Source organism: Callospermophilus lateralis, chromosome X (genome assembly GCF_048772815.1).
Source record: "Callospermophilus lateralis isolate mCalLat2 chromosome X, mCalLat2.hap1, whole genome shotgun sequence".
In the NCBI taxonomy this organism is placed as follows: Eukaryota; Metazoa; Chordata; class Mammalia; order Rodentia; family Sciuridae; genus Callospermophilus; species Callospermophilus lateralis.
Window position 1 is genome coordinate 121,885,313 of NC_135325.1, and position 72,089 is coordinate 121,957,401.

Sequence of the window (72,089 nt, forward strand, 5' to 3'; positions counted from 1 at the left end):
GGCAAGTGCTCTACCACGAAGCCACAACCCCAGCCCCTCCTATGTAATTATTATAGAAAGAACTTGAATTTCAAAAATAGCAGGCAAGTGCTGGTGAGTAAGTTATTGATATGGTCTAGATGAGAGTGAGTTTCTGAACTAAGAAATGGATGGGTACAAAAGATATTAGAAAATGGAATTGTCAGGACTCAGCAACTAATTGGCTACTGTGGTTAAGAACAAGGAGGGGTCATCAAAAGAATCCAAGTTTCTGTCTAGGATGTCTGTTAGATGCTGGTATCATTCACTAAAACAAGGGCCAAGATATGTCCATTATATGTTGTGACAAAGCTATTGTGAGTGGAATGGAGTACAGCTATGGTAGCAGATGACAATGGTTGGAGGCTGATTCCAAGCTGTGGATCACAAGAGTGATTAATTCAATTCCCAAGGAATAGTACCCATTCCAAAGGAAGATAGGCAGCAGTGGCTGAAGTGGGCCCAAGTCTACCCCAAATTCCAGTACACTTGACTATAACTGGACAGAATAAGAAATTAGTATTATCCTTCTGCTTGATTTCTTTGGACTGTCTTTGGACTGAAGAATTCTGAGCTTTGAACTTAGATTTATAAGAAGAGATTTAACTTGGGACCTTTATGTCTTTAGAACTTACCTTCTAAAAACTAGGGGATTTAATTTCTAGCTTTCATTTTTTTCCATGAATTCGATCATGGAGGAGGGGTTACATTCAAATTCAAGACACTGAAATGTTGCCAGCATGTTAAATTTGGAAAATCTTAAATTTGTCATTCAACCTCCCTGCAAAATCTCTGAAGAGCTCTATTAGACAAGATGGGCGAGTACAGCATAGAATGAATAAAATTAAGGAGATGATTTTCAGCCTTGGGTACAGAGTAGTTTTGAAATGAAGTTAGTCCATTCAACTGACCTATTCCTGAATCTTCTGGAAGCAAACATCTATATTGTTTCCAAGGAGTCCCAAGAAGTTACCCAAAGAAATAGTGGTTGGTATTGGCAGAGTATAAATTCAGAGTTGGATAAAGAGACTAGTGATCTGCCTTTTCTACCCAAGGATGACAGCCAGACTTCAGATGACTTCAGCACCGTGTGAAGTTAAGAGAAAAAAAGACAGCAAACATTAGGGGCAAACAGGAAGAAAGATGAGTAATTTGGTTGATGTGTGTATTATGAAGATGGAACTGAGGGTTAGGGAATTGTGGAAAGGTAAGAAGGGGTAAATTGCCAATCCAATTAAACCCTCATGCCTAGGCCATGGTCTCCAACAACACTCTGTGGAATAAGAGTGGTATTTTTAACTGTTTGCCTTACACTTGAATTGGAACTTAGGCAGAGAAGTGTGTTGTCCACTGTCCTAGAAAATTCCAACACATTAGAAAATAATGCAAATATTCCCAAATCCTTCATGCTTCTTAATGCACTATAACTGGACTTTGAAATCTAAGTAAAATGACTCAAGCCCACAATAAGGGCAGAGTATTTATCTTCAGTATTCTCAAGGGTTCCCAGAGGGTCTTGCACCCTCCTGACACCTTCTCTTCCAAATGTCTTAATTCCACTCATTTTCATTAACTTGCCTTCTTGCTCTTGCTGCTACTATTCTTCTTTTCCTGTTTATCATGTCATGTCTATAACAGTCATCCCTGAACCAGAATACTCTATGTAACAGACTTTTACTTCAGGATTGGGGACAGTGGAAGAAAATTATTGCACAGAAAATGAAGCAATTCAGAATTGAATTAAGATATCTAATGGCATGGTTTCCCTGCCATAATATCTGTCTTCAAGTGTCTTTCTTCTTTGACCCCAACCTCATTACTGGTGTTCAGTCCCCCACAGCAGTCATTCTCCTACCTCCCCTTGTCTACAAATCCAAGTCTAAACCCCACCCACTCTCTAGGATAGGAGGTTTCAAAAGTCTTCTGTAAAGGACAAAAAGTAAATGTTTCATGTTTTTGAAGTCATATAGTCTCTGTCATCCCTGTTGAACTCTGCTTTTATGGAGCAAACATACACCAAATAATACATAATTGGGTTAATATGACTGTATACTAACAAAACTTGATTTACAAAAGCAGACAGTGGGCCATATTTAGCCCTTAGGCCATAGTTTGTCAACCCTTGCTCTAGAAGAAAGCTGAAAATCTCCCCTCAAGTTCTTAAATTTATTTATTATATGCAGGTATTGGATTTATCTCTTTTTAATTTTTCTTAGTTATAGTTGGACACAATACCTTTATTTTATTTATTTATTTTTATGTGGTGCTGAGGATTAAACCCAGCGCCTCACAAATGTAGGCAAGCACTCTACCGCTGAGTTACAACCCCAGCCCCTGAATTTATCTTAATAACAACTCCTCTCTTTACAGATTCTGTTCTAGGGTCTCCCGATGCATGCTACAGAGGACTTTAAAAAACATCCCTAGACCAAACATCCTTTTACTTTTAGTTGAAATATCATCATTCCCTAGTGTGTTAGTTGTACTTTCTGCAGTAACAATCATTAAATCTCAGTAGCTTAGAGAAACAAACTTATTTTTCATATACATGATAAGTCACTGTTTGTGGGTCAGCTCTGCTCCATGTGTCTTTTCATTCTAAGACCCAGGCTAAGGGTGCAGTCTCCCTTTGGGACACAGTATTCTTATTCATGGCAGAGGGAAAGAGAAAGCTGGCAAAAACTCAAAATTTCTCTTAAAGCTTCTATGGGACATAGTTGGGTTATATCCACACACACTCCTTTATCCAAAGAAATGCACATACCCAGGTTGGACCCCCATGGAACAAGGTTGTATGGTTCTTCCATAAAGGGAGGGGTGCCCTGAAGGTCATAGAGCAATGAACAGGAATGTTTCATCTTTTGTGGGTTACTGAGGAAAGAGAATAATATGTTCTACCAGCATACAATGCAGAAGTTGCTTCACTCAATTTATGAAATAGTATTTTTCCTTTCACTCTCTATATAATGAGTCACTGAGGATAAAACACACACACACACACACACACACACACACACACACACACACACCTACCTTTTTCCTCTGTGACGATGTCCAAGGCTTTCTTAAACCTGTATCAACAGCACATTTGTGGACCATATCAGAGAATGGAACCCTTCTGCAAATGACTCAGTTTCTTATGTATATGTTGATTCTCAGGGACTTTATTTATAAATATTGACAAGGGAACATCCATTAGCTTGCTTTCCTTAATGACTATGAGGCACGAAATCCCTGATCTACATTGGGGAAGTCCTGTGAAAGAAGTAGAACTTTGTCTTGTTAAGGTGTGTGGATTGCTTGTTACCCCAACATATCCTAACCCATATTGACTAATGCAGACTATCTTTGTGGAAATAGTTTTCCAAGAAAATTAGTAGTATAAACATAATTTTAGGGGTCAATCTACTTAAGGAAGTAATTCTTCTCAAGTACTTTTAGAGTACTCATTTACTTATGGAAAATTGCTCTACAGATAAAGAGAAAATAATGACTTTTATCGGGTTAGGTTCTAAAGATACTTTCAGATTCTGGTTTGAATGATTTTATGAATTTATTTTATAGTATTCACTAATTTGTAATTCCAAGAAAGGTTTCCTACCACATTTTCTTAATTTTTAAAATCAAATGTTTATTAAGCATACATTTCAGGGACTTTGATAGGTGTTGGGGAATCAGTAGTAAACAAGAAATAAATGGTTCCTTCCTTCAGGGAGTTGGGGAATGTTCTGAAGGAAAACAACATGGACCTTGACATGGTCAGAAGGGACCAAAAAAGCCTCCTGGAAAATATGACATCCTCACTGAGATTGGAAAGATGACTAGGAATTAGCCTGGCATGGCATCTATCAGCACACTCCTGATTAAATGGAATATTCAAGAAAGAGGATATTTACATTAAATCAAAATTCTAGCTTTTAACTTAAATAATTAATACCTCATTTATAAAGTGTAAAATCCCAGCACTTTTATATCTATTTCCTCATTTTACTGTTATAAATTCACAATTAGGAAAACTGAGGATATATTAGTTTGTTTTATAGATGCTTTTCTGTGGTCCTCCCATGCCCCATAGCCCATATCATTTCCAAGCAGATTGACTTAATTTCCTACTGCCACTACCTGAGTCTCTTTGCCTACATGCTATGCTGTCCCACCTGCTCACAAAGGAGCTCTGAAGAATGAATAATTGACTCCCACATGGAAGCAGCTTTGAACCAAGGACTGATGGAAGTTAGTGTATGAATGACCCGCTCTGTCATCTCTTTGAGGCATATGTTCTACTCTGGTACCATGATGTTTCCATTAAGGATTCAACTCCAGTTGTCCACAGTGATAACTTGCTTGATAACACATCCTTTTATTGGTTACTTTCCCCTTCCTTCCTTTACCAGTATTTCCTGAGCTCATTTCTGGGGTCAATTGTATCTACTAAGCTGGGCCATGATACTCAAGTTTTTTGGTCAAACAACAGTCTAGATGTTGCATAAAATTATTAATATTTAAATCAGTAGATTTTGAGTAAAGCAGATAACCCTGCATGAGGTAAATGGCCTAATCCCATCAGAAGAGAGCCTAAGATAAGGTAACTGAGGTCACCCAAGAAGGAAGGAATTCTGTCTCCAAACTGCCCTTGGACTCAAGCAACTACATCTACTCAGAAGAGTTTCCAACCTGCTTTCCTGTCTACAGATTTCAAACATACCACTACCCATCATTATATGAACCAAATGCTTAAATCAATTGCTTTCTCTAATTTTATGTAAATATATATGTTTATATATATTTATATATATAAACTTTATATACATTTATTTATATATAATGTATATATGTGTGTGTAAGTATACATATACACACACAGAGACACATGGCAAGAAAGACAATAGATGATATTCTTCACATTGTTTCTGTTTCTCTAGAACCCTGACTCATACACCAATACAAACTCCCAAACAAACTACTTTCAGCTCAAATCCTAAATTATACAGAACAGACAGGTGACTTGCTAAGGTCAAAAAAACTGTTTAAATCGAAAGCTCAGACCAGAAGCCTGATCTTCTCACTAATACTACTTCTACTTATAAAGATGTGGCCAAAATTTTTCTTCTGCTCCTCTTCCTGTGTCCATGGCAGCTATTGTGAGTTGACTTTATCCTCTGGGCTCAGTTGCTTCCTTAGGAACTTTCTCAGCACACACTCTTAAGAAGTATTTTGCAATTGCAGTCGATGGTGCTTGACATGCAAGAAGGAACCCATTCACCATCCTTGTTCTGGGCTGTATTCCAGTCCAGACTGAATGCAATTGTGTTTTCCAAGCTTCCCCACCATCTTCCACCCTACTATTTCCACACAGTTAAATGTTGATTCATGTATTTCATATATACTCTACTTCCTTCTCCAGTACCTCCACCAAAAAGGAAAAAAAAATGAAGGGACTGGAACTGGAAATTAAGTGTCACCCCCACAGACCAGATCAGAAGGTCTATCCACAGCTGAGCCATCTTGCTCCAGGCTCCTTTGAAGCTTCTGAGCCTAACATGGCCTGATCGAGCATAAGTGGTACTCTGCACTGATGCACTGCGAAAATGAGTCAATGATCACATCTAGACAAAGTCAACTGTTTCAAAGTCTCTTATTTCAGCAGATTTGGGGAAACTGGCTAAGGAGAAAGAAAAAAAAAGTGTTCACAGAGGCAGTCCTGTTATTCCCGAGTCCCCACACAGAAAACTAAAGCTCATTCAAATATTTGCCAAAGTGCTTACAGATGCTGCAACTCCTCTTCTCATAGAAACTAATGAAGACCATGGATTTGGGGAGAGGATTTACAAGATAAACATGACCCAGATAGTAAACCCTAACAGGTTAATAGCAAACAAGCTGGTACAGGATCCCCTAGCCAGCTAGGCCTCTTCAAACTATCTCCGGACACAAAGGCGTCTCCAATGGTCAGGGTAACTTCTAATAGATGGAGCTGTGGGCAAGGTCTGTCTTCAGCCTTAGAAAGTTCACCCCATCCCCGTGCTTGCTGCAGGCCTGTGGCATGCACAGCTGCAGCCTATCAAGAGTAGGAAATCATCAAAGCAGTCTAGGTGGCAGATTGAGTAGGAAATGATGACAGAGATCACAGAAACTTCAGGATAGGAAATATTTGAGCAAACAAGGTCTGGCCTATGTGCCACTGCCCTCATCTTTGACCTGTCATCCCATCTAAGAGACGTGCAGGCCCAGCTAGGGAAACAAAGATCCAGGACATTGAAATTAAAAATTTTGCCAGCATAAGTACATTAATTCACTGAGGTTGCTTTGACAAAGCCATGAACAATGAACTGAAAATCATCTGGTCCAGGTATGAAAGGACCTGGCTTCTACTGTCAGCATCACAACTCTCCCCCTAAGTGACACACCCAAGGTCAAGGACTGGTAACACAATAGCATAACCATTCTGATGCTTCACTTTGAGACAGTCTGAACAGTTCACATGATCTGATCACATTTAGGCAAGGAACACATCAAGGCAAAGTAAGTTGTTTCAACTGGCAAGATAGGAGGGATTATTATATCATTTTACACATGAAAAGGCTGATTATGACTCAGATGAATGCATTTACCAAAGCCACACAGCTAGTCAGGGATTGAGTCAGAAATCACATTCAAATTCAGAGCACATTCTCATCCTCCTTAGTTTCTTACATGCTCTCAAATAAGTGATCAAAACATGATGCCACAAACATTCCCAACACTTGTCAGGCCCTATTTTAAGTGTTGTGGATACAGTAATAAATATGATGCCACAAGGTTGCCGCTTTATGGACCCGATATTCTAGGGGGCTAAACATATAATGACCCATTAACAAGAACATAACTAAAGTTCATAAAATGGCAGGTTCTAATGGAGTGAACAAAGCCAGGTTAAATGCAAGGAATGGGGCAGGTCTAAAGATTGGAGAAAGAAGACAGATGCTCTCTGGAGCTCAGGTCTTGTTAAGGACATTCTGATCCCCCAAGCTGTGCATGAAAGGGAAAGGTCCACTGACCAGACTGGAGTTTGGCCTCTGAAAGTGCAGGGAAGCCCTTACCACACACCTATTCTGGCAGGAAGCATGCCCTAGGCCTGATTCCCACTGCCCTGCAAATGACTCTAAGGCTACACACTTTGGTCTGTTACCATGTGAGTCCAGGGTCCTGCTGCCCAAGAAAGTCAGGAAATGTGTATGTGTGTGAGTCTGAAAGTGGAAGGCTCTTCAAAGCCTACTCTATAAGGAAAGAAGGAAAATAAACTTATGGGATGTGCATTGCCACTCACAATGAACACAGCTCCTGTGTACAGAAGAGTGATCTTTTGTAAGACTATAGAATATAACAACTTGGAAGGACAATCTTGGGCAGGGTGGTCCAATCTCAGACTGCCCTGTGGGTCTGGTCAGGGTAAAGATCAGTATTTGAATCTCTGCACTGGGAAGGCACAGATGGGAACACAATCCCTAACCTCCACATGCTCAGAGCATAGGTAAACAAGAAACAAATGGTCCAATTAATTGCCACAGATCTTGATACTTGTAATCATTGTTAACTACTGGCTTTTTTCAAAAGTATCCCCTAACTGGAGAACTGCTACCCTCTTAAGTGTTCCTACTCATCATCAGCAGCATCCTGGCAGGTGCAGATGAATTGCTTTCAGATGGGTTCAGGTGGGTCTTGCTTATCCTTCTTCCTCACTTGTGGAGGGGAAAAATGAATAGGACACACTCATGGAACAGATGCCACACACAGTACCGGCTCACTGAGAGCTCATGAGCCCTCTCAGGAAGAGTGGTTGCTCTCCCCCATTCAGCTGAGCAGACAGACCCAGAGAGGAGAAGGTCCTTGTATAAGGTCCAGCACTCAAGTGGCAAAACAGGATCAAGCTGGAATCTTACCTTGCTGATACTCTTGAGATTCTGCAGCACTTCTGGGCTGCCTGAATCACCATACAGACCTACAAGGGGGACCAGTGATTGGGAGCTCTTGGTTGATCCACCAAACCAGAAACCAGAAATTCCAGAGGCGTATGACCCTCTGTCACAGGGAGATCTCCAACCAGATGGAAGAACCTTGTGAAGAAGAATCAGAGGAATTCAACATTAACACTTTCAGTCCTTGGGGACTTTAGCCCCAGATTCAAGCTGCTTAATGTGCCACAGATAACACAATGCCAATGCCACTTTGCTGCCTTATATCTCTTTCCTGGCTACATGGAGTAACCTCCAGTGCTGCTTCTTCCTGTACACCCAGGCTCACATGGGATCTGGGGTGATCACACAAAGGGCATGGGTATACAAGGCCTCCCAGAGCCAGGGCACAATGGCCAGTAGTTGAACTCGAATTTTGCCTAACGTGAGGCTAAACCAGTGTGCCCAGGCAGATATTAGAATAATATTATAACCAAAATGAAAAAGTGGAACATCACCTCTACTGGCTTCCTCTAAGTGAGCCAGTCTCTTCCACTGATGTCTCTTCCCAGTAGGCAGGTCGAAGAGCCTATTCTCTATGTGAATGTGTGGCATTTATTGCTGCCTGTTTTAGTCAGCCCCTCCCCGTGCTGTGACTAAAAGACCTAAGGAAAAGCTTATTTAGGGGCTCACAGTTTTAGAGGTCTCAGTCCATAGACAGCTGCTCCATTGCTCTGGGCTCAAGATGAGGCAGAACATCACCATGGAATAGTGTGATGGAGGGAAGCAGCTCACATGATGATCAGAAATCAGAGACTCCCCTTGCCAGATAACAAATATATACACCAAAGGCAGCCCCCAATGACTCACCTCCCCCAGCCATACCCTACCTGCCTACAGTTACCACTCAGTTAATTCACATCAGGGGATTAATTCACTGATTGGATTAAAGCTCTTGGAACTCAGTCGTTTCTCCTCTAAGGCTTCTTGGATTGTCTCAAACATGAGCTTTTGGGGGCTCCTCATATCCAAACCATAATACTTCCTAGCTTGGAATATGACCCTCTGCCTGGCATCAGCTCTTACCACCCCAAGACTCTGAGTTCCCTTTAGGAGAACTCCCCACAACAGCTCCTGAGTCACCCTTGTAGGGAGACCAGATTTTGCCAATAAAAATAAAGGACACCCAGTTAAATTTCAATTTAAGATAAATAACAATTAAGTGTTTAATATAAGTATGACCTGTGCAATATTTAGGATATACTTATATTAACCAATTATTGATTGTTCATCTGAAATTCATATTTAATGAGACATCCTGCAGCCCACATGGTGGCTAGCACCTGCTGCCAATGCCAGCCGATTGAGAAAACAGCATAATATCCTGTTTTGCGAAAGTATTTGGAAATAAATATTACAGGCTGCAACCGCAACATTTATGTCATTTTTGGAGGACGTTTTCACCATAGATAAAGCCTGTGCCTCTGGGCTGCAAATGAGACCCATCCCAGAGGGGGGAAAATGAGTTAGAAAGCGGTTAGAAAACAACCCCAGGGGATCTGAGTCCCGAGCTTCATCTGCCGGGTGTTTTATTCTAGTTAATTCATAACAGTGTCTTTAAAATCCTGGACTAGAATTCGAGAACAGTCAGTGTGTGTGACAATCATTTCTCCTTGGAGACGCCCCCCTCCGCCAGCTGGGCGCCCTTCGTGCGTTCTTGGTGCCACAGCGGCCTCCAGTGGCCCCCTGAGCGACCACACGTGTGTCCAGCAACGGATTGGAGGCGACCCAAAGCCAGGGCGGAAGGCGGAAGGAGGAAGGCGGCGGCGGCGCCCTTGGCTGCTTAGGGGTCTCGACTGTGTGGCACCATTAGAGCCAAAAGGTACAAATCCAAGTGCACGCCCTGGAAGTAAAGCTCTTCCCTGTTGCTGTGAGGCTTAGACAAGCCAGAGTCCTATTTCATCTTCCCTGCCTACAGTAACATATGTGCTGACCCAGTTTTACAGATATTCCCTTCAAAACGGACTCGGCTTTGTGAATATTTTTCTCTAACTATCAAGCTGTGGTGACAGAAATGTCACCAAAAGGCCACCTTAAATAGGATGAGAGACTATTCAGCTTAGAATTTATTCTTATTCTATCAGTTGTTCGGACCTCAATGAACAGTTGGGGAAGGTGGGAAAGGCAAATTCAGCGGAAGTAGAACCCCCCACCCAGCCACCCAGCCTCTCTCCAACAACCTAGCAACAGTCTCACTTCATTTCCTATAAGGGCGGCACCGCGATTCGTTATTGAAACCAAACGACTTCCATAACCTTCATCATTTTCATATATGTAGCTCAGGGCAAGAGGTTCTCTGCCATGGCTTCCCTTTGATTTAAAAGCAATACAAAGAAAAACGGGAAATGAAAAAGATAGCCATGGAAATGTGGACGCTTGATCCTAACATACACGTGCATGCCCTCCAGTTACATACAAAGGCAATTTTCCAAACGGGTGGTCTCCAGCCTTCCTCCTTTTACAAGTTGATTTTCTGGCAGCTCCACAGCTTTGAGTTGATTCCTTTGTGCATCATTTCAGCTGACATCTGCCCTCCTCCCCCCACCCCACCCCACCCTAGGAAAGGAAGACTGTGGATGCAGCAGCCCTTGCAGCCTCCCTGACAGAGGTCTGGACTTGAAGGTGGGCTTCCAATAGGCTTGGCCTACTTGGTTCTGAGGACTGCCTGTCCAGCTGTAAATCTGTCTCTTGTTTCCTCTGGGCTTAGGCTCCCACCTCATAGAATAAGGAGCTAGGTGTGTGTCCACCCAGCTCCCAGTCTCTGATTCTGACTATGTTCCCTTTGGTCTTCCTCAGATTCTTGAAATAAAATTCTTTTCATTCATTAGCAAATGTATATATGTCCAAAATGTGCTAGGCACTAGGTTAGGGACATACTATACAGAAATAAATAATAAATATCTCCTCTCCTAGAAATAAATCATAACAAAGCAACATAAATAGTACTAGAGGAAAGACAGAAACCTGGATGCTGTGCTTCACTAAAGGATTGTGACTTTGTGCCATGTCTTTAGAGGACAATTTAGCACTAGCTTCCAGGTATTCAAATGTACACACTGCATAATTAGGGAGCCCCAGTTGCTTGATTGACTCTAGTTAATTTTATTTTGGGTATCAGGGCTTGAACCCAGGGACACTTAACCACAGAGCCACATCCCCAGCCCTTCTTTTTATTTATTTTTATTTTGAAACAGGGTCCACTAAGTTGCTAACGGCCTCACTAAATTGCTGAGGCTGACCTTCAATTTGTGATCCTCCTGACTTAGACTCCAGAGACTCTATAATTTAAGCAGAAAAGGTGTTTTTGTTGTAGAGTTTTTTGTTGTTGTTTTGTTTTGTTTTGTTTTTTGAAAGGCTATGCAGTTGAGGCCCCATTGTAAGTAAACAGAATCGCAAAGCTCAAGGTTGGAAAAAATAGCAGCTTTGACATTAATATTTGTTAAATAAAAATTCTTATGTATTAGATGTCATGGGGGGAAGGAAACCCAGAGGTAGTGTTGTCCTCTAGAAAATGGCCCACATGGAAATTTTCCCAATTAGCATATCATAGAAAGTTGGAGTTGGGGAAGCCCTTAGAAATCATTCAGCATGAAAAGCAGGATGGAAAATAGGATGCAGAAAGTAAATAGGAGATGAAATATGAGCCAATTTTAAAATATACAGAGGATGACATATTCCAAGTGGGTGTTGTTGTTTTCTTTGTACAGTTTTCTAATTCTTCTATGACTGAGCAATACTTTCTCAATAAGGAACATAATATCATTTTAAAAGAAATAATCCAGTGTAACTCCTATATAGGCCAGGGACCTGGGATAGCAGAGTCTCTCTGGATAGTAGGAAACAGAAACCCAATCAACTGCTATTACAGAAAAAAAGTTTTTTTAAAATCTTCATCTCTATTTGAAAGCTCCATACCATCTTTAAAGATATTTTGCAAGGCTAAACTCAAAGGACCACTCATCTTATAGTCAGCACATTATTTTAATAATTGAGTATGCATTCCTCAGTTATAAAAGTCTCAGAGACAGACTTTTAGTAGTTGATTCTGTCAAATGTTTGCCTGTGTTAGGTTTCTTGATGTTGCTACTATTGCCTTTTGGGCCAAATAGTTCTTTGTTGTGGGGGCCTTGCATGTTTCCTATAATCCCTGACCTCTACTCATTATATGCCAACAACACCCCCTTCCTAGTTGTGACAACCAAAAATGACTCTGGACATTGACAAATGTGCCCTGAGAGCAAAATTAAACCCAGATGGGAACCACCTGCCTAGGTGATGTTTAATACTGTAGATGACAGAGAGCTCACCATAACTAGGAGCAGTCTCTTCCAACTATTCAACTTTTATGTCAAATGCTGGTTGGCCATCCATTCCCCTGCAGTCTTCCCTTGCAGCAATAGACAGCAAATTTAATCTGCTTTGCCTATGATGGGTCTGAAGTAATTTTATGACACTGCCATGCTGGATTCCCTAGTCACCCATCTCTACTCATTCTCAAGTCTTCTCTCTCCCAAGTTAAACCATTTCCTCCTTCAGCTGTTTCTCGAATGACATGTTGGGTCCTACCTATATTGGGGCTGTCCTCTGACCTTGTTCCTGTTTGTCCATATCTTCATGACAGCGCTATGTACTCCACTAAGCACATTTTTACAGGTGCTTGGATCACCCCACCCTAACATCTTGGTTCTAGGGTCCACACTTATCCCTTAGGCCTACACTTAACCCTTTCAAATTCCTGCAGTTCATAAGAAACTGGTAAGCTTGCTTTTCTGAGGACAGCAGGGAGGCTGAGCCATGAAAGGCAAGAGAAATTGACCATTCATTGTATATGTGTGTTTAAACTTTGCACCATGCACATATATTACCTGGTCACAACAAACAATCCAGCAAATAAATACATTAAAATTGTTTCACCTGATGATATTCACCCAATCCTCCCAGCCTATCCTGATCCATTTGGAAATTTATGTCTTCCAACAACCTCATTTACTCTACAAATATAATAAGCGTTGCCTTCAAAATCTTTGGTGAAAGCCACTAATACGGATAGGTGGAAAAAGACAAGCCTAGGCTCATCAAGGCACTAAATCAAGACACTAAATGTGCAGTTTTCTAGTTGGCACCCCACAAACCCACTAACTTCCTTCCTTTACCTGGTGGCTATTACCTAACTGGTTTTCCTAAACAGAAGTCCCATTGATGAGTCCTCTTTCTTTATAGGGAGTCTATCATAACTGCAGTGCAAGATGAGAGACATGCCACTGCCCGAAAAGTACTTCTAGACTCAACTGCAGCTCACCACCTACCCTGAAGAATTAAACTCCTTGGCAAAATCCACAACAGAGCTTCCCTGGCCTCTCACAGGAAGGAATGGGTTGGTTACTTTTTTAAAAAATTTTTTAGTTGTTGAACCTTTATTTTATTTATTTATTTATATGTGGTGCTGGGAATCAAACCCAGTGCCTCACACATTCGAGGCAAGTGCTCTTCCATTGAGCCACAACTCCAGCCTCAGATTGGGTACTTGAAGGGGGCAAATACAAGCAGTGGTATCAAGGTTTGTTAAATGGCTTCATTTATTTTAAGAAAGCATCTAGCAGTCCTGAAATGGCAGCAAGAATTGCACACACAATGATAAAGGCAAATTTAATGATTTATTCATACAATAATTCATGCTGCACTTAACACAAATATGAGTGTACATTTTTCAATAGTGTGGAAGAGATGAATTCATTAAAAAAGTTAATGAGTTTTGAATATAAATCACCTGCAAAAGTTTCTTTCAGAAACACACACAGAACAACTATAAATTGGGCAATGGTTTTGTAAATGCCAGCTTCAAGCCTGCTCCAAACCCTCTAACCCATATAAATCACTGTCCCTGACTTTTACAGAGGGAAAAACAAAAGTGGGTAATGCCTGGCCTTTGCTTCTCTCTTTGGCCAAGGCTTAAATCTTGCTTTTGATCAGGTGATGAATACTCTGCTCTTCCTTATCAGCAGTGGGGCTCCTTCTGTCTGGAAGTCAACCTAAACCACTTTTTGTTTTCTCCAGCCTAGACTCAACCCCCATCAGCAGACTAGGGAAATCACCTAGAATTCAGATTCAAATAAGAGCATCCTTTGATCACATCATGGGTGACAGTGATTTGGAAGACACAGAGTAATAATTAAACTCTGATCACAAAGAAAACTCTTAAGGGTGGGCTCTCTATCACATCAGATGGCCTTTATTTTATTAATCATTGAGCAGAAGTGGCATATGCTCCATCCAGCAAGCAAGGAGATGGATAGGGATGCCAGCTGGAAAGTAGCATGTGGAAAGGCAAGATCCAAACAAAAGCAATGATGGTGACTCTATGGGTTATCTGAGGGCATCAACTATGTCATCCCTCTGGGCTTCAAAGTCTCATATGCAGAAGAGAGAAACTTCCCAGAGGAATCAAGAGGCCCCCAATCACAGAGGGGAATGAGGGAACTAGGCTAGATCAACCACAGTGACAGTGGGCTACGTCAAAGGCCAAAAAGACCTTGGAGAGGCCAAGGGAGAATCTAGGCTCTATTTTATTCCCAGATCCCAGACCATAATTCAAGACTCTTCAAGTGCTGGACACACTGGTACACAACTGTAATCCCAGCAACTGGGGAGGATGAGTGAAGCAGGAGGATTTCAAGTTTGAGGCCAGCCTTAGCAACTTAGTGAGACCCTGTCTCAAAATAAAAAATAAACAAAAAAGGGCTGTGGATATAGCTTAGTGGTAGAGTGCCCCTGGGTTTCAACTCCCAGTACCAAAAAATACTTAAATAAATAGGAGAATCCTCCAAAGAATTACAACCTGCAGGGTGGACTTGGTGGTAGAAAAAGAGTTGGGCACACTTTTGAGAATTCATAACCAAAGCCCTTCACACAGCAAAGATATGATTGGCTTGAACACCTGACAGGCAGCAGAAAGTTTTGGTCAGGGTGGGAAAGAGACTTCCCCTTGCCACTACCCAGAGAAACTTAAATGATACTTGTATACCCATGTAGATAGCAGCATTATTTGTTTAACACCCAAAAGGTGGAAACAACCAAGGCATTCATCGACGGATGGATGGAGAGACAAAAATGTGGCTTATGCATACAATGGAATATTATTCAGCTTTAAAAGGGAAGGAAATTGACACATGCTACAAAATGGATGAACTTTGAAGACACTATGCTAACTTCAGTAAGTCAGTCACACAATGACAAATACTGTATGACTACATTCATATAATGTATTTAGAGTAGTCAAATCTAGAGACAGTAAGTAGAGTGGTAGTTACTAGGAGCTGGAGAGAAGTGAAAATGGATAGAGTTCATATTTAATAGGACAGTTTCAGTTTTACAAGAAGAAAAGATTTATGTATATGGACAGTGGCAATAGTGCCATTATGATGTGAAAGCATTTGACACCACTGAATTATATCATTAAAAATAGTTAAGATGAGCCAGGTGTAGTTGTGCATGCCTGCAATCCCAGCAACCTGGGGGATTTCAAATTTGAGGCCAGCCTTAGCAAATTAGAAAAACTCTCAGCAATATAGCAAAACCCTATCTCAAAATCCAAAATTTAAAAAAAAGGACTGGGGATTTAGCTCAGGGGTACAGTGCCCCTACGTTCAATACCCAGTAAATAAAAAAAGTACAAAAATGGTTTAAGTGGCAAATTTTATGTTTATGTATGTATTTTGCCACAATTTTAAATACATATCAAAATGTTTATAGTTCAGTAAAAAAAGATTAATGTAAGGATGTGTTAACAATAATAACTGCCTGCTATTATGAAAAACCATTCTAATGTTAGATCACAAAAGAGAGGTTATATGTGGTAGGTTTCAGCTATGGAAAGATGAAATGTCTGTATCTGTGCATATGCAGGTAGGCAGGAAAAGAAGTGTAAGGAAACACAAATGTCAACAACAGTAGCCATATTCTGAAGGAGTGGGCTTTTTTCCGTCTTCGCTATTTTTCACAGTTTTCAAGTTTCACACAATGAGCATACATTACTCTTATAATGGATTGAAGAAACAGGGTAAGTACAAAACCAAACCACAAAAAAATCAAGGAAAAATGACTATTTATTCACTCCAGATTGGGAAGGGGTCTCCATATTCAATAGGAAAAATATCACACAGGAAAATATTGATTTATTCAATTACTTTAAAAAGTAAAATTGATAAATAAAATTGAAAGGAAAATTCATATAGCAGCAAATGCCATGTCGAACAATCATACAGTGAACAATGTTAAAGGTGTCACCAATAAAGAATTAAAAGATAAAACAGGATATCACTTTCACTTTCACCTATTATTGTAATAGTGCTTTTTTGCTGTATGTTTTTTATTTGCATGCTTGCTGACTCTATTTTTAACTTTAGTACCCTAAGGTAGCAAAAGAGTTAGGAAAGGAGAACATGGGTATGGTTTTTGACAATTTGGCACTGAGAGACTCTCCTAAGGGAATAATTTGAAATACATAGAAATTCTTTATTCACTAAGTTGATCATCACAGCATTATTTATAATAGTGAAAATCTGTATATAACCTAGGTTTCCAAGAAGATTAAATTACAATAAAACTACACAATAAAATATATTACCAGCAATACAAAGTATCTTTGCAAAAATCTGTAATAACCACACATACTAGTTAGTAGAAAAGTAAGAACATAAATTTCATGATTAAGAACATAGTGTACTCACAGCAATGTGAAAAATTCACACCCCCCAAAAGACAAGACATTAAGTGATTATTTAAGATAAAACATACTTTTTTTCACCTTTTACTACACTTCTGTTTTCTGAATTTTTTTATAATTAACACATCAATTTGTAATTAGAAAAAAAACACCCTTTTTAAAGTAAGGTGAACAGAAGACCTTTCAGGAGTGCTCATTTAATCCCTAAACACACTAGAGAGCCACAAAAGCTTCAGCCTCTTGGTGGGGGCACAGGAGCCAGGCTGTGAAAAATGGCTGTGAATGGGTAGGTGAAGAGAGGATGGGCCACAGCTAGGAGGGGGAGGCAGGGACTGGCAAGGGAAAGTCAGCCAAGGGCAGGGGCATCGTGGAGCCAGGGAAGACTCTGACTGCTCAGCGGAGGTCTGTCTAGACCCATAGTAGGCACTGACGGTGTTCTCAAAGGGCAGGGGCAAGAGGGATTTTAGGAAGACACATGGATTCCTTTAGGAAAAGGGGAGGAAAGAGGAGGGGAGGTAAACTACTTGGGAAAGAGGGGAGAAGGACTGAGGCAATGGGGATGGAAGTGGAGAGGAAGAGACCACTGTGAACTCACTACTTACTTTACTCCTAAACCAAACATACTTTGCTCACCTCCTGACAAGTCTTTGTGGGAAAGCTTAGGATAAAGAAATTTCTAGCAGGAGTAACTCACCAACAGCCAGCAATCCAGCTCAAATCTAGAGATAATCCAGGACAGCTCTGTTCAACTGAACCTTCAGCCATGATGGAAATGCTCTAGATCTGTGGTTAGCAAGCACTTGAAATATGGTATGGCTGGGAATCTTCTTTTTAACTTTTATTTCATTTAAATTAAATTATATTTAAATAGCCACATATGCCTAGTGGCTACCAAGTGGACAGCACAGTTCAGCTTAGGACTCATCAAGAGGAGAATTTGGAGATTTTTTATACTAAAACTGTGCTTCAGGAAATCAGTGAGAAAAATGAAGCATACATATTGTAACCAACCAGGAGCTACAAATGGATATGAAATGAGAACCTAAATTAAAACTTATCATTATAACTGTAAAGTAGGAGATAGAGGTAAATACACTGCAAATATGTCAAGAGGATTTCTAGACTGTATCATAAAAGTTAGTGCACATGAAGAGAGCAATAAAAAAGACAAATAATGAGAAAGAAAAAGCTGAGGAAAACCATCTATAAAAGCTGAAGCTTCGAAAGGAGAGTGAAATTCTGGAATTGGGAGAGATAAATAGGACCCTTTACTCCTTAAATAAAAATTGTTGCCTAAGTCACTCAACTGCGTAGAAGATCACTATGTTATATACATTTCTATCATAAGCTAATTAGTTAAAAATGCCTTTGAAATTTCAATAATTTTAATATAATATCTTGTCATTTTGGTCACAATTCAATGCACCACAGTAACTTAATCTAATTTGCTATATTTTATTTCACATTTACCTTGAAACACTGAGTGAGCCATTTGTAAAGAGAAAATTACTAAAATTACTCATTTTGATACAAGACAGACTATTTTAGATATTTACTGAGAAAGATGTTGTTTTGTTGACTTCTGATATTTGATCAGTCTCATCATGTTATAAATACAACTTGTAAATATTCTATTCAAGATAATATGGACTAAACTTATTACTATTACTTGCCTTTCTGGTTATTTTCTTATTTAGGAAATATGGAACTATATTCTGGGGGGAGTTGAAAATTACTTACTATATACTAATGAAAAGTTTTTACAATCCTCAAAATAACTCAGAATTTAACAAAATTTAACAAATTTAAGAAAACTGCTGTTTCCTTTAATAAGTAATTAAACATAGAATGAGTTTCCTGCCACCTACATAAGTGGACATCTGTAATCAATTATACCTAAATAAGAACATTTAAATGAGTCCGAGTCAAACCATGGATATAGTTATAACTTTAAATATTTTCACTGTAAATAACAGACTTCTAATAGATGGTCACTAAGTTTAAAGGTCATATTATTTGCTAACAAATTATTATTGGATCGAGAAAACATCTCAAAAGTTTTAACTTAATTTCCCATGAATTTCATGTCTCTAATCTACTAAGCATTTTTTTATTTGATTTAAAAATAGCACATTAATAACTTGATGCATATTTTATCTTTGGAATTTGAAACCTTGTGGTCTTAGAAAATTGAAAATAGACTTTAAGGTACTGGCTTCTAGAATTAGTATTCAACTTTATAATTGAGAAAGAAATGTGAATTGTATATTAAAATTGATATATTTTTAATATACTGGTAAACCTAAGATGTTATTAAAGTATAAAAATCAGGAATTTAGAGAAGAACTTAATTTGATATATTGTTACTTTTTGAAATGTACTAAATTCCACAAATAATTATTTTTTGATTATATATATGTTACTATTTGGTTAGTATGACCTTGGTATAAAAAAGTATGACATAATTTTGGTTTGTTCATTTTGTACTTATTAAATGACTACACTATGGACTTTTTAAACAAGAGAAAAAGGCTCAGCCCAGCCCCAACCTAATTAACAATTACAAATTAATAAAGACTAAATGAAAAGGATTGGCTGTCACATTCTCTTGGACCAAATGGTTGATGCATGTTTTGATTACCTCATACTCTGGTTCCTTCCAATATTATGGGTAATGACAAAATAATAACCTCTAATGCCTCCTCTCACCAGCTCAAGAGGAGCATGTTACATTTGCCCTCCATTGTGGCAAAACTCAAGGCATCAATGATTGAGCAAGTTCTCCATGTTGGGAGTCATTATATATATTGTGATCCTGTAATGGATCAGAATCCACAAAATACAGTTCCCCTGCATGGATATCAGAAAAATTAGCCATAAATTCATCAGGATTGAAGCCAACCCATATAGTATACCTATAGTCTATGGTACGTATGGAGTAGCCCATGATCTTTATATCTTTTAAACTTGGCTTGTCAGAATTCCACTGAGGGGAGTCTGCAGGCCGGGGGTACTGGCTATAAGCAATCAACTCACGGGGGTTACTGCGGAGATATGGATCATTTTCTACATCATAGAATCGAAAATGCTTCAGAAGGTTCTGGCCTTCTCTACATAGCTCAACATGAAATGAAGGAACAGGGCAATGAGGCGGAACCTGTAGTCCTGCAAGTGCAGCCAGCGTGGGGAAGAGAGACACAAGTTCCACAAGGTCCATGGTTTGCCTGCCTGAAACAGAAAATGACACAGCTGAATTTGTTACATTATAGAAGCCTGCCACACCAGACTGGATGAGTTAAGGAACCTGTCTAGACTCCACATGTTTTCTATTTGCTTATATGTTTGTTTTCAACATTTATTTTTAGCAAAAGAAGTGTAGAAACACCACCAACTCAGCACCTCACCCTCCACTATATACTCATCCAATAAAACATCAAGATGCAAAATTGGTCCTCAGCCTATTGGCACTTTAGAAAACTACCTGACTTTGAAACCACTAGTGTAATAACTGGATTCTGGCCAGCTTCATCAATTTAAGCTCTAACTACTGGGTAAAAGTTTATGATGGAATACAATATTTCAAGTTTCACAATGGCACCCCACAGATCACCCTTTTCTGGATGACTTTTTGATCCATCTTTCCTTTTTTCCCCAACTTTTCTTTTAATATGGTAAAGTACACAAAACATGAAGTTTATTATCATATCTACTTTTTAGTGGACACTTCAGTGACAATAAGTATATTCATATTGATGCATCATGATCACCACCAATCATCTCCAAAATTTCTTTCATTTTACACATCAGAAACTGTCTCCACTGAACAGCAGCTCCCCATTTCTCCACCCCCAGAAACTGGCAACCCTCATTCTACTTTCTATCTCTGTGAATTTCTCTACTCTAAATATTGCATATTAGTGGGATCACATAGTATTTGCTCCCTTGTGTCTGGATTATTTCACTTTAAGAATAATGTCCTCAAGGTTTATCCATGCTCTAGCATATGTTGGAATTTCCTTCATTCTCAAAGCTAAATAATATTTCACTGAAGGTATAATACCACATCGTGTATGTCCACCCATTTGTCAATGGACACAGGTTTCTCCCACTTTTGGGCTATTTTGAATAGTACTGCTATGAATACTCATGTCCAAATTTTATTTGAATACCTGTGTTCAATTGTGCAGTATATATATTTAGGTGTGGAACTGCTCAGTCATATGGTAATTCTGTTTAACTTTTTGAAGACCTGCCAATCTGTTATCCACAGCAGCTATACCATTTTACATTCCTGCTGCTAATACACAAGTGTTCCAATTTCTCAACATCCTCACCAATGCCTGGTGTTCTATATTTTTTATTATTATTCTCAATGGCAATCCAAAAACATGAGAAGGTATTACATCCACCTTTAAAATTTAAATCCTACACTTATCTTTACATCTTACATTGATTCCTGTTCAAACTGATCTTGGTTTTGTACTATCATTCTGGCATTTTGGATAGTTAAGAGATTGTTTAATAATACCTAATTTCAGGGGAGGGGAGGCGGGATAGTAGAGGATAGGAAAGGCAACAGAATACATCAGATACTAGTATGGCAATATGTAAAACAGTGGATGTGTAAACTATGTGATTCTGCAATCTGTATACAGGGTAAAAATGGGAGTTCATAACCCACTTGAATCAAATGTATGAAATATGATATGTCAAGAACTATGTAATGTTTTAAACAACCAATAATAAATTTTTTTTAAAAGTTTAAACATACTTTTTCTTAAAAAAAAGTTTTTTAAAAAGATACTTTACAATGGCAAAATTTGGCTGCTGCTACCATCACTTTAACCAAGTGACCAAAGTGAGCATCACTAACAATGGTATAAGTTGCCAAAAGATTCCCCCCACTGTGACAACAGAATTCAACATCACATGTATATAGAACCCTGATCAAAAATGTTCACTATGAGAAAACAAAGAGACAAATCTAGTATGTGTGACACTGTACAGGACAAACTGCCCTGGATGCTTGTCAAAAAGGGAGGAATCAGATCACTAAAGTCCTTGTCAGCCATTGTGAGGACATGTACTTGTGAGATGAGAGCACAGGAGGCTCCTGAGTAGGTCTGTAGCAAGACTTGCCGTGGAATTTTTTTTGGTGGTAGGAATGGAATCCAGGATCTAGGGCCTCACTGCATGTAAGGCAAGAGTCCTACCACTGAGCTACAGCCCCATCCCCTGTCTTGAGTTTGAAAGGGATCACTTAGGGTGTTCTCAGAAGGAAACACTCTAGAGGATCAATAGCACAAGGAAACAGACCCTTCAGCAAGCAGCTGCTGGTGGCAGAGGAGATGATGAGAAGCAGAAAGGAACAGATTCTGAATGAAGAATGGTGGGCTTGCTGATGGACTGCAGATCACATATGGAATATGAGAGAAAGATTAAGAAGATTCTGTAATTTTTGTGGTCATGTCCTGAAAAGAGTGTCAAAGGCAAGGCTTAAGGTAAAAGAGATAGATGTTCAACTCCAGGGATGAAAGACTAGCCAAGTAGAACAGGCTATTGGACATGAAATTTACAGTTCAGAGAAAAGATACAGATTAGCGATAAAATTTGGAGATAAGATGGATGATGGCACAGGTACATGAAATTACAACTTGGTGATTATTTCCCAACAAAGGTTTCAAGAAAGAGTCTTACCTGTAAGAATATTTCTCCCAGCAAACAAAGGGCTAAAGTCATAACTGAAATTGTTTAACCTTTCAATGATGGGAAAGAAGATAGAGTATACACTGCCCCAAAATTAAGTGTGCAGGAAATAAAATCAGGCAGTATAATTAGCAAACTCCACGGTCCAGAAAGGCCAGAATAATGAATCCCAAGATAAATTGAAATAGGAATCAATATAAAGTACAAGGCTTAGATGCTAAAGATGGATTAAATATGTAAGTCCCAAAATGGGGAACCTGGCTTAGCACAGTTTATGAAAAAAAAAAACCACTCCAAAAAGAGCATATAAGACTAGCATGGCATCTGAAGTGCATGATTTACCTCTGAAATGCACCAGGTAGATTAAGTCATGATAAAACTCACAGGAACCCACACAAATCACCCCATATGGGCAGAAAGGATATCTGGTTTCAAAGCTTTGAAGAACTGGCACTAAAAAGCCCAAGTCACTTGCCCTTCACTATTGCGTGACACAAAGCAGAATCACCCAGTAAATTTTACAGATCCAATGGTTAACTAGTCAATGAGCTGCAAAAAGGGAAAATACTCCCCTTAAAAAGGGCTGAGTCCATGACAAAAGTATACAGGTTAAGGATACCACTGATCTGTTTGGGAGACAGCTCCTTCTATGCTCTGTAGCATGCTGTTGCCACCTTACAACAGCCCTCCCTACCTTGGGAGGGCTACTGCTCCTTTGCCCTACCTCCTTCCAAGGCCCCTCATGGACAGAAGTCATACTTTTCAGTTCTGGCTCTGCCAATCCTCCCTTACCCACAGCATGAGAGATGTTCAGGAACCACATGCAGACTAAACAATATTGAGAAGAAATTCTAACATACACCAGAAGTGGGGACTATGTGAGCCTGCAGCCTATGATTCAATGAGGTGGTTCACATGTAAACTAAAGGCACTCTTAGCTGGGCAATATCACTCCTGTATATACTATACCTGGCTCCATCAGTTCTGTGGTGGAATCAAAAGGATCAAGGTAAGGGAAAAACTTCTCTCCTGCCTTTGGTAGCAAAGCTGTCCTTCCAGGAACGTAGAACATCAGGGGCACACGAGTAGTGATGTCAAAATTGCTGTATTTGGCCCATTCTCCATGTTCACCAAGGGCCCACCCTGGATCATAAAAAGCACAGAATGACAGGAAATTAATAATCAGATCAAAACATATACTTTAGCCACAATTTCAATTCCTGTTGTAAAGGCCAAAAGAACTAAAACCTCATCACCTCAAGGAAATTCCTCTAGAATTACCACAGAAAAGATGATTTCACCTGATGCTGCTTTATTCAAAGTCAAACATACATCCTCAATGATGAAACATTTAAAAAGGAAAAATATATATTAAATTCCCAAGGTAAAATATCTTCTTTTAATCAGGAACTAACAAATACACCCATATTGGGCTTTGCAGAACCAGTGGGCCCCAAGCAGACAAGTCCCAACTGCCAAGACAGGCTTTTTTTTTTAATGCTGAGGATCGAACACAGGGCCTCATGTGCTCTATTGATCAGCTACATCACCAGCAGTTCATTCTTCACTATATGGAGACCCTGAAAGACAGAGTGTCACCATTTCCCTGTCCTGTGTTCATCTATCTCTTGACTCATAACCCCAGAAACTCAGGTTTACCCATCTGGGGTTGTACCACCAAAATGTGAGGCTATGGTACTGTGGCATAAGACAAGGATACCTTGCACATTTCTTAAGACATACCATATGTGAAGAAAAGCAAACCTTTAGTTTTGAATCCTTAACCCTGATTAAAAACCATCCTTAAAACTTATTTAAAATACCCTTGTAGAAAATAGTTTACATATTCCAAGTTGGAAATTCCCTATCTTTTTAATACAAAACTTTTTTGTACTATCTTTTTTGATACAAAAACTGTTCATGATATAGACTGTTCATGAAGTATTTACAAAACAACCAAAGACACTGAAAGTGGTTATGAGTGGATTCAATAAGGCATTGGAATGATTCTGTATTTTATCCATCATAGCTATATCTGCTAAACTTTCCCAGAGGATGGTACAGAGTCCAGCACAAAAACTCACTGACTCAATCTACAGATGATATTAGGGCTACAAATTACAGAATAGGGCTGGAACATGTTCTGAGTCAACAGTGCTCTCCTAGAAAACCCAGAGTTGAAAAGAACCTTTCATATATCAGTAATCAAAGCAGACTTCATGTCTGTTATAAATGCTCAAGGTTTCTAAGCATGTAAGATAGTTGAAGGATTGGCCTGCTCTCCCTCCCTCTCTCTGCCCAACAGTGCTGAGGTTAGGTAGGGATTTTCAAGTACTCTAAAGGAGGTCAATGAGAATAAGTTTCCAGGGTCTATGAGCTCAGTGAGCTGGGTGAGGGCCCGCACTATACCTCCACATGTCCACTCTCTCTAGGAAGACAAGGTTGCCTTGACCCATGAGGCCTGGTGACTCGGTCAGTTATCAGCAGGCTCCTAGGGCACCAACTTGCAGGTTATATTGGCAGAAACTTAAGAATATGAGGTCCAAGAAGCCTTTGGAACAGGAAAGTGAGGAGTCCCAGCAATGGGACCTCAGGAGTCACCTCCTTGAAGTCTAACTGGGGTACACACAGCAGTCCTAAAGGTACACCAGCCAAGTTCTCTGTGGCATCCCCAAATATGGGCACTCAGAACCCACAGGCCTGTTGGCCATGATAGGCTGTCTAGCACCATGCATGGACAGCCCCCTAGCCCACCAAGCACAGGGTCTGGTACTTGACAAATACTCAATGGATAGCTATGGACTGCCTAACTGCAAGAACACATTGCTCAGTCTTGTGCTGGGTTTCCGTATGGTCTGCTATAGCCAGGGGCAAATATTTGAGAAAGGAGAACACAAGCCTGTGAGAGTCCCAAGGTTCATCTCGACACCAAGAAGAAACCAAGGACCTTGAAAAGCAACTGAGAAGGCTTCTGGCTCTTTCCCCAGAAGCCTTGCATGAGGGCAAGGCAGTAAAAGCCAGCCCAAGAATTATGAGCTAGATGGGAGCCAGTTCATTCTCATGCTCAGACCTGCCAGTTCCTGATTAGATGTGCAGAAACCATCATGTTTTACCAATTCTCTGGTGGTTCTGATGCAGTATATCCCAGAAAGGCACACTGAGGTGGGTTACTATAATCAACTGCAACTGCCTCAGAGCAAAGAGTAAGCTAGGCACTGAGAAGTGGGGTAAGAAGTGGATGACAGAGCATTAGGAATATGTGAACAATTATGGCATTTCTGTATATAATACAACACAACAGACCTTTACAAAGGAAAAGTCAGGCCTGAGAGATGACAGGGAGAATTTTCTGTGACAAAGTTAAGTAGGAAAAAATGTTTTTAAAAGTTCATATATCAGTAAACATAGTATAATCAACTATGTCTTATGATATGTTACATGTTACATACATACATATATCCCCATATATGTATGTGTACAAGGTATACATCGGAACTCCAATCTACTGGTGCCTGTTTAGTCCTGGGAAGGTAGCATAACAGGATAGGGCATTCTGGCCCTGTATTATATTCTTCATATCCTTTTTTCTTTATGAGAACATACTATGATTTACTACTGTATCATTGCATATTTGATGATATGGAAGAACCATCTTTCTTTTTCTACATATGATAATGGTATTATGGTTACACTTAAAGAGGCAATGCTTTTTTTTAGAAATAGTGATTAGAAAACAGAACCATCTAGGATTTGTTTCAAAAAATTCAGTGTTAGAAGGAGTGGGTAAGGAGGAGATGAACAAGACTGTCACTCGTAGAAAATGTGGAAGCTGTTGTTTTATTTTCCACTCTTGGGGGCATGCTGAAAAATTTTCATATTAAAGAGCACATTTTTCAAATTAAAGAGCATTTCTATATTTGGAAAAAGTAGGAAACAACCTTAGGAGATATAAACAGTTGAGAAGCCTGGTCTCTTGACAGAAAGGGTAGTAGGGATGGGGTAAGACATATCAAAACCAGCCATATCTGAGGGCTTTGTTGGGTTCTGCCAAAACTGTTCTGGATTCTCTTCCACCCCCACCCCCCAAAAAATACCCTAAAAGTCCTCCAACCCTCAAGGTTAGCAATGGTGATTAGAAGAGCTTTCCCACAAATGGAAGGTTCTTGCTGAGTGCATAAAGCAAAAGTTACTACAGGCCCCCCCACCTGCCTCCACCTCCAAGTATCAAAGATGGAGGTCCCAGGACTAATAATCTGATCCTAAAACACCCAAGAACCTGGACTCAGGGTACTGCAGATTCACACACACACACACACACACAAAAAAAAACATGACCATGTATATGGAATTTTAAAAAGCATGTTTCACAGGAAAACTGAGATGCTTTGAGTGACTCATCAGGGCATTTCAAAATGCTTACCATGATCAGAGGTAAACACAATGATCGTATTGTTGGCCAGCTGAAGATCATCCAAAGTACTCAAAAGATGGCCAACCTGTGTATCCAAATAGGAAACAGAGGCAAAATAGCTCTGGCGAATTTTCCGCTGCAAATAAAATAAACAAAAATAAATAAATAATGAAAGTGAGTGTAATTTTAATTGCTGTGGCATACACAGAGATAATATCCACCTGACTTATCAGATCAGCCATAGCCTCTTTTGCACATATGGTCCCTATCTTATCATCTGGACCTGTCAGCTTCTTGTCATTGCTAAGGTTAGGACAGTCATGAGCCTTTCCCCAATCTCTACTTGTGATGAAGAGAACAGATACACATCTAGCCTTCTAGAAGAATTAATCTGAATCCTGGCCTATTTATACATTCTAGTAGACAGTCTTCAGTCTGTAACTTGGAGAACTATAGTCCTCCTGGAGACCAGAGTCACCAGTCAGGATGTCTCTGCCCTATATAAGGGTACTCCCTCCTTCCTCTCCTGGTCCCTTGAGATTAGGCAACACGGGAAAGAGGCTGGTTCTCAACTCTATTGAGCCATGTGACCAGTGAAAAATAATTACACATACATTATTGGTGGGGCCCAAAGCTGACCAAGGACAATGAGTGTTCAAGTGTGCTTGGAAAATTAGGGAAGGCTTCAGAGAGGATTTCACATTGCAGAAGAGTAGCTGCTATCAGACAAATGGGGGTAGGATATTCTAGGCAGGGACTGCAGGATGTGGAATGGTGTGGAATCATGACAAAGCAGAGAATCCCTAGGGCTGAAGAATAACCTGGGAGGGCAGAGAGAGGAAAGTTACACTGAAAAAGTAGGCCAGGACCAGATGAAATGGATCTAGCAGGTCCCTCCAAGTAGCCGAAGTCCCAGGCTGCAGGCCAAGGGAAGGAATCACTGGAGTCTTTCAAGGTGAGGAACTGACACAATTTGAGCTGCAGGTTAATAAGAGTACAAATAAAACTACTGTCCAGAGTATAAATTCCAGTGGCTTTAGACAAACATCACTAGATAACTGCTGGACACCTAAGAAGTACTCAACAATTTGTTGAGTGAACAAAACATTGCAAGACCCAGACCAGAAAGATGTACTGAAAGATCCAGAGAACCAGTAGATTTGAGAGGAAATTGGGGAGATCAAGCAGATGTGGAGGAGGGGAAGAAGCAGGGAAGAGGAAGGAGATGAGAAATCCAAGGGTGACTCTAGAGTTCACATTCAGCTAGTGGCATGATTCACAGGCATGTGACGAGCAGGGAGATATAAGAGGAAGAAGAGACAGACCACAGTGGTGGCCTGACCACATGGAAATCTATGCAGCTGAGGTCTCCACAGTAACCTGCCTGAGAATGGCTCTCAAAGGTGGATGGACATGCAAGTCTGAAAATCAGAAGCAAGACCTGGGCTGGAGGGGTATTTCTGGGAGTCATCTGTCAGCAGGTCTGAGATGAGCTAGGCAGATAAGAAGGGGAAGAACAGAGGGGAACTTAGACTGACCCTGGATGACAGCATGTAAGTGGGAGGAAACAGAAACAGGGACCTGTCATGGAGACTGGAGCAGAGGGGGCCCAGGAGGGGTGGCAAGGATGCCCAGGAGGTGAAAACTTCCAGAAGACATGAGGCTGGTCAATGATGAGAAAATAGCACGGAGCTCAAGTAAGGTCAAGAACAACAAGGATAGATCTTATTTACTAACAAGGTCAGCGACCACTCAGGTGAGAGAACTTAGTGGGTTGGGAAGGAAGAAGCCCAAGCAGATAAAAAGAACAAATGCACAAGGAAGCCATAGACACAGATAGAATAGACCACTCCTTACTCTTGCTCAAAGGGCAGGTGAGTGGGGGGAGGGGGCAAAAAGGGAGAGAGAAAGCGGGAAAAGAGGAGAAATAGGCAGATGCAAAGGAGAAGATACTTTTTAAAGATGTGAGTGACGGGCTGGGGATGTGGCTCAAGTGGTAGCGCGCTCGCCTGGCATGCGTGCGGCCCGGGGTTCGATCCTCAGCACCACATACAAATAAAGATGTTGTGTCCGCCGAGAACTGGAAAATAAATATTAAAAAAATTCTCTCTTTCTCCCTCCTCCACTCTCTCTTTAAAAAAAAAAAAGATGTGAGTGACATGAGCAGACACAGAGGCTGCAGGGAAAGATAATGGGAAGGGAAAACTCACTGAACACGGGAAAGAAGCCAAGTAGAGAGCTCACACGGACAGCTGAGTGCGTTGCTGCCTCATGGCTGCATGAATTCTCTCCAGCAGCCCTCATTATGGACTGTCTCATGATCAGAATACTACATGTGAGACAAGGATGAATGGAAAAGGGTGCTAAGGGGCTGGCAAGAACAGTAAGTGGCAAGCTACAGGGCCTTAGCAATTCAGGGAAGTAAAAAAGCCAAGAGGCCACCTAGACAGAGTGGACAAGGAAGAGTTCACACTCCAGCAATCCTTGGAGGTGTGCAGGGAGCTGCAAGTTGAAGGGGTCATGGTATGGTGATCAAGAAGGAGCTGGCCTGGGAGATGGCAAACACCTGAGGACACTAGTTCACATAGGGCTGGAGCTGACAAGAGCATAGAATTGAGAGGCTCAAGAAAGAAGTGAGACAGGGCTTAGACATGAACATCCAAAGCTTCAGGTCCTGAGAATATCAGGGTTCACTCTGGGTCACGCTCTCTGCTACCTGTCCAACAGTCACAGGTATAAAGAAGGGAGTTGGAAAACTTCAAAGAGAACTCATCATGTAATTGGTAATGTCCTAGATGCTTCCACATGTACCCTTTAGTTCTCTCTGAAAACCTCCTCAGTTGGTATTATTGCAGAAAACCTTCACCCATCATGTTTCCATTTTACAGAAAAAGAAACTGAGGCTCAGAGAAATAAAGTAACTCTGCAGAGTTCATGCAACTGGTATGAGGTAGAAAGGGAATTTGAACTCACACTGTTTGGAACTAACAAAATCAATCATGTGGTTTTAGTTACACTTCTCTGGGGTGACCTAGTTCCACCTGATGCTAACTTGATGCAGTGAGGCCAGTGTCATTTCTCTGCCTTTAGTCTCCTCACCTGACAACAGAAGGGACAGACACCATTGGATTCCCATATGGGCCAAAGCAGATGGTCAAAACAAATGCTCAATACCCATCCCAGCACCGAGCATTCATCCCGACACCCAGTCCATTGCAAAGTCCATTTTAAGTGACTGTCACTAATAAGGCTTCCAAACATAGACTCAGAGCTGCAATTTAAGCGACCTCATTATCAGAACCCAGCAATGCAAAATTAGAAAATAAACAAACTGTCAAATTTGTTGCTTTACAAACTTTCACCACTTGCTAATAAGGAAACTCAGGAATCAAACAGATTTGAGGAGCATATACCCCTCACCCCTCAAACTCTGGCTGTGCAAACTCAGGAGTCACATGGATGACTCAGTGCATCAGAATCACTGATGTGGCTTTTGAGGAAATGTATATTTTGGGGCTCCATCTCCAGCTTCCAACTCTGGGTCAAAAATCTTATATCCAACAAGCCTATTAGGAAATTCTGATGCAGGTATTTCAGGAAACACACTTTGAAAACATTGCCATGTTCCTTCCATTCACTATAGCCTACCCATCTCAGCATTCATGTAATAAAGGAAGGGTTCTACATGGAAGATTCTGGAAAGATTTGTTGGTCAGCATGTCTTTTGCACTCATGTGGGAGAGATGGTGGATAATCAGTTAGCATGATAATTCTAATTTTGTGGCTGCTCTTCCCCCAATCATGGCAAAGGGATATCAGACATCATAGCTGGACAGCACTGGCCATGATGGTACCCAGTCACCTCTGTGCCAAGACCTAGTTAACCCAGTCAAATTGAGAGTGACAGGTGCCAATACAGGCTTTCCCACAGAGGAAACCTCCAGTACCAGCAAAGTGAGCATTCTGAGCTGCTCAAGAGTTGCCTATATCCTACAATTGAAGAATCGTAACTCACATTAAACAGCATCTTCCATGAGTTAGGGACATTGAACCAGACTCTTTCCTCTCTCCCATCCCTCCTATAGCAAGTCACCAAATCTCTGGATTCTCCCTTCTCTGAAAGTTTAAACACTGGCCAGGAGACTCTTGATTCACCCAGTACTGTCCATGTCCTACAGAACATGCCCCACCCAGCACTTGGCACAACACCATGCATAAAAGTTCTTAATAAAACATTATAAATGGAGTAGTGGATGTTGTACTGAAGAAATTGGATTGACCAATGACATAAGTGCCTGATACATTCTGGAAATATGTCTTTGGTACCTGAAAGTCCACAGGAATTGGGCCATAGGGTACACTGATGTTTAAGGCTTGGACGTCTTCCCGCTGCCTGATGTCCATCCAGGGATTGTAGGCTACAGGAGGTAGGCCATCGGGGACCTGGGGATCAGGAGCCAGGGTGATGTTCTCCAAGGGGTACAACTTCTGAAATTCCTTTGGGAAAAACATACACAGAGCCACAAGGTTGTCACTCTGTTGGCAATGGCACAAGGCTGTGGCTCTTCAGGTGTTTATGTGGCCTTTTCTCTAAGCCTGAGATGTATTTACAACATGGCTTACTAATGACCCCAGGTACTCATTCCCATCCTGAAGTCAGGCCTTAGGTCACCCTCATGAGATGCAAAAAGCAATGAAATCATGCAACTTTTATTTCCTAGGAAACAAGCAGTGGTATATCTCTTCCCTCATGTGGGCAAATGCCCTTCTGTTTTGGTCCTATCTCACTTCCAACCCATGAAAGTGTGCTGAGGTGTTCTGGGTTCTCCAAACCACTCTCAGGCCCAATAATTCATTACAACTCACAGGACTCAACATATAGTCACATCCACCACTATGGTGTATTACTAGATACAATCAGCAAAGGGAAAAAGCTCATGAGGCAAAATCTGGAGGAAAACAGTAACAAGTTTCTAGAGTCCTCTTCCCCAAAAGTCACACAGAATGCACCTTCTTGCCCCAATAATGAGGTGTGTGACAATATGTATAAAATGCTACCAGAAAGGGAAGTCTATTAAAACCTCAGCACCCAGTGTGGTTTGGGCCTGATCACATAGGCACTCTCAACCTGGAACACACCAAAAGTCTAGGCTCCCAAAAGGAAACCAGGGGTTCAGCATATACCTTAATGTTTGCCTAAACAGTTTAGGCATAGTAAGCCACACTTATGAGTTCTGGGAATGGTGGCAACACTCCCAAAATCAGAGTTCCTAAATGCCTACCAAGGGCCAGCCTTATAAGCAAGTCTTTCAAAGGCTCATGGCTAGGATAGCTTTGAGAACTCCTTTCTGCAAAGAAGCAGAAGAGGTAGGTCTCTTAATTCTATCAAGAGGGTTGGTAGTTCCTGACAGGAAGGCATGATACCTTAGGCCAGTCAAAACAAGATACCTGCAACATCAAAGAATATACCTTCTGGTCTCTACTCTCATTACAAGTGAGGGGCCATCTTTGTGAAGTCAAAAAAGCTGAGCTGCTCAGGCCCAAGGAAAACACAATAAATAAAACTGAAAAAGATTATTAAAAGGAAATTACTACATGCTCCAAGTGATTGGATTTGAGGCAACAGGATTTGAGGTTCCAACAAGCAATGCATTGGTTATAGGATCTAATCTGACAGGCTCATGGGGGTAGAAGAAAAGGGAGTTGGTGAAGAGAGCTTCAAATTCCCTGGAACTGTGTCCTGAGGACTATCCCTTATTATAGGTTTTTAGTGGCTTTGGCTCAGTTATCTATGATCATAATCCCACTCAACATTTGCACATTGAGTTCAATGAAAGGAAATAAAATCCTCCAGTGGAGAGAAGTAGAAAGCCAAATATTTCTTGTAAGATCCTTACATGTTCTAAGACTACTTGTCCTTGACATCTGACTCCTGTCTTCACTCCACTATGCATACTAGGTAGCTCCTATCAGGCATCCCTGGTAACTGGGGATGGCAGGATGTAGCCAGCTTCACTACACAAATCCCTTCCTCAACAAATAACAAAGTTGTAGTAGCTGCTGGATCAGTCCTCAACCCTCAGCCAGCTCTTCACCTTGGGGTATCTGAAGGGGATGTGCGGCTTATGGTACCCAACAGCCAGGAAGAAAGGACTGCTAGTTGTTTTCATCTTTTCCAACAATCGTATGGCTTGCTCAGTGCTCTGTTTGTCAGGCAAGGTGCCCTCGGGCACATCCACTATATCCACAGGACAAAGCAGGTTGGCATGAAGTTTTCCGTCTTGTCCCCTACATGTCTTTCAAAACAAAATTATGTAACATCAGATTTTTAAATACAATAAACAGAAATCATGAAGGTTACATACAGAGATTTGATGTTCATATCACCAGTCCCTTAGCTGTTAGTCAGAGTGAAGAGGCATATCAGAAGTAGAACTAAACCACAGAGGTAACTCTTTTCCGGGCAGGAGCCAGAAATCCACAGCACTTAAGCTTCTTACTGCTATTTCTCTGTCTCTATGCCATAACTCATTATAAAAAAAACTCAAGTAAACTAATTATAGGAAAAAAAAATCTATATCCAACTCAACAATGAAAAGTAAATAAGCCAATTAAAAATGGGCAAAAACTCTAATAGACATATATCCAAAACAATATACAAATGGCTTACAACACATGGAAATATGATTAACATAATTAGTCATTAGGGTAATGCAAATGAAAACCACAATGAGATACCACTTCACCCACAAGAATGGCAATAAGTTTTAAAAACAGAAAATAGCAAGTTTTGGCAAAGATTTAGAGAAACTGAAACCCTCATACATTGCTGACAGAAGTATACAATGGTACAGCCGCTTTGAAAGATAGTTTGTCAATAATTCCTCAAACAGTTAAACATATTTGTTATATAATCTAGCAATTCTATCCCTAAGTATATACCCAGGAAAATGTTTCTAAATGTCTGCAAAAATATGTGAATGTTGATAGCAACATTATTCCTAACACCCAAAAAGTGGAAAGAACTCAAATATCCACTAAGTGATAAATGAACAAACAAAATGTGATATTATGGAATGCTATGTACTCATATAAAGAATGATACATACTACTATATGGTTGAACCTCAAAAACATTATGCTAAAATAAAAGAAGCTAGATATATGTGATCACATTTTATGTGATTCTATTTATATGAAATGTCCAGAATAGGTAAATCTACAGAATAAGAAAGTAAATTAGTTGATGTCACAGGCCAGAGATTGGGATGAAATATGGAGTATCTGGTAATGGGAACAGAGTTTGTTTCAGGGGTAATGAAAATGATCTAAAATTGATTTGATTAACAACTGCACAACTCTGTAGATACACTAAAAAACCAAGAGTTAAAAGAGACAGTTTTTATATTCTGAGAAGTGTCTGTTCAGGTCCTTGGCCTACTTATTGATTGGGTTATTTTTATTTTTATTTTTTTTTTTGGTGCTTAGCTTTTTGAGTTCTTTATAGGTCCTAGAGATTAGTGCTCTATCTGATATGTGAGGGGTAAAAATTTGCTCCCAAGATGTAGGCTCTCTATTCACCTCACATGTTGTTTCTTTTGCTGAGAAGAAACTTTCTAGTTTGAATCCATCCCATTTATTGATTCTTGCTTTTAATTTTTGTACTATAGGAGTCTTATTAAGGAAGTTGGGTACTAATACCACATGATGAAGATTAAGGCCTTCTTTTTCTTCTATTAGATGCAGAGTCTCTAGTTTAATTCCTAGGTCCTTGATCCACATTGAGTTGAGTTTTGTGCATGGTAAGAGATAGGGGTTTAATTTAATTTTGTTGCATATGGATTTCCAGTTTTCACAGCACCATTTGTTGAAGAGGCTATTTTTTCTCCAACATATGTTCTTGGTGCCTTTGTCTAACATAAGATAATTGTAATTTTGTGAGTAAGTCTCTGTGTCCTCTATTCTGTACCATTGGTCTACCAGTCTGTTTTAGTGCTAATACTATGCTGTTTTTGTTATTATTGTTCTGAAGTATAGCTTAAGGTCTTGTGTAGTGATGCCACCTGCTACATACACTCTTCCTGCTAAGGATTGCTTTAGCTATTCTGGGTCTCTTATTTTTCCAGATGCATTTCATGATTGCCTTTTCTATTTCTATGAGGAATGCCATTGGGATTTTGATTGGAATTGCATTAAATCTGTATAGTGCTTTTGGTGGTATGGTCATTTTGATAATATTAATTCTGCCTATCCAAGAGCAAGGTAGATCTTTCCATCTTCTAAGGTCTTCTTTGATTTCTTTCTTTAGGGTACTATAGTTTACATTGTATAGCTCTTTCATCTCTTTTGTTAAGTTGATTCCCAAGTATTTTTTTTGAGGCTATTGTAAATAGGGTAGTTTTCCTCATTTCCCTTTCAGAAGCTTTGTCACTGATATACAGAAATGCCTTTGGTTTATAGGTGTTGATTTTATGTTTTTTATTTATTTTTTTAAATATTTTTTAGTTGTAGATGGACACAATAACTTTATTTTTATTTATTTATTTTTATGTGGTGCTGAGGATAGAACCCAGGGCCTCATACATGCAAGGCAAGTGTTCTACCACTGAACTACAACCCCAGCCCTGGATATTGATTTTATATCCTGCTACTTTGCTGAATTCATTTACTAGTTCTAGAAGTTAGCCAATCCCCAAAAAAACAATCGCCAAATGTTTTCTCTGATATAAGGAGGCTGATTCATAGTGGGGTAGGGAGGAGGAGCATGGGAGGAATAGACAAACTCTAGATAGAGCAGAGGGGTGGGAGGGGAAGGGAGGGGGCCAGGGGTTAGCAAGAATGTGGAATGTGATGGACACCATTATCCAAAGTACATGTATGAAGACACGAATTGGGTGTCAACCTACTTTATATACAGAGATATAAAAAATTGTGGTATATATGTGTATTAAGGATTGTAATGCGTTCCACTGTCATTTATTTTTTAAAAATCAATTAAAAGTTCAAATAAAAAATAAGAGACAGTTTTTTTTTTTTTTTTTTCTGTAATCCCAGCAACTCAGGACCCTAAGGCAGGGAGGGGATGGCAAATCCAAAGCCAATCTCAGTAACTTATCAAGTCCCTGTCTCAAAACAAAATAAAAAGGGCTGGGGATATACCTCAGTAGTAAGGCACTCCTGGGTTCCATACCCTGTTCTGTAAAAATAAATAATATAAAATAAAAGGGACTTTTTATGGTATATGAATTATGTCTCAATAAGAAAAAAAAACTATCTTAAATTTCAAAGACAGAGTTAGGCTGGTGAGCAACAGGGTCCACATTAATTGGATAAGGTAACAGTTCAAGGAATTTCCATATCCTTATCTTTACCACACACAGAATGAAACCACTTCATTTTCCAAAGCAGCCACACTGGCTACAAAGCCAAAGTCTGTTTTGATCATGACTTCCAAATCACAAAGACCCATGAGCTATGTCAGCTACTGCCCCATCTCAAAGACCCGTGTCCTTTCATAGCTCTGCCCTATACATTGAGGATTCTTTTTCTTTAATGCTCTAAAATGTTAAAACCTCTATTGCATTTTTCAGCAGCTGAACACCTGCACTAGGCCCAAGACAGGCATACAGACAGCATTCCTTTGTACCATTCTGGGTTTAGGTTCCCAGAGCTCTTATCTCCTTTCTCCCTCTCATGTCTCAGTACCTTCTAAAATCCTCAGCTCAGAGCCTCATCTGGAATAAACGGCAAGGAGCAATTAAGTGAGTTTGACACACTACAGCCTAAGGTTATACAACAAGGAGTACCTATCAGCTTCTAGAATGAAGCCACTGCTCCCATTGGTCATAATGCTAAAAATGCCAACTTTAGTCTCTGACAAGACATTAACATAAGTGAAAACCACAAAACTCATGACAAAACCAGCTTAGAAGAACAAGGAGTGCTTCCTCCCCAGACCAGTGACCCTTTCATAACCTTACCTTAGTGTTCTCATACTTCTCTGAGGAAGGATGATAAGGTGGAAAAGACCAGCTATATGGAGAATCATCACTATGATTGGAAGATATACCTTGAAGGAGGAGAAAAAGAAAGTTGTTAAATAAAATATAAAGGGTTTTTAGTGCCTTGTCTTTCAAAATTAAAATTTTGTAAAAACTGGGGAAGTAGAACTTTCCTTCTTGGACCACAGTCCCCTCTTCTGTAAAATTAAGGAACTGCAGTGAGATAAAGAGATATCCCCACCTACAAGAACTCTATAGGTCTCCATTTAAATAAGGAATGTCTGACTTCCTGTCCAGAAGACCTGGAGATTTGTAGTAGGCTCTGTGGAAGTGATTCACAAGGAAAAGATCAGTCAGGCTGTTACAGCAGCACAGTTCCTTAAAACCCACATTGGAACCTCTCCCCACCCTATGTAGGAAGTAGTAGAGCAACCTCCCCACCATGAGGCAAATAGGAAAAGAGAGGCTCAGAGGTCTGTACCTTGCCCAGTGCCAATCAGACATCAAGTAAGTCAGCTAGAACTCAAACCCATTCCTTCAGACTCCAAATTCAAGTGCTCAGTTTTGAAGCACAAACCCTCCCCTAAGCTTAGAAGCTTACAGTCTACCAAACAAACACCAAAGGACAGACTGACAGTTGACAAAAGTACTGAAGTGCTCTGAAAGGGAGCCCCAAGACACAGAAGTGATGTGGGTCTGGTGAAGGTTGGCAAGGAGGGACTTTAGAAGTCAGCAAGGCTTGCAAGGGATTTGAAGGGAAGTGACACCTGTGGTGGTTATCCAGAAGGAGCAGAAAGGACATCACAGCCAAGACCAAGGGAGAAAGGGCATCCCTAGCACAGGAGAACATTGGAGCTTCAACAAGGAGCACCAGAGGACACAGGACTGGAGGGCAGGGTGCTGGGTGAAGGGCCCAGTGACACAACAAGCATAGTGAAAAGAGCACACAGGAGGCTAACAGACCTGGGGTTGAATCCTGACACTGTACCTTAGCATCTATGCCTGCTTGGGAAAACTACTTGTGCAAGCCTCAATTTCCTCCTCAGGAAATGATAAAAATATACCTTGTTTGCTACTGAGAGGATTATGCTAGAGGCCAACATAGTAAATGGCATGTACTTGGCACTCAGTGGTGGGTACTGCCATCCTTGAGCAAGCCCAATTCTAATAGAACAGATGTTGAGAACAGACCCCACTGAAAACTGGTATTTAACCATGGACCACAAGCAAGCTTTTGGGATCTAAGTTGGGCATCACATTCAGAGCCCAAAGCCAATCATAAGGAAGGAGGCCAAGCAATTCCACTCAGGCCTTCTTTGGCCTTCCTTCCAGAAGCCCAATCTCCTGCCTCTGATGTATTTCCTTCTCTCTCCAAAAGTATAACTTCCCTCCCAGCTGCCCTTAGGCAAAGAGCATTGTGATGTGACTATCAAACTGCAGAAACTGACTGATATTGAACTTTTGACTGGAAAATATGATTCATGGCAGATTTACTTTCAAAATGGGCCTGACTTAGCCCAGCTTAATGCTATCCCCAATCTGGACTAGCCAACTAGTCTCTGGGAGAAGACTGCCAAGCCTGCTAATATAACTGGTACACAGAGAAGGCCACTGCAAATGTTCACATTGTCACCCTGACCCATGAAAAGTACTACGAACTCTATGGAGCTCTTGCTTTCAATTTCCTTCCATACTTACAACCTACCTACATTGGGATACTCCTCTGGGAAGGTCAAGATAGCTATAACTTCAGCTTTTTAGATAAGGATTCCAAGGCTCAAAGAGGATAAACAATTTTCCAATGTAAGCCATAAAGCTAAGAAGTAGTAGTGCTGAGACTAGAACCCAGGTGCCCAAAATCCTGTTACTAGTGCCAATAAGCAGTTCAATCTGCTTCTAGAGATGGTCATCCCAATGAAAACCTAAAACAAAAGTGATACAAAAAAATAGTACAGTATGTTAGACTGCTATGCTATCATTAAAAATGACTTTTAGAAAACATTATGGGAAAATGTTAAAAATAACTCGGGATATAAAAATGTATATACAAGCCAAATCAGGAAAAAATAATATGCCCAAAATAAGAACATTCAAATGCAGCCTCTCTTGGGATGCTGAAATCAAAAGTGATCTATATTATTTAGTTTACATTTTCCATTTTTGTAAATCATGAATTGTTTCTACAAATAAAAATAGTTTTGTTTAGGCCCTCATCATTTTAATTTTGGCATAAGAGCCTGTGGCATTAAAGCCTGTGTTGCCAGGCATGCACGTGTATAATCCCAGCAACTCACAAGGCTGTGGCAGGAGAACCCCAAGTTCAAGGCCAGCTTCAGTAACTTAGTGAGGCCTAAGCAATTGAGTGAAACCATGTCTCAAAATAAAAACATAAATGGGCTGGTGATACATCTCAGTGGTAAAGTGCTCCTGGGATCAATCTCCCAAACCAAAAGAGAATGAGAGAGAAAACACCAGTGTTCCAAGTCAGGACTGGCCGTCCCTGGCACTCTACAGGTTCTGGGTGGTACCTTATACTCCTACTCTGACATTGGTCACTGAGAGTGGGAAGTAGGACACAGCAAACTACAGTACCTTCACCACACAAGCAAACACAGCAGTACTATTCACAAAGAAATTCCTGAGATGTGCATACCCCACCCATACCTTCACAGACAGGGACCTCACAGGGCAGAGGGTCAGTCCAGAGTTGAACTCACACCCAGCACTGTCACCTCCCCACCCAGTGCCCTTCCCACCACCCAAGGAGCCAGAGGAGGCCCCAGAGCACCACCTCCAGCCTCTGAAAGGGAGCCAGACTCTTTCTACCCTCTTTTCACTTTGACTGAGAACTGAAGCCAAGCTGAGAAGTGGTTTTTCTAGAAAGGCAGCAGTGTAAGCATCCAGGCAGAAAAGGTGTCTGCAGAGACAGCCTCATGCCCAGCAGGGGATTCCCACACTCAGCAAAGAACAAAAGGACTCAGACTTTGGGCATGGAGCAGTACCAGGGTGAAAGACTTTTCCAACCGACATGGTCAGGTAGCCATTCTCCTTGAAGTACTGGGGGATGGTGGAGAAGTTTCCTGCGTGCACCCTCCAGTAGGAGTTGAAGTCATACAGGCGTGTGGTGTCAGGCCTCCTCCCAGTGAGGAAGGACACGCGGCTCGGGGCGCACACTGCTTGCTGTTAGGGAGCAGAAGCAGAGGTCAACATCATCACAGCATAATGTGTCTGCCATCTCCAGGGTAACCAAGCAACCTCCCCAGGTCCTCAGCAACAGCCTGGTGGCTGAGTCATGCAGATCTCAAAGCCACACAGTGGGATTTGGGCCTCACCCAGGTGCCAGAGATTGCATCCTCCTGGCAAGACAAGGCAGCAGTCAGCCCCTCAAACAAGCAGATGCCTGTATCTTCCAATGAGACAGTGTCCCCAGTCATCCCAAGGGAGCAATACGCTTGGAGGCAACTCCAAGAAGGGGCTCGTGGAGGAGGGCTACCATGGCTAGTTGGCTGGCCCTTGCCCATGGGTGGCATTCTATAGTACCAGGTCATACCCCCTACCAGGAGAGAGCTGGCCAAGGCCTTGAGCATGTTAGGGCCAGGATACCCTCCACCCAATGAAGTGAGGCGGCCTTGAAGGCACAAGATTCCTTAAGTGGATAATCACATTTCTTGGACCACAATTTTCCAGAATATGCTTCCCTCTTTCAGGCAGGTATCTGGCACACTCAGTACCACCAAATAGTAGCAGAAGGGACCCCAACCCTTAGTGCACAAGGAGGCACACCTCCATACCTAGAGGTCCCCAGACTTACCTGGGCAAAGGCATTCTGGAAGAGGAGACTATGGGATGCCAGCTGGTCGATATTTGGGGACCTCACTAGCTTATCCCCATAACAGCCCAGGGATGGGCGCAGGTCATCCACGATGATGAGAAGGACATTCAAAGCACCTGCACAGGAGGGAGGGGCTTAGTGATGTCATGTGCAGGGATGCTGAAACTCCTCACCCTATAGTACTGAGAGACTCAAGTCTGGCCCCTGCACCTTTATAATGCAGCTAGGATGGGGACAATCAAGGCTGTGTCTCAGCCTGGGTGGAGTGGGGTGTAAAGAGGAAGCCTGGATTCTGGGTAGTAGTGTTGGGCTTGGCCATAATTTCAAGCCTAGAATAGAGAGAGGGGTGGGGCACAGAGTTTAAGGGGGGAAAGGATGGATGAAGGGATAGAAGGTAAGAGAGAAAGAGAAAAATGAAGGAATGTGAAGAGGGAAGGATAGAGGAAGGGAAGGAAAAGGAAGAATGTAATGACAGAGTTGGAAGGAGAGAGGAAGGGAAAAGGATGGATTGATGCAGGGATGAAACAATGGAGAAAAAAACAGAAGGATGCATAGGGGGAGGGAGGTAGAACAGATGGATGGAGGCATGAACAAATGAAGGAAGGAAAGAAAGATGGAAGGTTGGAAGGAGTGAAAATGGGGGAGGGGCTAAGAAATAGGAGAAAGATGGATGGTTAGAAGGAACTGTTAGGAGGGAGAGGGAGGCAAGGATGGATGTGAGCCGGGAAGGAGGGAAAAATGGAAAGCAGGCGGGAGCGCGGGTGCGGAAGGCACCTGTAGCAGAGTCGGCCTGCAGTGCGGCTTCGAGGACAGCGCCGACGGAGACCAGGACCAGGCCGAGTCCGAGCAGGCGCCAGCCGGGCGGAGACGGAGGCAGCATTCTGCTTCCGCGTGGCAGCTCAGGGTAGCAATGACAGTCTGAGGCTGGAAGGCGGAACTGCTGCCGCTGCCGCCACAGGTGCCTTGTTGGGAAGCAGCAAAGACAGCGCGCCGCGGGGCGCCGCGGGCCCAAAGGCCCGGGCTACCACCGCAGTGCGAGTGCGCCTGCGCGCCTCTGCCCCACCCTCTGCGCAGCTTGGAGGCCCAGAGATCCCAGCGAGTGATCCCGTGATCCCAGCCACAGTAGGCGGGGCCAAGGGCAGAGCCTGAGCCTCCCAGCTACCTGCTGGTTTTGCCCATCCACAGACCAGCAGACCTGTCAACACAGGCCTCAGTAGACAGCAGCTGCAAGAATCTTTGGAAGTGTTGTGAAGGTTTTGAGACTCAGATATTGTCCTCAACTAGCAATTTCCTGCCTCTCTCTGCCTTTGCTCTTGCTACGCACTTCCCCCATCTCTGTATGAATGTCACACTTTTCCTTGCAGCCCCGCCCCAACACTGTTCTTCAATGAGGCCTTTTGAGAACCGCCTTCCTCCATCTATAAGGATCCTCTTTCCTATTCTTCTGTTCAATATTTAGTAAGCAACACAAATATGTACACCAGATACTGTTGGTAGTGCTGGAGTTCTAAGTCCTGCCATTGTAGAGCTTAAAACAACAAATAAATAAACATGCAGAATACCTGGTTTGGAAAAAATAAAAGTGGGGCAAAAGTGTGCTTGTTGTTTTCTATGCAGTGGCCAGGCAGGGCCTCACTAGGAAAATGATATTTAAACAAAAGCTTGCAGGAAAGGAGCAAGCCCCATTGTTGTCACAGGGAGGATGGTTCAAGCAGAGGGAGCAGCAATTGGGGGGAACATGCTTGCCAGTGTTAGATGGCATAGAAGCAGTAGTGGATGGCCTGGGAAAAGCAGCTGGACAGAGTGCAAAGGAAATTTGAGGAATGTGTGTCTTATGCCCTATAGCAAAAATCATTCACTGTCCACATTGGCTGAAAGTCAGGACAGACAGTGAGCCTCTCTCTACCACACTCAGAGCTTCTGGAAAAGTGGGCCCTCCATCTTTAACTTACCTCCAATCCTCCAGTAAGATAACTTAGCTCAATGCTAAGTAAACCAGACACTTCTCCTGAATGCATGAATGCAGAAGTATTAGTTTTGTTATTGGGGAGCTCCTATAGCCCAGGCACCATGATGAACTAAAAGCAATAGTTTTTCTCCTTATAGCAACACCATGAGCTAGATGCTAGTAACATTCCCATTTTATGGATCTAGAAATTAAAACTCATGCTAAATCACTTGATCAAGGACACACAGCCAGGAAATGGAGGACAAGGTGGCTCTCCATTGAGAGGCATATCTCCTCAGAAGGTAGCCAGGGCATGGCCATCACACATGCCTTGCTGCCATTGCTAATGCACCTGCTTTGCTATTTTAGGCACAAGAACTGATAGCTTTTCACACTGCAGCCTTGCAGGTTTCTCCTTGGGAAGGGCCAGTCTATGTCTGCAGTCCTCAAGCCAAAGCATAAGAAGATCCTCAAGTTGGGTCAGCTCTAGCCAAGGGCCTAAACTGCCAGGCCTTAGACACTTCAGCTATACCTCATCATCCTAACACTTTTCCTTCACTGATGACAGTTCAGGGTACCTCCTAAAACAACAGCCCTAATGATTCAGGAAACACTGTGACAAAAAGAACTCCAATATACCTTTAGAAAGTTTGCTTTCTCACCTTTTTTTTTTCTTTCTTCATCATCTGTAATACCTTCTTATTAGCAATAGGCACTTCCTTTGAGCCTACAAGCTAAGGGTCTTATTGTATCATTCTTGCCCTTATTGAAAAGTCATTTTAAAAACTAATAATTCTATAAACTCCAGGATGCTCAAAGAAGGGAATGAGGCAAAAAGGTAAACACAGTTCCTGCTTCTAAAAATACATTCAGTTCTTTTTGTGGACTCATTTCTAGTTGGCAAATAAGTTTCCTGAATATCACCCATCCACATATGGGTTACATTAAAGATGTCTCCTTTCCCTCAGTCTTTTTTCCGATTATGGCCATGGCTCAAATGAGGACAGATCTATAACTGAGACTGAACTTGCAGGGCAATGAGAGGGTTTTGAGGGTTAAAATGCAAAAATAGATGGTGATAATCGTGCAATAGAAATGAAAACCAAAGCTGAAGAGAGTCACATAGTCCCGTTTAAGAAACACAAAATGTCCCAGCTTGGCTATCGACACCCTAGCCTTGAATGTTTCCCACTATTGAAAGGGCAACGCTGATATATTTACAAAGTACTTAAATATTCATTCCAACAGACTGGGATATGAAACATCCCCACCCAAATATCAGCAGTATTCACACACTAACTTCCTTTCATTGAATATTTTTAAGTGTGAAATTCACAAAAAACTAAAATATTTAGCTGAAAATATCATAAACTCAAGCCTCTATTTTCATATTTAATGCCTCAAGATTGGCACTCCTTCATACCTCAGTTCTCACATGAGATTTACTAGGAATATTCAAAGCAAACAATCTCAATCTTTCTATAAAAATGTATATAAATAATATCAAACAAATTTCTAAAATATTAAATAATTAATGATCAGTTCCTTTTCAGTACAAATCAATGTGCTAAAATATGCATGCACTTACTACCTCTTGTGAGTTGAGTTTATCAGAAAGCTGACTCTAGAAGAGTTAAGCATGCAGGATGTTGTTATGGAATGCCTTTGGAAAGAACACCTGTGGAAGGAAAGGAAGGGAAGCAACATTAGCAGAGGAATCAGTCAAACTGTAATATGGGCCATGGCTTACCCCATGGGGCAATCTAATGATTGAATAGCCCTTCAGAGTTGTCCTGAGTTAGGCTGAGACGGCCAAACATTTATAAACCACCTTGATAAGTCATTGCATATGAATACCCCAAAAAAAAGTCTGATCTTAGGCAAAGTGGCTTTCTGGAACTGAGGCAAGTCCTGAAGAGAGGGAAAGCAGAAGGCTGTCTTCCCAGGCTTCCCAGCAACTGAGGCAAAAAAGTCTACATTGAAAGAGGGGTCAAGGTGGCAAAGCTCTACGTTCAACACTTCTCTTCCTCCATTTAAAATAATCATGAAGAAGCTAGGGACAGTGGCACACACCTGTAATCTCAGAAACTTGGGAGGCTGAAGCAGAAGGGTCACAAGGCCAGCCTCAGCAACTTAGCATAATGTTGTCTCAAAATAAAAAATAAAAAAGGCAAGGTATGTAGCTCAGTGGAAAAGCACCCCTGGATTCAATCCCCAGTACCAAGAAAATAAAAAATAAAAATAAAAAGGAACAAAAATAACATAAATTGACAGAAAGAAAGGGAGAAGGTGTTCAAAATCATGAATTATTGGGGAAATGCAAATCAAAAACACAATGATAACACCAAAAATCAAATAACTCAGGGCTGGGGATATAGCTCAGTCGGTAGAGTGCTTGCTCACATACATAAGGCCCTGGGTTCAATCCCCAATACCACAAAAATATCAAATAACTCAATCAATAAATAGGCAAATCAACTAAACACATTTCTCAAAAGGAGAAATTCAAATGACCAACAATTATAAGTAAAATGTTCAACATCTTCAACAAACAGAGAAATGCAAATGATCAAGAATTATAAGAAAAAAAAATGTTCAACATCTTCAGCAAACAGGGAAATGCAAGTCAAACCAACCCTAATATTTCATCTCAGTTCAATTATAATGGCAAGTATAAATATATTATAAATATAATATAATAAATACTGGTGAGGATGTGGTAAAAATGGAATACTTTTTTCCTGTTGGTGGTATTATAAATTAATACAACCACTATGAAATCTATATGGAGCTTCCTCAAAAGACTAGAAAAGGAAAGATTATATGACCCAGCTTAATCCCTCCTAGGTATTTATCTGGAAGAATTAAAATCGGCATACTACGTGATATATGCATATCCCATAATAGCACAATTCACAATAGCCAAATAATGGTACCAGCCTAAGTGTCCATCAACAAGTTAATGGATAAAGAAAATGTGGTTTGTATACACAATGAGTTTTATTCATCCATTAAAATAATGCAAGTATGTCATTTGTAGGAAAATGGATAGAACTGGAGAACATTATGCTAAGTGAAATAAGCCAGATCAGAAAGAAAATGGTCAAGTGTTTTCTCTCATATATAGAAACTAGAAAGAAAAAAGTTTTTTTTTAAAATGGGGGGTCACATGAACATAGAAGGAAGACCAGTGGAGTAGAGGAAGGGGGTGAGGAAAAACAAAGAGAGAAAGGAAAGGGGGAAGTAGTGGGGAAAGTTGATCAAATAATGTTATGTGCATGTACAAATATGCCAAATCCAACTATTATGAAAAATTAGAATGCACAAAAAATGTTTTTAAAAAGCACAATGAGCTAGGTGTGTTGGCACATGCCTATATCCCAGCAATTTGGGAGATTGAGGCAGGAGGATTAAAAATTCAAGGCCAGTCTGAGCAACTTAGCAAGACCCAGTCTCAAAACAAAATTTTTAAAAAGAGCAGGGGATGTAGCTCAGTGCTTACTTATGTCTGAGGCCATAGGTCCAATCCCAGTACCAAAAAAGAAAGAGAGAAAGAGAGAAAGAGAGAAAGAGAGAAAGAGAGAGAGAGAGAGAGAGAGAGAGAGAGAGAGAGAGGGAGGGGGAGAGAGGGAGAGAGGAAGGGAGGGAGGGAGGTAAAGGAAAGGAAGAAAGAACCCACATGATATAGTATTTTACAGCCACTAAGAAAGCTAAAAAAAGATTGAAAATGACAAGTATTAATGAGGATATGGAGAAATTGGAAGCTTTGCATTTAAATCATTTAAAATTATTCAGCTGCTGTAAAAAAGTTTTGAAGTCCCTCAAAATGTTAAACATAGAATTACCATACCCAGCAGCTCTACTTTTAGTTATATATACCCAAAAAAATTAAAAACACTCAAAAAATATACATCTATTTTCATAGCAGCACTATTCATAAGAGCCAAAAGGCAGAAAAATCCATAGGTCCATCAATGGATGAACAATATCATCAGAACATACAATGGAATAGTATTCATTCATAAAAATGAATTAAGTTTGAATACATGCTACAATATGCATGAATCTTAAAAACCAGCATACCAGAAGCCAGGCACAAATTTGTATGAAAGAAGCCAGACACAAATGTCATGTATTGTATGACTACATTTATATAAAATATTCATAATAGATAAATATACAGAGACAGAATGAAGTTTGATGTTTTCTAGGGTCTGGAAGAGAGGGGATAGGGGAAAATTGTCTAATAGAAATAGGATTTTCTTTGGAGGATTATGAAAGTATTTTAGAACTAGATTAGTGGTAGTGTTGCAAATATTATGAATATAGTGTCAATGAGTTGTACACTTTAAATGGTTAATATTATGTTATATTATGGGCATTATGTTATATAAATATCACTGAAATAACTTTAGAAAAAATATATAATGCAACTTCGATGGGCTAAAAATTCTAGAATTCTAATAAAATTTCTAGAACCTGCCATAGTAAAGACTGATAAAACCACATCTTAGAATACCTAGGAAGGAAACTTGAGCTAAGGAGGGAACTAACTTAGCATAAACAATCTTCCAACTCAGAGACAGAAGGGATCATAGAGGTCAGGAATGAGAAATGGAACTTAAACCAGAGACATTATTGAAGGTTTCCATATGGAATTTAATCATCCCCAGAAAGTCCCACAATCAGCTTTGAATAAAGCAAGAAATTAAAGAGAAAGGTTCTTCTCTACAAAATTTCAATAAATTGTCTGGGGAGGGCTAGGAAAGTTGGAATGGGTATTGGAACCATCAAACATACAAAAACACCCACCTCTCTTCAGATTATGACATTCCTGAAGGCCCCGATAAAACTATCAGCACACTATCTTAAAACAAAGCCTTCCAATCCACAAATCTCATCCATGTACACATAGCTGCCAGTCAGCCTCATTCCTAAATGCAATCAGACAACAAAGAGCACACATTTGAGAACGATATACAAGATGACACAAAAATATCAAGAAAATTAATTATCAGAACTGAACATAGAGAAACAATTAATGTGTAAGAAAAGAACAATGCAAAATGAACAAAAATAGCTTTTAATATGCTCAGAGAGTTCTAATATTGAATCTACAAAATTCAATTTTCAGTTTTCTGTAAAAAAACCAGAAAACATGAAAAATCACATAGAAATGAAAACTACGATAGCAAAATTAAATAGTCAATAACATAATTGTTAAAGCAAGTTGAGGGGAACTTTAAAATGTACAGCCAAGATATAAGAAAGGACAACCTCAAGTGCTGGCAAAAATGTTAAGTGAGTCCAGCTGTCATACACTGCTTGTAGGAATATAAGTTCAGTACAACTATTTGGGGACATGTGTGTCAATATCTACTAAATCCAAAGCTAAACATATGACTACCCTATGTCCCAGCAATGCTATTCCAATGTTGATACCCAACAGTTGTTGAGTAATTAGGACCACCAAAAGAGATGCACAAAAATATTCATAGCTGGAGTATTCATAATAGCCCCAAACAAGAAGCAACTCAAACATCCTTCAATAGTATCCAGTCATCTAGATAAGCAAACTGTAATATAGACACGAAATAGAATTCAAAGTAGAAATAAAAAGAAACTACTGATACATGTACAATATTGCTGATTCCAAAAATATAGTGTTGACCAAAATAAGTCATAAATTAAAAAAACACATAGTGTACATAGCATATAATTACATTTATGTGAATTTCTAGAACAGAAGAACTAATCTCTAGTGATATAGGCCAGAACATCTTTGTGGAAGATCCTTTTGTGAAAGGTACTGACCAAGAAGAGGGGCATGAGGAAGTTCTAAAGAATGTTGGAAATACTCTAATACTTGATATGAGTACCAGTTTCATGAGTGGGCTCATAGGCAGAAATTAAGCTCTATTAACCATGATAAATTATCCCTCAAAGTAGGTAAAGCTAAATATAGGAAATATGAAACAAAATATATTAATTAGGAAGACCAACATTTTACTAAGTTATAAAAATGGAACAGAAAGATAGAGAAGAAATTATTAATGATACATTAGAAAATAACTTGAGCTAAAGAAAAACTTGAGTTCATTTTTATTTTTGGTACCAGGTGTTGAACCCACGAGCATTTACTCACTAAGTCACATCCACAGTTCTTTTTATTTATTTTGAGATAGGTTCTTGCTAAATTGCTTAGGGCCTCACAACATTGCTCAGGGTACTCTTGTGCTTCTCCTGCCTCATCCCCCTGAGTTGCTGAGATTATAGGGGTGTGCCACTGCAAAACTTGAGTTCAGAGTGTTATGGCTTACTGGGTGCCCAGCCCAATGAATGAAACATACCCATGCACGTTCACAGCTTTGTGAAAATACAGAACACCAAAAATAAAAAAGATCCTAAAGCTTCCAGAAATTAAAATGACTGTATCAAATTTTAAACATAGCCAAATTATAAAATAAGAACAATTTGTTATGGTTTGGATGTGATGTGTACCCCAAAAATCTCATTTTTGAGATTATCTCCTACTCTACACTAAGAAGATGTGGAGAAGAAACGATTGGGTTATGAGAACTTAACCCAATCAGTGAATAGGTCCGTGATGGGATTAACAGAGTGGTGGCTGAAGGCAGATAGGTGTGGCTTGAGGAAGTGAGTCACTGGGAGTGTGCCTTTTAAGTATATATTTGGTATCTAACAAGTAGAGTCTCTCTGTCTCTCTGCTTTCTGATCATCATGTGAGATGCTTCCCTCCCCCACACTCTTCCACCATGATATTCTGCCTCACTTCCAGCCCTGAGGAATGAGCCAGCTGTCTATGGACTGAGATCTCTGAAATCATGAGCCCTCAAATACTCTTTCTTCCTCTACTATTGTTCTGTCAGGTCTTTTAGTCACAGAAGCAAAAAGGCTGACCAAAGGAACAATAAAATAAAGTCTTTTATTATTTGAATAGAGACTTTCAGATATGAAATAATTAAAAAAAAACTTATCTCCTACTCTATTATGTCTTATGACAGAAAGATGTATTCCAAAAAGCCCAAAAAAGAATGGAAATATATACCAACATCACTACTATCACCACAAACAATCAAATGAAAAACACATAGCCAAACATTTTTCCAACATGACAACTGTGTAACAAGTCTAGAGAATAAGGAGTCCAGATTTAAACAAAAAGTCAGAGATTCTGAGAGGAAAATCTCTAGGAAATAAAATAATTTCACTTAAGAGACAGTATAGGGCCTGGAGTTGTAGGTCAGTGGTAGAACACTTGTCTAACACATGTGAGGCACTGGTTTTCATCCTCAACACCACATAAAAATAAATGAATAAAATAATGGTATTGTATCCAACTACAACTAAAAAAATAAAAAGTATAGATGAAATATTTGAAGTAATCAAGTATATGCTAAACATAGAGAATACCTACAACAAAACCTTAAAACAAACAAAAGTCCCTAAATGTCTCAATCCAGATATTATTAAACTAGTTCAAACAGGAACAGAGATCCAATGAACTTCAATTAAAAAAATGCGGTGGATTCCAAGAAATAAATAGAATAAGAATAAAAGATATTAGGATTATGGTGAAGAAGGTATGTGTTCCCTTTTTCCATTGAGTGTTTGAATTATCATTTCTACAATGACTGATGCTATATGGCTGACTGATGAATAAGCAATTAAAATTTATATGGCACTATAAAATTTATATTTCATTATAAAAAAGTGCAATCAGAAACTCTAGGAACAGGATGTGGAGGAAAAAAATAAAAATTTTTACACTGTTGGTGGGATTGTAAATTAGTGCAACCAATGTGAAAATCAGCATGGAGGTTCCTCAAAAGACTAGGCATAGAGCCACCATACAATCAAGCTATACCACTTCTGGGTATTTACGTTGAAGAATTAAAGTCATCATACTACCGTGATACATGCATACCCATGTTTATAGCAGCACAATTCCCAATAGCCAAATTATGGAACCAGCCTAGGTGCCCATCAATGGATGAATATATCTCACCTACTGCCTGTGTGGGGAGGGTATAAGTAACCCTCAGAGGTGTGGGCCAACTGGAAATAAAAATCTTAAAAAGTAGTATTGAGAAATAAACACAAAGGACAAGAAATATATTGAAGTGAAGACTTAATAGGTGGAAGAGACTTGATGGAACTGATCCTAACAAAGAGAAAAAGCCCACAAATACTTTGTTTATAGTGAAACACACCAAAAGAATTTATTGTGAGGAGTTCTTCAAAGTAAACAAGAAGCAAGAGGCTATGGGGAACTTGGCCTGATTGGGGACTGATCACTTGTGCAGTAATTCTTCCTCCTCCAGGCAGCTGGTGCCACAAGACTAGTAGGGTGCACTGACATCTCTTTCCACCTCCAGGGAGTTGAATTTGAAGCTAGGGCTGTCTAAGCCAATAAATTCTCCAGTATCACAGAATTCTTTTTGAGCAGGATGTTTACCAATTCAACAAAGTGATCTCAGATCAGTAAGATAATACTAAGAGTTCTCCGAGGGGTCACCTCTGCTTAGAGATGGCTCAGACCCATCCACAGTTCATTCATGGCTTCCAACAAATGTATAAAGAAAATGTGATATATCTATATAAAATATTCATACACACGGTGGAGTTTTATTCAGCCATAAAGAAAAATAAAATTATGGCATTTGTAGAAAAATGTATGTCACTAGAGACCAACATGTCAAGCAAAATAAGTCAAACTAAGAAGGTTTAGGATTGTATGTTTTTTCTCATATCAGAATATAGAGAGGAAAAAGGAAAAGAAAGGTGGGGTGCAGGGATCTCATGAAAATCAAAGGGAGATCAGTAGAGGAAAGGGACCAAGGGGTTGGAGGGGGAGATGAGGGGGAAGTGCTGGTGAGTAATATTAGCTAAATTACATTGACATATTTTGTGCATGTAAAAATATATATCAACAAATCCCATCATTATGTACAACTATAATGCACCAATTAAAATGTAGAACATTTTTTAAAAAGCAAAAATAAATGAAGTCATGAAAAAAAACAAAAAAGAAAGTCATGGTTTGATATAAAATTCGGGGCAAAATATAAAGGATAAAAAAAGGACACTTGAACATTCTATTTTGAGCAGCATTGGGTTCATGATACTGTAACTACAGAAATAGAAATGGAATCCCAGTCCTACATTGTACTATAATGAATCCTATCACCATAGTCATAATACTACAAACATAGCTTAACTTTCAACTTTAAAAATCAATCTGTAACAAACCCTGGAAGACTTAATTATAGTTAAAGAACAATGGACAATTGGAAAGTATAAATACAGCTATGACAAATACAGCTATGATGGTGCTGTGCAATGCTCAGATCTCCCTTCAATATAAAAATCTTTATTTCCCTAGCATCTTGAAAGTATTAGCTGCTGTTAGTCCTCCTTGGGAAAATAACTTTAGATAAAGACAGTCACATTGACCTACATCATGTCTGTTCTCTGGAATCCCACAGCCAATGATTCAAAATTAATGTTAAAATAAAGATCCATCCCCTTACCCTAACTTGGGACATCTCTAAAAGGCCATCCAGCTTCAGAACTCCCTGTAGAGTTGACTAAGGCCTTTTTGAGACTGTAACATAGAGTACTTTGTCCATTTGCCTATTCTTCATCTCTTTTCACCCCACCTCTCTCCTTCCCTTCCCTCCCTTCCTTCCCCTCCTTTCCCTTTCATCTCTTTACACAGGTGTTGATCCTAGGAGCACACCTAAGTAACTTCCTGCAAATTAATATCCACCTTAGAATGTGCTTCCCTGGGAGCCCAACCTGAAACAACAGTGAACAAAGTTAGGAGGAGATGGAGGGAAGAGAAGTAGAGGGAAGAATAGGCACAGTAATACCCTCATTACAAATTAAAAATCAATAGATGTTGTCCCCAGTTTGTGGAAGGAAAAACTGAGGTTTAGGGATATTATTTAAAGACACAAAAGTAACCAGTAGAAAACTTCAAAATGGTGCTATAACTATATAGTGAAAGAAAGGGAAAATGGTAGAAGGAGATAAAACAAAATTTGCCACTCTTTGAAAAGTGATAGATCTCAGTGGTGAGCACATGGAGTTTCTAATACTATTTTCTGTACTCTTCTATAGATTTGATCAATTTTTATAGTCCAAGATTAAAATACACACATATAAAAAGGAAGGGATAAGGGAACTGTGTAAGCTCATTATTATAGCAGGAAGTCTGTAATTAAAGTTGAAAACATTAAAATGTTGATATAGATATAAGTAGAGTATTAAGAAACAAACTACCAGAACTAAAACTAAAAACACTAAAAATGAAAATAGAGGTATAGAGATGTGATGCAGAGGACCTTTGCTTTGCATTATATGCCTTTTGTTTTCTTTGAGTTCCTTTTGATTATTTGTTGAAGAGTGTCCCCCAAAAGATGTGTTGAAGTCCTAACCTACATCACCTCAGAATATGTACTTACTTGGAAATAGTGTCTTCACTGATTCATCCAGTTAAAAGGAGGTCATGAGGGTAGACCCTAGTCCAACATGACAGGTATCCTTACGAAAAGGGGAAATTTTCACACAGACAGACACAAAGAGGGAAGGCATTTATGTGAAGATGGAGGACTAAAGTGATACATCCATAAGCCAAGGAGTGTCACAGATTGCCAGAATATCATAAGAAGCTAGGAAGAGGCAAGAAAGGATCCTTTCCTTTTGCAGGTTTCAGACAGTCAGTGGTCCTGCTGACATCTCGATTTCAGATTTTTAGCCTCCAGAACTATAAAATATAGTTCTTCCAAGCCATGCAATTCGCGATTCAGATACTCTGTTACAACAGCCCTAGAAAATGAATACAACTTTCAAAACAATTTGAAATAAGGATATTGGTGAGCTGTGTCAAGAAGGTGAGCTGAGACAGAAGATTATATGCACCAATTGGCACAACTATTTTTTATAGTCTGGTATTATCTTGAGGTTTGCTGGACCATGGCAGCAGAAGGACAAGAGGGAAATCAAGTTAAGTAGGCCAGTAAAAGAGCAGTCTGGGAGACTGGTCATGGTTAATAAAACTGGTTGACTGGAGTCAAAGAAAGACGGAGGAAGTGGAGGAGCAAGTAGAGAGGGAGTAAAGTTTGTTTTAGTCAGACAGTGGGATACTGAAGTTTAAGACCTTTAAGAGCCACCAGATCTTGATGGAAAGGTCTAAGATATCACCTTCAAGGTGGCGAAGAAGAGAGTTTGTTAGAGGTGATAGTTGAAGAAATCAGCAGGCTGTGTGTGGCATACACTGCTTATATAGACAGTGAAGTCACTTAGGATGGTGGCAGGACTCAAGGTGCCAAATAAGTCTGATTCAGGTGCTTGAGTCCTCAATGCATGAGGGGGAGGGACCAAACAATGTTGTGTAACAAATTACTACAATCTTAGTGATTGCAAACAATACTTGTTTATCACTTTCTAGTTGCTGCAAGTCTAGGCACAGCTTAGCTGGGTCTTCTGCTCAGGGTCTCACAAACTGTAATGAAGGGCCATGCTCTCCCTCAAGGCTCACAGTCATCCAAGCTTATTCATGGTGTTGACAGAATACAATTTCTTGTGGTTATAAAACTGAGGCTGCCAATTTATTGCTGGCTATCATCCAATGGCTGCTCTCAGTTCCATAATCTGCTCCCCAGTCCTTGTCAGATGGCCTCTCATAGGTGCTTTCACAATACAGTAGTTTATATTCCCAAAGCCAGCAGTGGGATCTAACCTCAGGGAAGACCTGGCCTTCTTTTGTTAATTTTTTAAAAATAACTGGTGATTGAATTCAATGCCTCATGAATGCTAGGCAAGCTATCTACCACTGAACTACATCTCTAGCCCCTGTTCTTCAGTTTAAAGGCTCATCTGGTTATGCCAGATCTCTGCAGAATGATCTCCCTTTTAATGAACTCAAAGTCAAACAATTAGGGACCTTAAAATTATCTGTAAAATCCCTTCACATTTGCCATTCTCTACTATTTATAAGCAAGTAGTACAATCTACCAAAACTCATGGAAGGGGATTATGTAAGGACAAGTACATAAGGGGAAGAAAAAACTTGGAGCCTTCTAGAATTTCACCTAACACAAATGAGCTTGAGTGTCAGTTTTACCAGTTAATAGAAAACTTAGTCAATACAAATGTTTTCCCAGTTACTCCAGGATTTTCTTACTGATTTCCAAATATTGTGATCAAACAATTCAGGATTTTTGTCTCCTTTGCCCCAGACTACCACATACACTCTGTGAGGCTCTTAAATTCTGTCTCAGGGTCTGTAGGGAGACAGAATATCTGGTCATTTCTTTGGCAACCTGTCCATAACAGCATCCACTCCAAATTACAAACCCATATACAGCACTCAGTTGCCTCCCCATGCTGCTTCAACATCACAGGAAGTTCGGCGGGGGGGTGGGGGCTTCCCTCTGTAGCCAAACTAGGCTAACCTGGTGTGAGGGGAGTTCTAAGACTCCACATTTTTGAAGTAACGTGGCACCATAAGTCTCCTTGCCCTTCAACTTCAACTTCACCTCCACTTTTGGGGTAGCGGAGAGGGGTAGAACATATCAGTAAATTAGCAAATATTCCGATTCTCAGGACAATTCAAGACTGTTTCTCATTCTTGCTTCCAAGATTCATGGATGGGCACTCCTTGAGGGTAGTCTCTGACTCTTCCATTCACTTCTGATCCCCAGGGCTAGCACTACCTGTTGGGTTTTGGGTTTTTGTTGTTGTTGTTATTGTTGTTGTTAGTTTGTGTTTGGTACTTCGAAATGAACCCAGGGCCTTGTACATGCTAGACAAGGGCTCTACCCCTGAACTATGACCCCAGTGCTTTTGAAATTTTATTTTGTGAAAGGGTCTCACTAAGGTGCTGAGGCTGGCTTTGAACTTGTGATCCTCCTTCCTCAGCCTCCTGAGTAGCTAGGATTACAGGTGTGTGCTACCATGCCTGGCCCCATCTGTTGGATTTCAAGGACTCATTGAAATGAGAGGCATTATAAGAATTACCTGAATGAGGAAAGAGAATGTGTCCCAGGCTGTACTCAGCCTATGAGGACCTGTCAGTGACAACCCTCTCACCCTACAGCATGGTGGGCACAGCCCTGGGTTTTGTGGGTGTGTGAAAAGGTGTCCTCAAGAGGAGTCTAATGTTGACTGCAACTGCCACCAAATATACTGAGTACACAGGGCATTGTTCTCAGGAGCGCCTGTCTCTAGGTGCAAGGCACACCACTGGGATTCTATTCTCAAGCTGTCTGAAGAGTAAGGATGATTGGGGGTATGCCTGGGCCACCCTGAGTTTTGAAGCAGCAGTAGCAGCCCCAGACTCCATGGGGCTCAAGAGAAGGGAAAATGAAATACATCATAACCAGAATCTAATTCTCCTTTATTTCCCTAGAAGTAGAAATGAAGCCCCACGGGACATGAGAGGGCAGTTGAGGGGCTGGGTATCATGGCCGCCTTGATATTTACTGAGTTCTTACCCCAAGTCACATGTTGCCTCAAGTACTTTATAAGACAGTTTTCTCCTTATAGGAGAGGATATTCTGAGCCCTGTTTGCCTCTAGAGTCTTACACCACCATCTGACCAACTCTTCCCTCCTTTTCCCTTCCCTTTTCCCCCTTTAGTTCTTCCCTCTTCTCTATCCTTTCCTCTCTTCTTTCCAAGCCCAGTCTTTTCCATCATGCCTTTCACTGGTTCAACCAGCTCAGTTCCATTTGGGCAGAGAAGGGCATGGTTTCGTGCAGGCAGCAGAGCCATAAAGTAGAGGATTCCCAAAAGCCTCTACCAGGCATCACCTAAGTTCTGGTGTTGTCTAACACTGCTTGAAAGGCAATTCATGCCTTTAAAACATATATTGTAAAGTGAAAATAAGATCAAAATTAAATAATTAAAACAAAAACATCCAATAAGATCTTTGGGAGTGTTGAATTGTCACTGAAATATGAATGGCTCTTTCTCTATTTGCATTGCCTTTGAAAGAGGGGAATACATTTGGTCACTGCCTTTTCTCCTGGTTTGCTCTGTTCCTCTTTGATATAGGGAGGATTTCTGTTTATTTGCCCAGACCATTACAAATTACCTCTGGGAAGGGAAAGGACTGTGGCTTTGGGGGAATAAAAGAGGACTCTCATGGTTGAAGGTGTCCTCACGTGGACATGAGTGAAGGCACAGGATTCTGTTCCCTCAGGCCTGCCCATCATAAACCCAGGATCCCTTCCCATAGTTCATGCCTGCACTCTCAAGCTCTGACAAACAGATATTTCTTGCAAAGAGGAGCCTACAGCTGGGATATCAGGACAAAGTCCATACACTCCTACAAGAGAGGCATAAGTGTCACATTAGAAATAAAAAGCCAGAGGACAGGTGGACTAGAAAACACTGCAAACAGTGCTCCTAGGTCTTGGATGGACAGTCCTCCAAGGCCTCTCCTCTAGGAGTGCTGTCAGACATACTTCAGATATGGATGGGTGTATCAATAGAACAAACAGCTAGACATAGCCAGGAATATGATACATTCCAGGGTGGGGGGAGAGGGGGAACAAGCACAGTGGAGGAATCTGTCAAGGCACAGAGAATATCACAGACCTAGATCTAGGTGGGCCAGCACCCCAAAGGAGCCAGTACTTACTGCCAAGAAAATGTAGCAAGAAGACCGATCTTGCTGAATAGATGAGGAAGATCACCCCTCTTTTCCACAAGGTAAGCAAGATACTAATCATTAAGAATTTCAATTCTATCTTTACCAAGACATGAGTTCCCTATGTCCTGTATAATGTTATCAGTTTTTTGTTGTTCTTTTTCTTTTTTCTTTTTTTTTTTTAAGAAATGTGGCATTTGGGAAACAACAGATATCACCTCTTGTAGTATCAGTGTGACATATTTTTATAACATCATAAAAAATCTACCAATATGACAGAGAATCAAAAAATTCTGCTCCATTTGTGTACAATGAATCGAACAGCTTTCTACTGCCATGTGTAACTGATTAGACCTAATTAAAAAATAAATTGATTAATAAATTTAAAACTTTTTTAAAAAGGTCTACCAATATAAGAAACTTTTTTAATGCCTCTAAGGGACCAATAAAAACACTCCAGGGAAGAAATCATACCAGAGGGGATTCTTGCTAAAAAGGCATGCTATTCAAACATGAAATGAAGTTTTCAAAAGTCGTCAAACCCCACAACTGGGAATACTCTCCATTGAATCTTGGAGTCTTGAGTTTTTCCTTTGTGCCTGAGTAGGAAAAAGCTTTAAAGTTCTATCCTAACCCTGACCTTGTAGTCCAGGGTGGAAACTACCATTTTGCCCTAGCTGGTAATTTATTCTCTACCTTTTTGACTGATCAGAGTTAAGTGATCACATGATGGGGCAGTCTTTGAACCATGAGATCTGGAATCAGACTGAATTGATTTCAATCTCAGCTCCACAGCATGAACCTGAAACACTATTAAACTTCTCTGGACCCCACCAGAAAATGTAAATCCCATAAACAGCCAATCTGGAGACCCATTCTCAGCCTCCAAAAGACAATCAATAAACAAAGGCTTTAGGTAGCAGGTTCTGCCCACCTGCTGGGACTCTAGCCAGTACAATTCCCAAGCCAGTCCTCTCAGCCTGCTCCAGTTCCAGCCAAGCCAGGGCACAGCTACAATAATTGCTAGCTCTCCTGAGCCCCATGCATTGCTTGTGAATTTCAGAGAGATGCCATCTGAACCAGCAAAATATTTTCAGTTACACAATGAAAGCAGCAACTGGGTGAGCTGATACTGCCAAGATTCTTTTGTCTTCCCTATATCTCAAAAATCAGAGACTCCTAAATCATGCAACACCCCAGCATTGTGTAGATGAGCTCAGGCTTTGTGTTTACTGTATTGGGAGACTGCACAGAATGCAGGAGGCTCCCACACTTAAAGATTTGTGGTGCTAAAACAGGCCCCAACTTTCAAACCTGTTAGTTTTACCTGAGTAGGTTCTCACTGCTACCCCATTGGCACCAGAAGCCACTGTACTTCTTTGGTCAAAATCCATGGATACAATGTGATTCCCCAGGTAGGACATTGCCGCAGTCTGGCTGGGCACAATTCACGAGCCACTTGTGAAGCAGGAACGAACTTTATTTTTTGAACACAGCCGCACCACGCGAGCTCTCCAGGAATTCCCTGAGAGCCCAACTGCCACCACCGGCTCTTCCAGTGAGCACCTCAACTGGAACCCTTAGGTCCCGCTCTTGAGGCAGATTGGCTTGGTCGAGTGGGCAGAGCCAAAAAAGTCCCCCAATGAGCAGCTCTGTAGTCTGAAAGGGCAGGGGAAACAGCCCAATGAGCATCACCACAGAGGAGCCAATCAGCTGGAAGTTTGCTGGGGCTGCTTCAGGCTGCGGGTCTCAACAGGACATACCCTAGAGGACCTTTGTGATGGAGGCCCTAAGGGCCCGAAGCGCCTTTTTCCTTCTTTCCAGGCTGGAGGCTTTTCACTGCCCATTTCAGTCTGTAGTCTTCAAGGCTCAGGCCAGGATCTCCATGCCACTCCTTACTTCTTAAGGCCTTCCCTGGAAAATACAGATATGGCTTCACTCCACTATTAGTTGTAGAGTGCTTTGCAGGTTACAAATCACTTTCACATGAATTATCTCAACCTAATGATATAGACTGAAAAATAATATATCTTGGGAGGAAATTTTAATGTGGTACCTATCTTCTAGATGAGAAGACTGAGGTTTAGAGAGGTAAAGTGACTTGCTCCGAGTCAAATATCCAGTAAACATTGGAGTCAGTGCTCAATCCCAGGTTTATAACATTTTCTGGGCCCCACCAGAAAATGTCCTGCTCCCCCTGTAGAGGATCAGCTATCCTTATCTGGATAGCTCATTTGGTTGTATGCCTTTCTGCCCCCGCCCCCACACACACCTTTCCTTCACAGACAATGGATAAAATCTCACAACTTAACAAGATCTAAAGTTCCTATGTGAATAATCCTATAGTGAACCTGAATTGGTGATGCCAGGTTTGGAGGATGGGGCAGCAGGAAAGTAGGCACCATGGTCACAGCAGAGTCCCTCTGCCACCTGCTTCCCTTTCATCATGAGGGTAATATTCTATCTCATCTATCAGAATAACCACTGCATTTTAGGAAGAAAGCAGGAGGCAAGTGGCTAAAGAACCTGATAAAGACTCACTCAAAGAAGTCTGGAAGATAGGCTCCAGATATCCCACTTCTACTCATGCACAGAGTCACACACATAGCCACACTCTCCAAGATGTGGAGTCAATGTCTCCCAGGCTGTCAATGGAAGGGCTGGGCTGAGAGCCCATGCCAACCAATTCCCAGGAAGGTTCAATAACAGGAGACAATTTTTACAGCCACATGTAAAAAATGCTGGGGTGATAAGAGAAAGGTGTTTGGCAAGGCATAGCATGAACCAAATATGTTCTCCAACCAGGTACCTTTTAGAAAAAGATGTGGGAACAAATAACCACTTGACTATGAGAATCAGGCATGTGGTTTCTGAGATGGGAAGTGGTGGTAGGAAGTGGAGAAAAGGGAAGCATGAAGTGACACTCAGCAGTTTCACTGAATCTTTGTTTCTGTCCCAATAAGGGCTAGTGGGAACAGATCCTTTGGGATAAAAGTAAGGTCAATGCATTGGGGATGTTAACACAAGTGAACAATCAGATTAAGCCTTCACATAGTCCTCCTGCAAGTCAAGCGCTACATCTACCAGGAGTTAATATTTCACATTTGGGGCTGAGTGGTGATGGTAGCACAGCAATGTGAAGATATTTAATGCCACTGGAATTTTCACTTAGAAGTGGTTAAGATGATGACTTTATTGTGTGTGTGTGTGTGTGTGTGTGTGTGTGTGTGTGTCTGTCTGTCATGGTTTAGATATGAGGTATCCCTCAAAAACTCCTGTGTTGATGCTGGAATATTCAGAGGTAAAATGATATCATAAGAGTTGTAACCTAATCAGTCCATCCTAATTTGAATGGACTGAGTGGAACCTTCCCTGCAGCTCATTCCCTTTTCTCTTTCTGATTCCTGGCCACATGAATGGACAACAGCACTTTTCTACCACACCCTTCCATCATTATGTTCTGCCTCATCTTGGGCTCTGAGCAATGGAGTCAGTCTACCATGGACTGAGCCAAAAATCAACTTTTCCTATTCTAAGTTGCTCTTATTGAGTATTTTTGTCATAGTGATGAAAAGCTAAAAAAATATAAAGATATAGATGTATGTATAAATCTTCATCTTTATCTAGCCATAATAAGATAGGATCTGTCGGGAGCTGCCCTGGATGCAGACACCTTTAAGTCCTGATGCACCAGGTTCTGAACAATTATTGCCTTCAGGGTGGCATGATAGTGTCAGGTTGCAGTAACTTGAGCATTATCCCAGCTCTGATAGCAAGGCATGGCTCCAGGAGTAGGCGTCACCCACTGGGGTTGAGTTACACTCACCCATTCCTTTGTAATCCTACCCCTTTGCCCTTTTTGAGATACAACGTTCCATGGAACCTCCCCTTGTGTGTTCCCCATATAAGAATAAAAAATTCCAGTGGCTCTCTTTCTTTCCAAAAACCCTTAAGATCGGAGATCCCTCATGGATTTTGAAAAAATACTTTTGTATATTTGCATGCTTTCTTTGTCATTTTCTTAAGTTATTGGAATAGTCAGATTTTGTGAACCCAGCATTAGGTTGCCAGCTAGGATAGATGGCGACAAGGATCTATGATGCTATCTGAGTTGTGGTAATCCCTAATGTCTCACAGGCACCAGGACAGCAAGTGTTGTGGGAAGTTCTCACCTATTTGCCTTTTCCCAGGCCTGTCCTGAGGACAAGGACCCTATTAAAAATGCGGTTCTTAGCATTTCTGGTCCTCCCTGAAATCCCTAGCATTCTTGGAGGCTCTCCTGAGTCAGAAACTGAAGTCTAGGCCATAGACTGTTTCTCAGCACTGTAGACCTTCCATCTGTCCCCTGGTCACCACTTGTCTCCCCACTCTCTCAGCTAGACTCCTGTTCCTGAAACTCCTCAGAATTAGAATTAAGTTGTTCTCATCTTTTGCTTGAGAAGTTATCCCTTTTTGCTTCTCTCACCTCTTTAGCATCTGAGTACCCAGGAAAAGCTTTCCCTTTAAGCTCTCTTATTTCTGTGGGAGACTTTAATTGATCCTTCCCTACCCATTCTGTTCGCTTATTTTTTTTCCACAAATACTGTTAATATAGGCAGTGGCTGAGCCTCCACTTGTCAATTCACATGTCCTCACCCTCACTGCCTACTCTCTAGCTTTGCTCACCATGCTCCAGCAAACACAACCCAGTTTGATTCAGTTTGTCCCTGAGTCTAGCATGATACAAGACAGGTCCCAACATACATGTCACTTCAATTTTCCCCAAACTAGACTCAATAACAGTCAAACATCAAAAGTAGAAGATAAGAAAAAAATCCAGTGATATTGTTTTCAGGGATACTATGGTTATATACCAAGAAAGTCATGTATTGTCTCCCTTTTTCCTCAGAGACAGCCTCCCAGCATGTTTATCAAGACCTAGTTAGGTCCTTCAGGGTGTGGGTCCACCTAGAGAAGGAATTGAGTACTTGTGGATTTCTGTACTTAAGGTAGAATACTTCCAACAACCACTGTAGTAAGCCATTGTTGTAAATTGTGGCCGCCATTAGAAGATGGCGCCGGCTTCCACTGTGGCCTGTGATAAATCAAATTCCTTTGTGGAGAGTTGGCACGATATCTCTTGCCACCCTATAAGAAAGATCCACGCGGCGGCTTAAGATTGGTACGTGGGGGGCTTTATTAGGCTGTGCTTGGGCCCTCGGTGAGAGGAGGAAGAAAGAAAGGGAGTCACTAAGAGATACTTAAATCAAGGCCTGAATAAACTGCTGAAAGAAGATTCCTGAGTTGCGTCTTCCTTGCGGGCAAGGGGTCGCGACAAGTGGTGCCGAGAGACCCGGGAACCAGAACTTTCAGCAGTCAGGGGTGGTGCACCAATTAGTCCCCAGGTAAGGTGGGACCCGCAGGTAAAGCGGAAGATCAGTCCTAGATAAGTAGGACCCGCATCAAAGCGGAGATTAGTCCCAGGTTAATTGGGACCTGCGTTTAAAGCAGAGATTAGTCCCAGGTTAATTGGGACCCCGGTTAAAGCGGGGATTAGTCCTAGGTAATTTAGGACCCGCTGTCAAGGCGGCAGCTCCTCTGTAAAGCCAGAGAGAGCATTAAATCTTATTGCAGCTGCACTGTGTACTTTTGCTCTTACTTTCACTCTTGTTTGTTGTGTGTCTTTTGTTGTGTCATGGGTGCCGTATCTTCAAGTCCACTTCTCCTGGCCCTAGATAACCTGTTACGTTCCAAGGGCCTAAAAGTGAAACGTAGTACTTTACAGAGATTTTTACAGAAGACAGATGTTATCGCACCGTGGTTTGCATTTTCTGGCAGTCTTACTCTGCCTAGCTGGGATAAGTTAGGCACAGACCTTGACTTTGCTTCTGAGCAGGGCATATTAGAGGGTGGGGTGATACCCCTTTGGAAGATGATTCGTAGTTGCCTCACAGATAGCAGATGTCAGGAAGCACTTACTAAAGGACAAGAAGTTTTACAGCAGTTACATGAAGAAAGATCAGAAATGGCAGGCAGTGAGGTATTTCAGGAGGGTGGGAATGTGCAGAGCGAGAAACGGGGGAGGAAACGCTTGTATCCAGATCTTAGTACACTGCGCACACTCCCATGCAAAAGTGGGTCAGAAGAGGAGGAGGAAGAACAGGAGGAGCTCGGGAGACTGTCTCGGCAGCTAGGGAATTTAACTATGGGAGAAGGGAATAAAAATAAACAGGAGCTCAAGAAAAATGATCCTCCAGACCCGCCGCCGTACGGTGAGGGTGTTTCGAGGAGAGCTTTCCATGCCCAAACATGGAGGGCTGTTAATGCTGAGATGGGTCTTGCTTATCCAGTTTTCCAGGATGACAATAGGGGAAGATTCCATGAGCCCTTAGATTTCAAAATTGTGAAGACCCTGGCAGAGTCTGTGCGTACTTATGGGGTGGATGCCGCCTTCACATTAACTCAGGTGGAGAGTCTGTCTAGATACTGTATGACTCCCTCTGATTGGGCTAGCCTTGTTCGGGCTTGTGTTTCTCCAGGCAAATATTTGGACTGGAGAGCCTTTGTGCTAGAGGGTGCTGTAGAGCAGGCTGCCCAAAACTATGCGGCGGGACACCCCCATTGGGACAAGGAAATGCTTTTGGGACAAGGCAGATATGCTAATCAACAAACAGGATATCCCCCTGAGGTATATGAACAGATCAATAACATTTGTATCCGTGCATGGAAATCACTCCCAAATAGAGGAGAAGTGTCTGGCAATTTAACAAAAATCATGCAAGGCCCCACAGAACCTTTCTCGGACTTTGTTGCTAGGATGGTGGATGCCGCAGGAAAAATCTTTGGTGACCCTGATAGAGCAATGCCCTTGATTAAACAACTTGTTTTTGAGCAATGCACCAAAGAATGTAAAGCAGCAATCGCTCCTTATAAAAACAAGGGCATAGAATCTTGGATGAAAGTGTGTAGAGAGCTTGGAGGACCTTTAACTAATGCAGGTCTTGCAGCTGCTGTCCTTCGGATTGCAAAAGGGGGCGGTCCTGGTGCCGGAACATGCTTCCATTGTGGTCAATCCGGCCATTTCAAACGTGACTGTCCCAAAAAAGGCAATTTTACTGGACCTCCTCGCGGTGGCCCTTCTAATGGCCCTCGTCAACCGGGGCTATGTCCAAAATGCAAAAAGGGGAAGCATTGGGCAAGAGAGTGTAGATCAGTGAGGGACATCCATGGACAGCCTATTTCAGCTGGGCCAAAAAACGGCCGAAGGGGCCCCCGACCCCAGGGCCCACGAATATATGGGGCAATGGAGAATGTCACACCCGAACCCGAGACATGGCCTTCTCTGCGCCATCCCACGAGATGCGGAGAGCCACTACAGGTGCCGCAGGATTGGACCTCTGTTCCACCTCCAGACTCGTATTAACACCTAAGATGGGAGTCCAATTGGTGGAAACTGAGTTCAAAGGGCCTTTACCCCCTGGCACTGTAGGTTTGTTAATTGGACGTGCATCCTCTATCCTACAAGGTCTTCATGTTTTCCCCGGAGTTGTAAACCCTGATACTGTAGGGGCAGTAAAGGTTATGGTGGAAGCTCCAAGGGGCATTGTGTCTATCTCCCCAGGGGATCGGATTGCTCAATTGCTAATTTTGCCTAGTTTGCATAATCACTTCCCTGCTAACTCAAGGTCACGGACAGGAAATCAGATTGGTACCACCGGAGGAAATTGTGCCTATTTATCACTGGATATGAGCAATCGCCCCACTTTGGAATTAAGCATAGAGGGTAAATCTATTGTGGGATTGCTGGACACAGGAGCAGATCGTAGTATCATATGCCCTTAAGGACTGGTCTAGGGGATGGCCAGTGCAGGCTTCTGATCAATCCTTAAGAGGACTTGGATATGCCCAAGCCCCTCAAATCAGCTGTAGACATCTATCTTGGAAGGACTCAGAAGGACACGATGGTACCTTTCAGCCTTATGTACTTGATTTACCTATTTCTTTATGGGGCCGTGATCTGATGAAAGACATGGGGTTCACTCTTAATAATGACTGTTCCCCAGTGTCTCAGCATATCATGCAAGATATGGGGTATAAGCCAGGTCTAGGACTAGGAAGGCACCTACAGGGACGTAAGCATCCTGTGCAAGGTCATCAAAAGCTTAACAGGTTTGGTCTGGGTTTTTCCTAGGGGCCACTGGGGCTCAAATACCCATAACATGGCTCACCGAGGAGCCTGTTTGGGTGCCTCAGTGGCCTCTTCCCTCGGTTAAACTGGCAGCAGCCCATGATCTAGTCAAAGAACAACTTGATTTGGGTCACATCCAACCTTCTACTTCTCCATGGAATACTCCCATATTTGTCATTAAGAAAAAATCAGGGAAGTGGCGCCTACTGCATGACCTACGAGCAGTTAATGCTCAGATGCAGCTTATGGGGCCCATTCAAAGAGGGCTGCCTCTGCTCTCTTCTGTTCCTCAAGGCTGGCATATAATTGTTATTGACATTAAAGACTGTTTCTTTTCCATTCCTTTGCATCCTAAAGATTCCCAACGTTTTGCTTTCACCCTTCCCTCGTGTAATCATGAGGAACCAGATCAAAGGTTTGAGTGGGTGGTGTTGCCACAGGGGATGGCTAACAGTCCCACGATGTGCCAGATGTATGTGGGAAAGGCACTCGCACCTCTCAGACATAAGTATTCCTCCACCAAGATCATTCACTATATGGATGATGTGTTATTGGCCGCAAAATTAGAACAGACAGTTTATGAGGCTTATAAAGAACTCGTGATGCTGTTGGCTCAACATGGACTGCACATCGCACCTGAAAAGGTTCAAACGGGGGATTCTATCAGGTTTTTGGGAGCAACAATTGGGTATGACAAATTAAAACCACAAAAAATTACCATCAGGACTCAAGATCTCCGAACTTTAAATGATTTTCAAAAATTGCTGGGAGATATTAATTGGATAAGAGGATATTTACATATTCCTAATATTGTGCTCCAGCCTTTGTATGCTACTCTTAAGGGTGATCCAGATCTTGCTTCCCCTCGTAGCCTCACTACTGAGGCTAGAGCGGCCCTTATAAAAGTAGAACAAGCTATACAGCATGCCACTCTATGCAGGCTCCAGAGTGATAAACCTTTCCAGTTATGTGTGCTTGCCACTATGCGGCAGCCTACTGGAGTACTGTGGCAAGATGGGCCTTTACTATGGATCCACCCACATGTATCCCCAGGAAAATCCTTAGAATATTATCCTGATGCTGTTGCAGCATTGGCACTTAAAGGGATTCAACAAAGCATTCAATTTTTTGGCCAATCACCTTCTTCTCTTATCATACCCTACACTAAAGCTCAACTTAATGTTTTATGTGCTACTCTAGACAACTGGGCTATTCTGTGTTGCTCGTTTCAAGGGAGTATTGATAATCACTACCCTTCTCATCCATTACTCCATTTTGTTAAAGAACATCCCATCATTTTCCCTAAGGTAACTTCATCCAGTCCAATTCCAGGGGCTGTTAACATTTTTACTGATGGTTCCAAGTCTGGAATGGGAGCTTACGTAATTAATGACTCTCCCCCTATCCAGCATCAATTTGCTCCTGGAAATCCACAATGGGTAGAACTACAAATTGTTATTGAAGTTTTTAAACAGTGTTCTTTTCCTTTTAATCTTATTTCGGACTCCAGTTATGTGGTACAAGCACTAAAAGTCCTGGAGGCCGTGGGAACTATTAGTGATGCCCACAATGTGTCTGTTTACTTTACTCAGCTTCAACAGCTTATCTCTAACCGCACTGCTTCTTTTTATCCAATGCACATCAGGGCTCACACCTCTCTTCCTGGTCCGTTATCCCAAGGTAATGCCTGTGCGGACTTAGCCACTAGAAGTCAATTGATATGCTTGGCTTCCTCCTTAGAGAGGGCTAAGTTGTTTCACCAAAACTTCCATGTTAATGCATTAACGCTGCGCAGGCGTTTTTCCATCTCAAGAGCGGATGCTCGGCAGATAGTATTGCAATGTCCCCATTGTGTCACATTTCTTCATCCCCCTAATTATGGAGTAAACCCACGGGGATTAAAGCCATTGGTTGTTTGGCAAATGGATGTGACACATATACCTGACTTTGGTAACCTTAAGTATGTGCATGTTTCCGTTGATACGTGCTCTGGAATTATCCATGCTTCTGCTTTATCGGGAGAAAAGGCACGTAATGTCATTACTCACTGTTTAGAGGCATGGGCAGCATGGGGTGCACCTGCATCCCTTAAGACTGATAATGGACCTGCTTATACTGGCAGACAATTTACAGCTTTTTGTTCTACTATGGGAGTGCAACTTACTCATGGTTTGCCTTATAATCCTCAAGGACAAGGCATTGTTGAACGTGCTCATCGCACCTTAAAGGAAACTTTACAAAAACAAAAAGGGGGAATAGGAGCTGAACACACTCCTAAAGAACGCCTGTCCTTAGCTCTCTTTACCATTAATTTTTTGAATCTGGATATTCATGGTCGCTCTGCGGCCGATAGACATGTGTCCCCTAAGCCCTCTGTGATTGGCTATGTTAAGTGGAAGGATGTTCTTACGGGCCAATGGAATGGCCCTGACCCCGTGCTGACATGGGCACGAGGATCTGTATGTGTTTTTCCCCAGGATCGTACGGAACCGTTGTGGGTCCCTGAACGCTTGACAAGAAGAGTCTCGACATCAACTGACCAGCAACAAGAGATACCACAACAATCCTGTGATGAAGATCTTCATTCTGCTAAGTGCTCTGGCTCTGGTGCTGGTGCCGATGGCACAGGCGACACCAATGCAGTGGTGGGCAGTGGCACGGGCATGGCCAATGCCGATGCCGGTTCATGGTAATTCTAATGTCCTCCCCACTCTTTTTTCTACCTCATGTGAGATGTCCGCTCCCTGTGCCTCTCCTAGAGGGGACATGGAGAGAATTTTTAATCAATCTCAAGTTAATCTTACAGGAGTTTTTTGTTTCAGCCTTAAAAACGCTAATTGCATTAGCCTTAAGACCAAAAATTTGACTAACTGGGAGGAACCATTGCGGTCCAATCAGGTCTCAGGAAGCATTATCAGTGCTGTATTGAGCAAAGTAGCTTCGGGGAAGCAATCAGGCTCAGGGACCCCCACAAACAGCGGCTCTGCTCTTAACATAACTACCTTGGCTATTATCTCCGAGGTGCTAATCCCAGTGCCTCCTTCTTCTAGTAATATTTATAATGCCACTCATTTCAAGGCCTCTCCTTACTGTTCCCCTAATCTTGGTTTCCCCCCAACATTTACGCCTTGTCAGGATCATTCTTGGGAGAAACATCAAGTTGCTAAAGGTTTCTCCTTTTCCCCCTCTCTTAAGAGGTATGTTTATAACTTTAACAATAGTGCCAGCTCCTCTACAGGAGTAGGTTGGTCCTGGTTTCAATGGCTGATTTCCAATGAAAAGGGGGCTTCAGCCGATATTTCTGCTTTGGCTCAGTTGCTAGGAGCCAAAAGTTGGCTGGCTAATATTTCTGGTACTGTTAGGGAAAGTGAACAAGGTAATAGACTTACATCTGTTTCATTCAACTCTCTGTTGTATAATGCCGCATTGCCTCCTGCAATGGTCTGTGTCCAATCCCCTTTCTTATTCCTTTTGGCTGAGGCCACCTCATCGGAGATGCTGGATTGTTCTCATACTACCTGTCTCTTATCTGAGTGTTGGAATGGTTCCTGGACTGTAGCAGTGGTTATGAAAATTCCAACTTTCGTCCCAATCCCGGTCACTGCGGATCCTGATAAATTCCCTATTGTTGAGCTACTTAGAGTCCGCAGAGATTTTGGAATCACAGCGGCTATAGTGACAGCCGTGGCGATATCTGCTGCTGCAGCGGTTACGGCCGGAATGGCTATGGCCAATCAAGTACAAACTGCTGCCACCATTAATCAAGTTGTCCAACAAACTTCCACCATACTTGAATCCCAAAATACAATTAATCAACATATTTTGTCAGGGATTTTAGCTGCCAACCAAAGAATAGATTTACTCCAAACTCAGGTAGAAGAATTGGCTGACTTAGTACTTTTGGGTTGTGTTGACCAACGTGCACATTTATGCATAACCTCTGTCAGATTTAATGATTCCAGGAATGCTTCCCGCATCATTGGCGAATATTTGGCTGGAAATTGGTCCATGGAAGCGGAAGACATGATCCAGTCTCAACTAACCCAGATAGCTGTCTTGAATAACACCCGTGTTGATCCCGTGACTTTGGGTCAATTCACCGATTGGATATCTTCTGCTTTTTCCTTTTTTAAAGAGTGGGTGGGGGTAGGCATTTTTGGTGCAATGTGTTGCTTCGGTATGTTTCTCTGTTTGTGGTTTCTCTGTCGCCTCAAGGCCCGCAATGCTCACGATAAGGCTATGATCATCCAAGCTCTTGCAGCTTTAGAAAATGGCAATTCACCTCAAGTCTGGCTTGCGCAGCTTAAACAGTAAATCTTTGACATGGTCGTTGCACCCCAAGTTGTTATAACATTGCACTGGGATCGACATGTCTTTCCTCGTTATTCTCTTAGTGTTGGAAAGCCCTTGCACTCTGCCGGTCTTGCTGCCATTGCACGCAGGTGGGTTTCCACACTAATGCTTCTCTATCGCCTTAAAGTCCGTGCCTTTCTTTCAGGGTGCTGTCAACTCGTTTGTCGTTGTGTACAGCCACAGAACAGCCTCAGCTGTCCCCCTTCGTCCACCTTCATCACGATGCAGGATGCGAGGCAAAGCACTGCACTTGAGTGATCCTTCAACGGACCTCAAGGAAAGCATGTCCTATTGCATGCGGGTTTGACGTCCACGCCCCCGCCCTACGAAAAAAGGCGTCGGCTGATATGGGGTCAGGTCTGGGGAAGGCGCCTCCTTAGGACTGAACCATACATTGCAGCCACTTCTGCACAGTAGGATAGGACCTCTACTTTCGCCTGCATCGTTTTATAAATTAGAAGGGGGAACTGTAGTAAGCCATTGTTGTAAATTGTGGCCGCCATTAGAAGATGGCGCCGGCTTCCACTGTGGCCTGTGATAAATCAAATTCCTTTGTGGAGAGTTGGCACGATATCTCTTGCCACCCTATAAGAAAGATCCACGCGGCGGCTTAAGATTGGTACGTGGGGGGCTTTATTAGGCTGTGCTTGGGCCCTCGGTGAGAGGAGGAAGAAAGAAAGGGAGTCACTAAGAGATACTTAAATCAAGGCCTGAATAAACTGCTGAAAGAAGATTCCTGAGTTGCGTCTTCCTTGCGGGCAAGGGGTCGCGACAAACCACCAGCTCTGAGAATACTTTCCCAATCTTGGGAAATTTAGCAGAAAGTCTGTACATTAAAAACTAACATTCCTAGAACACATAAGCAATGGCAGACAATTCCAGATTCAGCTCAAGCACCACGTGAAGTGATTAGTCACTACATGCATCATCCCACACATCTTCCAAATGTCACTTTATCAATGACATCATATCAACAATTGGGTGAGCAAGATGTGGCAGGGATGTTAGCAGCCTTAGATAGACATGGACACTTCACATGGTAGAACAACCTTGAAAAGACTCAGGAGTCTGCCATATTAAATTAGTGTTCAGTGATATGGTAGTCAGGAGCATGCCAGAGATTCTCTAGAAATAAGGGACAAATGATGATATGTCACACCTCCCACCTCCCACCACTAAGAACAAAGCACAAAGCCATGAAGGCCTATTTGGGTCTGGTATCAGGGAGTCAAGAGCTGTGGTAACCCCACTTACTATCTCTTCCCATGATCAGGAATTTGTGATGCCTGCCCCCCCACAACTTTGGGTTCTGTAGTTAGACCAGCACTGCCCAATATGGTAACCACTAGCCACATTTGACTATTTAAATCATGATAAAATACAACTGCAAATTAAGTTCCTCAGTTACACTAACCACATTTCAAATACTCAGTAGCCACATGGGTCTAGTGGTCCTTATTGAACAGTGTGGGCTAGGCACTCTGGTTTCCCAAATGGGAATGATTACACCAGGAGTCACAGTAAGAGTTCCATTAACTACCAGGCATGGCTGACAAGTGAATTACAAGTCATGGGCACCTTGGGCTCTTCATATTATGGAACCCACAAGCATGAGAAAGAGTCATCCATCCTATCAGGAGCCATGGGCCCTGGTCATCAGGAGGAGCAGGTATGTTCTCACATAATAGGAATAGAGGGATAGGTTTGGTAACCAGGTGATCCACTCAAATGTGTCTTGGTGATCCCCTGATTTCCATGATAAATTGATAAGGGTACGTTCCATAACCTGGGGACAGGGGGACAAGGGGTTCAGAACCTTCAGGGATGAAGATCTGAGTAGCTGGCTGAGATGGAGGGGCCTATATTGCAGAATTCCCTGTGGGACTGATGGAAATTTCTCTTTCAACTATATAACAACTCCACTGTTTTCCCAATTCTACTCCCCTTACCATGTTGTATGTAATTTTCTAGATTAAATACTGTCATACCATGTCAAATTGTAAAAGCAAACAATTGAGATGATTAAATATAAATCAGCCACACCCCTTTTACAGAATGCCTTTGCCCAGGTAAGTCTGGGGACCTCTAGGTATGGAGGTGTGCCTCCTTGTGCACTAAGGGTTGGGGTCCCTTCAGCTACTGTTTGGTGGTACTGAGTGTGCCAGATACCTGCCTGAAAGAGGGAAGCATATTCTGGAAAACTGTGGTCCAAGAAATGTGATTATCCACTTAAGGAATCTTGTGCCTTCAAGGCCGCCTC

General features: G+C 41.4%; 1 protein-coding gene across 2 annotated transcripts; it reads right to left on the reverse strand.

Annotated features, from left to right (window-relative positions):
• Window positions 1-16,093: 16,093 nt before the first annotated feature.
• Window positions 16,094-44,297, reverse strand: Ids (iduronate 2-sulfatase). Of its 2 annotated transcripts, XM_077106849.1 has the most exons (10): window positions 44,220-44,297; window positions 41,455-41,626; window positions 40,660-40,796; window positions 39,851-40,028; window positions 36,828-36,916; window positions 32,944-33,144; window positions 31,175-31,345; window positions 26,858-26,984; window positions 23,407-23,580; window positions 16,094-19,959 (listed from the first exon to the last, which is right to left on the reverse strand). In XM_077106849.1, exons 2-10 carry the CDS (start codon window positions 41,558-41,560, stop codon window positions 19,487-19,489), a joined length of 1,656 nt encoding a protein of 551 aa, XP_076962964.1. In that variant the 5' UTR covers window positions 41,561-41,626; window positions 44,220-44,297; the 3' UTR covers window positions 16,094-19,486. The 2 variants fall into 2 exon arrangements, with proteins under 2 accessions (XP_076962964.1, XP_076962963.1); XM_077106848.1 differs by lacking the exon at window positions 44,220-44,297 and having other exon boundaries at window positions 41,455-41,701.
• Between the last annotated feature and the right edge of the window lie 27,792 nt (window positions 44,298-72,089).

What these genes read in the sequence shown, in the direction of transcription:
- Ids (XM_077106849.1), bottom strand. Translation starts at nt 41,560, where the DNA reads ATGCTGCCTCCGTCTCCGCCCGGCTGGCGCCTGCTCGGACTCGGCCTG. An exon ending in GCAGGCCGACTCTGCTACAG is followed by an intron (nt 40,797 to 41,454) that starts GTGCCTTCCGCA and finishes CCTCCTGTGCAG; the next exon opens with GTGCTTTGAATGTCCTTCTC. An exon ending in CACAGAACTGATGGAGCCAG is followed by an intron (nt 19,960 to 23,406) that starts GTATAGTATATA and finishes TTTCTGTTTCAG; the next exon opens with GCAGGCAAACCATGGACCTT.